The sequence below is a fragment of the Suncus etruscus genome, chromosome 19 (genome assembly GCF_024139225.1).
Source record: "Suncus etruscus isolate mSunEtr1 chromosome 19, mSunEtr1.pri.cur, whole genome shotgun sequence".
NCBI classification, from domain to species: Eukaryota; Metazoa; Chordata; class Mammalia; order Eulipotyphla; family Soricidae; genus Suncus; species Suncus etruscus.
Genome location: NC_064866.1, coordinates 20,231,069 through 20,303,157, shown reverse-complemented (window position 1 = coordinate 20,303,157; position 72,089 = coordinate 20,231,069). Strand labels below are relative to the sequence as shown.

The following is a 72,089-nucleotide window of genomic DNA, read 5'->3' as shown; positions in this document are numbered from 1 at the left end:
GAGCTGTTAAGTGGGAGACTTTTGGCTGGATTGTGATGTTCTTTGTAGGAAAGAGTTTACTAAGGCCTGATTTTTAATATTGGTTAAAAATAAAGAGAGAAATAGTTACAGCCACTATTTGAATTATGTCCAAACAATCCACGCAAAGGGTCAAGTGATTTTGACTGCTCTAAGTGGGCCTTTTTGGCAAATAATTCCTTTTTCAGGAGAACACTACACTTATTGGTGTGTGTCCTTCCTGAGTGAGATGTAGCATACCTTGTTCTCTTTCTTTGCATCTTTGTTTTCATAATTAAAAATTAAAAATAAGGGGCCGGGCGGTGGCGCTAGAGGTAAGGTGCCTGCCTTGCCTGCGCTAGCCTAGGACGGACCGCGGTTCGATCCCCCGGCGTCCCATATGGTCCCCCCAAGCCAGGAGCAACTTCTGAACGCATAGCCAGGAGTAACCCCTGAGCGTCACCGGGTGTGGCCCAAAAACCAAAAAAAAAAAAAAAGAAAAAAAAATTAAAAATTAGGGGCCGGGTGGTAGCGCTAAAGGTAAGGTGCCTGCCTTGCCTGCGCTAGCCTAGGACGAACCGCGGTTCGATCCCCCGGCGTCCCATATGGTCCCCCAAGCCAGGAGCAACTTCTGAGCGCATAGCCAGGAGTAACCCCTGAGCGTCACTGGGTGTGACCCAAAAACCAAAAAAAAAAAAAAAATTTAAAATTAAAAAAAAAAAAAGAATGAGGAGACTTATTGTTCCTACATGTGATTATTTCCCTAACTAAACTCGTCACTCTTTGTGGTGAGGTTCATGAGGTCAGCTGTAACGTCCAGTTCTCCTCTCTTTTGTCTCTGAAAATTGTTGAGGAATGTCTTTCATTTTTCTTTCTTTTTTTTTGTCTTTCATTTTTCTTAAAACCCATAGATAAGTGAGACCATTCTCCATCTTTCTCTTTCTCTGACTTATTTCACTCAGTATAATAGATTCCATGTACATCCATGTATAGGAAAATTTCATGACTTCACCTCTCCTGACGGCTGCATAATATTCCATTGTGTTTATGTACCACAGTTTCTTTAGCCATTCATCTGTTGAAGGGCATCTTGGTTGTTTCCAGAGTCTTGCTATGGTAAATAGTGCTGCAATAAATATAGGTGTAAGGAAGGGGTTTTTGTATTATATTTTTGTGTTCCTAGGGTATATTCCTAGGAGTGGTATAGCTGGATCATATGGGAGCTCAATTTCCAGTTTTTGGAGAAATCTCCATATCGCTCTCCAGAAAGGTTAAACTAGTCAGCATCCCCACCAACACTGCTTGTTCTCATTCTTTGTGATGTGTGCCAGTCCCTGTGGTGTGAAGTGGTACCTCATAGTTGTTTTGATTTGCATCTCCCTGATGATTATTGATGTGGAGCATTTTTTCATGTGCCTTTTGGCCATTTGTATTTCTTCTTTATTAAAGTGTCTGTCCAATTCTTCTTCATTTCTTCTGTCCATTTCTTCTAGATTGGGCACTTAAATTTAAACCTGTTATTTTATAAAAATGAGTGCATACCTTCATAATGCTAATTAATATTAATATTCATCTTAACAAATAATAGGCAAGAAGAAATTCAAACCCTCAGAAAATTTTAATTAAAAAATTAAATGCAAATCTATATAAATTAAGTAAAATATATCATCAATGAAAGGATTATATAGTGATACAATATAGAAATATTGATTACATATTAATATAAAATTTCACAGTTAAGGCCTATTTAATAAAATTTAATTTAATAAAATAACATTTAAATTTAAATATAAAACTAAATAAATTTAATAAAATAAAAAATGAAATTTTATAACAAATTCACTAATTAGGAAGTTAACTTCAGACCACTTAGTGGGAAAATCTCAAGATGAATTCAACATTTCTGAAAACAAGAAGTTCAGTGTGAACTGAGGAAGTAGAAAAATCCTTATATCCTTTTATTTGAAGGGCAAAGAGCCAAATAAAAAGTTCACGGAAGTTATATTGCATATCAGAACTCTCAGCAGAAAGCTACTTGTCTCTTCAAGCTGTTTTTCAGTTCTATTTAGCAATCCTATCTTGTACCTGAAAAGGCAAGTGGAACAGAATACTATATGGCAAAATAGAAACATTTGAAAGGTCTTTTATATTCTAATTTTTTACTCTGTTTCATTAAATTATAGTAATTATATATTGATATTCTATTAATTAGTAAGTTATTTACTCAACATGTAAAAAACCATGTCCAATATGATTACACAATCACATCATTTAAAAATCCTTACTGTAGGGCCCGGAGAGATAGCACAGTGGTGTTTGCCTTGCAAGCAGCCGATCCAGGACCAAAGGTGGTTGGTTCGAATCCCGGTGTCCCATATGGTCCCCCATGCCTGCCAGGAGCTATTTCTGAGCAGACAGCCAGGAGTAACCCCTGAGCACCGCCGGGTGTGGCCCAAAAACCAAAAAAAAAAAAAAAAAATCCTTACTGTAAGCTTATTCTAAGCCCTAGAGATAAAAGTAATGAAACAGACTTGCTACTGTTAATGTGCTCGTGTGGGAGGGCATAAGTAAATAATATATACATAATGCAATTTCAGGAAGCAGTAAGTGCTTTCTGAAAAAAAATCAGGCAGACAAAGGGTTAGAGGAAAATATATGGTTAAGATTGAGGGCCTCTCAGAAGAAATCCAATTTAAGTAGAATTCAGGTGTAAATAAGAAAACAAAACATTATACTAGTTTTAAAGAAAGATACTGGTTTTAAAGTGGAAATGCCAAGATTTAAGGTGGAAGCAATCTTGACACATTTTAAGGAAGGTAAGAAAGGCTGAGTAAAACGATCCAAGGCAGAATAGATGGGAAGGCAGTGAGGAGACAGATCATTTGGAAAGCTAAAAGTATCATTTAGATTTTATTCTAAATGCATTGAGAAACAATTAGAGGGCTTTAAGTGAAGGTGTAATATAATATGATTTACTCTGATTATAGTTGTTGAGAATAAATGAGATATTTGGGGGGTAGAATTCAATAAATTCCATAAATCAAATAACTTATTCCATTAAATAGATTGAAATAGAAGCACTATCTAAAAGTTATTATTTCAGTAACTCAGGTGTGGAATAACAGTGATTTATCTAAGAGTGATAGATATAGATTTGGTGATGATCAATCTTCATATGTTGAGTGGATCAATACTTGCCTTGCAAGTGGTTGATTGGGTTTGATCCTTGACACCCTATATGGTCCCCTGAGCCCTGAAGGAATGATCCCTGAGGGTAAAGTCAGCATCATTTGAGGTGTGGCCTCCTCTCAAATCTGGTTTATTTTATACTTTTCTCCTTGTGGGAAGTGAGTAGGGACCCTGCTTAGTAGAGGTAAGGTGCTTGCCTTCCAAGTGTCCAAGCTGGATTCAATTTATTGTTTCACATATGATCCCTTGGTCCTGCCAGGAATGATTCTAAAGCAGAGTCAGGAGGAAGCTCTGAGCATTGCAGGGTGTGACTTTCCAAAATAAATGAATTGACAAATAAACAAACAAATAAATGGAGTAACAATACCAAGTGCTGACAAGGATGTGAAGAACAAGGGGGAATACTCATAAATTGCTGGTGGCAGTATGAAATGACATCCTTTGGAAACTATTTCTTACAAAGTTAAATATGCACAAATCCAAGTATCTAGCAATTTTAACCTAGTTTTAAACCCAAGAAGAATAAAAATAGGCTTAGTAGAGTTGCTTATGAGCCTTTTAAGTGACATTTTCAGAAACAAACTTTCTTAAAGATTAAAGCATGTTGGCTATCTCCACTTCCTTCCCTTTCATTTAGTCCTCGAGTCACTGCTATTAAAAATCTTTTTTTTTTGACTTCCTGCAAATTTTTTTGGCACAACTCACCAATGGACCCTTCTTTTGCCCGCCCCCCCCCCCCCCCAGTTGCCAAATGCAACAACCTTCAGTACATTTCACTGCAGCACAGGACATTCTTCGACCTTCCCTTCCTTGAAATGTTCTTCCTGTGTATTGCTGATTGTTTTCTTATTTTCTGGTTTCCTGGCTACTACTGTCTTTTGTTCTTTGTTGGTGTCATTGATACTATGGTCTTTCCTCATTAACTGATAGTGTTCTTGTGCTTTTAGTTTTTCTTCTTACCTTTTATAAGTTATCTTGGTAATCTCATATCTTTATTTAACTTCAACCGCTATTTTTGTGTCAATGAATCCATTATACATCTATATCTATGGTTTAATTTTATATCTATCTATGTTTATCTATATATATATAGATATTTTTATAGAAACTGTCATTGAATTCTATATAATTCATATTTGACTGATTTTAACACTATATTTTTCTTTTTTTTCAAGGCATTCCTAGGGATTTTGGAACTTTCATTTATTTAAAAATTCCCCTTGTTTTCACATTGTCTTTATCACCAAATTTATAAAGTCTATTTTCTAAATATTCTTAGGTCTGTCCTTTTGTCAGAGCTACCATTGTTTGAGTTAAATAACTATTCAACTGGAATATGCTCTCAGTCATCTAACACTTATATAAAATTAAAAATTCTCTGAATGCTCTAAGTGGGGCATAGATAAACAAAAATTTCTGCTCACAATTCCCTCAGAGACCAAGTATTTTCCCACCATACTCATACAAAAAATGATATTTCTCATCTCTGTATTAGTATAAAGCATAAGAAGAGCTAATGAAGATTAATTTGATATTTTTCTTAGAAAAATATCAAAGTGAAGGGAAGAATGTTTTTCCTCTAATATCAGAGGGAAATAAGCCTCTGAACTCAGAGCTTCCATCAACCAAACATATCTTATAAAAGACTTGGTTGAATTAAGAATTTGACATCAAGAAAGAAGCAAAAGTGAAAGATGGAAAACAATAGGCCTGGCCTGAGGTTTCAAGAATCTGACCCTATTTGTCCCAAGGTTTAGTATGTAAAGAATTTCTCTTCTCAGCCTGTTGTTAATAGTTTCCTAATGACAATCTCATACCACAATCTTGTCGTTACTCAGCCATTTTTGTTTGTTTGTTTGTTTGTTTGTTTTTAGGCCACACCCGGCAGTGCTCAAGGGTTACTCCTGGCTGTCTGCTCAGAAATAGCTCCTGGCAGGCACGGGGGACCATATGGGACACCGGATTCGAACCAACCACCTTAGGTCCTGGATAGGCTGCTTGCAAGGCAAACACCGCTGTGCTATCTCTCCGGGCCCTACTCAGCCATTTTTTTAATCTGGAACTCCTATCTTCTGGGCTCTCCAAATTGCTTTAATTTAGAAAATACTTAGCAATCTCAAGATCCAATCAGGAGGCACCTTCTCTGGGACACAGTCTATCTCTCCTAGATTTTGACTTATTTAAGAAAGGGACTTTCTTAATGTATTAAAAAATTGTCTGTATTGGCATTATGTGTATTAGCATTGTGTGTATATATTGTGTGGATTAGCATCACACACAATCCAATGAATAAATTCTAAGAAGAATTAATAAATCAGTCTCTTGCCAACTTGTCACCTCTTTTTATGGTTAAGAATGGGCCGGAGCCTAGCAGTATGAGGTTCGGCAGGCCCCCGCCATGCCGGAGACTTTCTTAACCAGGCCTGGGGGGGGGGGGTGCAGGACTTGGGTAACCCCAGCACCCCTCTACCGCCTTGCTCCAGATCTCCAGGGCTTCCCTGGCCCACATGCCTGGGCAAGTCAGTAAGTTGGGCCCCTTGGTGGAGCTTGAAGGTACCCTAGGCTTTCCCCCATAATCCATTCAGCTCCTTAGGGAGGTTCTGGGTGGGGCTCTGAACTTCTGGCCTCCCAGCTTCTTGAAGTCACTGGTAATCTCTTTCCAGTCTATATTTTCAAAAGAAACATTAATAGTACTCACTATCATTGAATTATGTTTTTATGTATGCAGAATGTCCATTTTGTACTCTGACCTTTTGCATACCCCTTCGAAAGATCATATTTCCCTTTAACTTCCTTAACTCCTATCATCATTACTCCTCATTTACCCTTTCTAACTTAAGTACTGTAGAGTCCTAAATCACAGACCAAAGTGGTGCCCTGGAGTTAACACCCACCCAACTATTTTAAAAGGCATAAAAAGGACACATGTCTTTTCAACATTTTATGGGTGTTTTCTTTGACAGCTATAACTTTTGCTGAATATTTTCTTATACAGTGATGATTCCCCCCCCCCATTTTTTATCTTCTCTTTATGAACTGCTCAATATGGAATTTGGTGTGAAAGAATCCCTCAGTTTAATGCTTATGTTTGAACCAAGTCATGGGTATTGTTGGAAATGTTCTTATGCACCCATATACTCTGACAGCGCCACATGGCTTTATTTCTTGTTTGCTTAGGCACACTAAAACGGGAAAATACTACACATACCAATAAGTTCTTATCTAATAGAGATGAGAACACACAAATCTTGTAGTGCAATGGGACCTTACACCCTGAACATTGACATAAAGACCTGGCACAGGCCTCAGAAGAATGGGCATTCTCCATTCACCCCTGATCTAGAGAAGACATCTACAAAACATCCAAGGCTGTATATAACATCACCTGGAGGCATTCCTCTACCAGGGAAGACCCTACAGCTGCTCTGACATTGATTACTCAAAAGAGACTTCCCTTAACACTGAGAAGACTTAAGAACAATGACCTGCTTACTGGACAGGGCTTGCTGTATTGCCCCTTAATTGTGAGGTTTGTCTATATCATCACCTGGAAGCAATCCTCTACCACAGAAGACCCTACCACTGCTCAGACATCGACCTGCTCAAAAGAGACTTTCCTTAACACTGAGAAGACTTAACAACAACGACCTGCTTACAGGACAGGGCATCCTGCATTGCCCTTTCATGGTGAGGTGAAACGAGAAGACGCTCCACATTATGATTTCAATGTAGGATATGAAAATTCCAGGATCTTTAATACAGAAACATGATACCAACAACAGAGACTGTGTGAAAGTGTGTTGGCACTACGGACAATGTCTTGGATTGAACGATAACTTGCCTGGAGCCTAGAGTTGGTCTTATGCCAGGAAACTTCAGGGGTAGGATCTCTTTGTATTTAGGCCAAGGTTATTCCTTTCCATGCCTCTCATATTTTGGTGGGCCTATGCAAACAACATTTGCCACTGTAACACAGTTTTTACTGTGCTCCTTTGACTCTAATCCTTAAAAAAAAAACCACTTAAAATTTGAGGTTAACTTAAGCTAATATGCATGTACATGGAAATGTAAAAAATACTACGCCTCTAATATTTAAGAAGTTATGTAAGTTTTATGGCTTTAGATTGCCTTGTGTGCTGTTAAGAAATATAATGTGTTACAATCTGGGGACTTGAGGGACAAAGTAATTGTACATGGATTCTGTTTTATTTATCTTAATGTTCTTTGGCTGAAAGTTCAAAGTTAAGATATCAGCAAGGGGACTTCTTCTGAGAATTATGTTATGGGTGATTGTCCTTCCACTGTAACTTTACCTTGTCCTCTTTCTTTGCATCTTTGTTTCTCATAATTCAAAATAAAAAAATTAAAAAAAAAGAATGGGCCAGGATCTATATATATTTAGGAAGTGAAACTGAGTTCCAGTAAAGTGAGAAGCAAGACACCTCTCTCTCTCTCTCTCTCTCTCTCTCTCTCTCTCTCTCTCTCTCTCTCTCTCTCACACACACACACACACACACACACACACACCACACCACACCACACCACACCACACCACTCAAACATACACACACACTTTATCTTTCTCTATCTCTATCTTTCTCTATCTCAGTCTCCATGTTTCCAAAAGTGTAGCACTAAATTAATTTTGCCAGGATCTTACATGCCAGGATTGTCTGCTCCTGGAACTAGACCTGATTTAGTGCCACTCCAGATTTGTTCTTTTCAACAGATAGAATTTAGGAACCCCACCCTTATCCAGGACTCAGCTCTCAGAACTCTATCAAGGCGAGTGATTGTCTTTTGCCAGTAGGAAAGGTGATTCAGCTAGGCTTTCTCACCCCAATATGTGGGTAAATCCAAGTTGCCCCTCTGAAGTGACCACATTTCTCACGATTTCCCAGTCCTGACTCCTTGTCGCGTCCCCAGGAACCCCAAGAAGGGGCAGTATGTCTGTCTCTCTCATCATGTGCTTTCTCCAAACCTGGGTCTCCTAGCTGTGCCCAGAGCAGTTCCTGAAATGGGGTTCAGCAAGTCGCAGTGTGGCAGGGACACACAGGGTAGAATGGAAACTGAGTAAGTCCTGCAAGTGGTTGCTGGTGCTGGATATTGTTGAGAACAGCCCAAGAAGGAGGCTCCTGGGGTGTGCATGTGAGAGGCAGTCTGCAAACTGGGGAGGCCATGTGAGGTGGAGCAAGCATGCCTGGCCAAATAGGCAGCTAGGGTGGGCTTTAAGAATGATCTTCCTTAAAGATGCTGTTTTTAAGGAGGAAACAGCACTCTCCAAACAAGTGGAAGCAAAGATAAACAGATGGGAATATATTAAGCTGAGAAGTTTCTGCACCTCAAAGGAAACAGTGCCCAGGATACAAGAGCCACCCACTGAGTGGGAGAAACTATTCACCCAATACCCATCAGATAAGGGGCTAATCTCCAAAATATACAAGGCACTGACAGAACTTTACAAGAAAAAACCCATCTAATCCCATCAAAAAATGGGGAGAAGAAATGAACAGACAATTTGATAAAGAAGAAATCCAAATGGCCAAAAGGCAATGAAAAAATTCTCCACATCACTAATCATTAGGGAGATGCAAATCAAAACAACTATGAGGTACCATCTCACGCCACAGAGATTGGCACACATCACTAAGAATGAGAACAAGCAGTGTTGGTGGGGATGTGGAGAGAAAGGAATTCTTATTCACTGCTGGTGGGAATGCCTTCTAGTCCAACCTTTATGGAAAGCAATATGGAGATTCCTCAAAAACTTGGAAATTGAGCACCCATACGATCCAGCTATATCACTCCTAGGAATATTAAAAAAAATACAAAAATTCCTTCCTCACACTTATATTCATTGCAGCACTATTTATAATAGCCAGACTCTGGAAACAACCAAGATGTCTTTCAACAGATGAATAGCTAAAGAAACTGTGGTACATATACACAATGGAATATTATGCAGCTGTCAGGGGAGGTGAAGTCATAAAATTTTCCTATACATGGATGTACATGGAGTTCATTATGCTAGTGAAATAAGACAAAGGGAGAGAGAAAGACGCAGAATGGTCTCACTTATCTTAAAACTTAAAACCCATGGTTTTAAGAAAAATGTAAGATATTTTTGCAATAATTCTCACAGACAAAAGAGAGGAGAGCTGGAGGGTCCAGCTCACAACTTGAAGCTCACCACAAAGAGTGATGAGTCCTGTTAGAGAAATAACTATATTGAGAACTATCCTTACAATGTGAATGAATGAGGGAAATAGAAAGCCTGTCAAGAGTATAGGTGGAGGCGGGGTGGAGGAGGGAGATTGGGGACATTGGTGATGGGTTTGTTGCATTGGTTAAGGGGGGTGATCTGACATGACTGAAACCCAATTACAATCACATATGTAATCACGGTGTTTAAATAAAGATATTAATTTAAAAATATAGAATGATCTTTACCTAGAAAGAGAACCCAAAGGGACGTCTGAGCTGAAGAGTATGAGGGGAAGTGCTGAGATTTTGGAAAAACATCACAGCATACAAATGCTATGAAAACATGTGTGTGGGCAGTGGCTTAGGGCTACTGTCGCCTAAAATTCAATGCTAGTAGCCTCAGAGTCAGTAGCTGGAAGCTGATCAACAGGTGGCCGATGAGAAGTCTGCAAGGGAGGAGAGTGTGGTCTGCCAAGGGGTGATGTGAGAAGGTTCCCTTGAAAGTGGACATAGATCCATCCCTGTGTGTGCTCCAGTGCCCAGAGCATGCCTGTCTCCAGAGACAGATTAGCGTAGGAACAAACTTACTACTGCTGGTCTTTCTCCATCATTTTGCCTAGAGTGTTCTGTTTTGTCCTTAGTACCCAGGTTTCCCCTTCACAGATCCAACAGCGAGATCTGGTTTTTGTCAGTTGGCTGCAAGAGCTTCTGTGTGTGTATGTAGGGTTCTGGCTCGTTTCCCCAACAAGGCTGATGCAAGGGTGGGTAAGGGTCTCTTCCAACCCGTGGCCTCCAGGCTGGATTCGGGAAAGAGAGGGAAGACTGTGAGCCAAAGACCACTTTCAGGGAAGCACTGTCAGAGCAATGGACTTCGTTTATTGTAGGTAGGGATAAGGCTTTTAAGGATAAACTTTAAGTGGAAATAGAATGTGGGTAATACAGTTTAGACATTACAGCAACAAGGTGGTATGCAGAGACAACAGTCACAAGGTACATGTCATCATTGATTTGGATGGTATGCAAAGATAGCGGTTACAAGCCCATGGCATTAGTAAATCAGGAAGCATGTAAAGATAGTGGTTGTGATGCTTATGGCACTATTAGCCTAGATAGGTTATTTGACCTAGATGACTTTCTCCTGCACTCATAAAAGCAGGGACACAAATCTCTAAACAGAGGCTTTCTTTTATATTCAAGGTCAGCTTGCAGAAATCTCCTATTTCCCAGCCTCTCTCCCCACATGTGTACATTGTGTGGTGTGTGTGGTGTGGATAAGTGGGGTGGATGGGTGTAATCAGTGAGGACCATGCATCACGCTCCAATGTGGAAGAGTCCTGGGGCTGTTGGAGGTAGAGACAAGCTGGATGGTCAGATCAGGCAGCCATCTTCTTGGTACCTGAGCAACTCTGGACTTTGGGATGCAGTGGGAGGATGGTAGTCTATGAGAGGGTATTGATTCCCTTTCAAGTCCACTTTATGTAATGAGGTTTTCAGTCTGAGCCAGTTCTGCAGTCAGATGCTCTGCCACTGAGCTATACCCCCAGTCTGAGCCAGTTCTGATTGGTGGAAAGTTTTTTAAGTGTTGATTGTTTTTATCAGTTTTTTATATCTGTGACTGATGTTGTTGGGCATGTTTCATTATATAGACATATATGTAAACATATACATATATGTTTGGGCATATGTACGTATGGTCCCCTGATAGTGACTGTCTCCATCCTCAGCAGCCTCCGACTTTGTTTTGTCATTACCCAGATTCAGGGGGCTATTTTTTTTGGTTGTTTCAACATCATGTATCGGATTCTAAGTGGTATCTGTAAAACTTTTAGAGAGAAACAAGAATTTGAGTGTTGAGTTGCACAGTTATATTCATTGCTTGAGACTGACAATAGGGGCCCTGGGCTTTATTGGGTACCTATACTCCCCATTTATATACTCCTGGCTCTGCTCAAAAATCACTCCTGGCAGGCTTGGAGTACCAGATGGGATGCCGGGATTTGAACCACCGTCCTTCTGCATACAAGGCAAATGCACTACCTCCATGCTATCTCTCAGGCCCCTCATTTATCTTTCAATAAACATTACTTTAAAAGCTAGAAGACAAAAATAAAATAAAAAAATAAAATAAAATAAAACAACAACAAAAAAGCTAGAAGACACACTGAAATGATTAATATTATTCTATATAAATTATATATCAATAAAACATTTCAATTTGTAAAAATAGAGAATGTATCAGGGACTAATGCTGTATCCATTAAGCTAGTTATTACTCATTTGTAATTTTCAAGATATTTTCAAATTCCTTTTGTTTTTAATGTTACATATAAAGAAAAAGCTTGACAACATTTTCTTTCCTAAAAGTTGATTTTATAATGTTCTTTTAATATATTCAAATTTAATTCCCTCTGCTAAAATCTCAATAATGATTAGATTTATATTTACCCACCTGTGTTAAATGTTCACATTATTTCTAGTGATTTCAGTATTAATATAATTCTCTAGATCATATACATTGATTCTACATAGAGTCATTTTTCAGTCCTTACTTTTCTAGGTGTTGATAATCTAAACTAAATTATTATATATATATATTTAATTCCTCTTCCTTTAGCTTCTATGAGAACCTACTTCACTCTTTTTCTCTCTTATAGCTCTGGTGATACAGCTTATCAGTTCAGATTTAGGAAGAATTTTAAATGTAACATTTCTTTTGAATGCATTTGAATAAAAAAAGGCAACCATGAAAAGAACCAAAACCTGTGTTTGAAACTGCATAATTTATAGAGTTTTTCCTGGATCAGGTAGGTGAAGTAATGTTTAGAGGGTTTGATTAGTCTCAAGCTGTTTTTATCCTGTTTATATCCTGGAAAGATATAAATATCAAATGGTGTATCTTTATATTAACTGTGTGGACTCTGCAAAATCAGATCTGTGATTCAGTTAAGCATTGCCTTCTTAGATCACTACTGTATGATATTCCTTATCTCTTCCAGTTTCAACTAGGGACCACCTAGTTAAGAGCTATATTTATTTTTATTTTTGCAAGCTTTAACTGATTTTGCCTCTATCTCCTCACTAATAATACCCACCACTGACAATTCAGAGGGAATGGATTTCAGTTCAAATTACTAAGGGCAGTTTAGTTTTATTTGGATTCTTTTTTTACTAATAACATTAATTGCTTTGTTTGTTTGTTTTGTTTTTTGGCCACACCCAGTGATGCTCAGGGATTACTCCTGGTTATGTGCTCAGAAATTGCTCCTGGCTTGGGGGACCATATGGGACACTGGGGGATCAAACCGCAGTTCGTCTTATGCTAGGGCAGGCAAGGCAGATGCCTTACTGCTTGTGCCACTGCTCTGGCCCCACATTTATTGCTTTTAGAATGGCATTCAAGGCTCTACATGACCTGGACCTGATTTATTATGTTCTGGTCCTCTTAAGTGCTTTATTCTAATTCAGTTAATCAGGAAAAAGTCATAGACAATATCTCAAATTTGTTGAGTGTTTGCTGACCACAAATCACCTTTAACATAGTGGTCACAGATCTGACCTAAAACAATCCTTATCCTAAACTGACTCTTCCTTCATCCCAACCCAACCACCATTTTACTTCTCTTTTACTCCATGTCTCTGTGGTATCCTGATGTCTTGTTTCTCTTTTCTAGTAACTATATAATCATTGCTTAGGCAGCAAGGGGAAAGTTCTGTTTTATCATCATCATCATCATGATCATCATCATTTCAAGTGCCAGGCTTTCCTGTTTGTTAAGTAACCTCTTGCCTTGCCCTGAGGTTGCCCTCTACAAAATTACCATTACAGGAAACTGTACTGGCACAGGCCCCAGAAATCTAGGCTTCAATTTAATTTTTGACTTTGATACCAAAGGTGTTGGTTCTACTCATTGCATATCTAGCCCTCCTGATTTGATATAAAACAATACTTTATATTTCCTAGAGTCTCTCGATCCTAAAGTAAGTAACAGAACAATTCAATAATCAGAAGTTCTAATTTTTTCTATATATCAAATATTTGGTGACAAAATTTATAAGTTAAAGCATCTTTCTTTAATCCAAACATTCCAGTTCCTTTAGTTACTTTCTTCTGATTGATTTCCTCAAATTAACTTCATTTAATTACTGCTCCTTTTACATTGAATGGTAGATGGAATTTTAAAACAATGTCTTAATTATGCTGTGATCATTTTGGAGCATAACAGTATTATGTTATTTTATTGTTATTTTTACCTAGTTTTTTGATGCACACATTGAGATTTTTAAAAATAACTTGTGCTGAATAAAGCAGGAAGGAAATGTCTTTAATAAATGGTACTGATTAGCCACATGTAAAAGGTAAAAATTAAACTGCTATCTATGCCATATACAAAAGTTATTTGAAAATTGATTAAAATCTTAGATGTTAGACACGAGACCATAAAGTACATTAAATAAAATACAGGTAAAAATATTCCATACTTACTTTAATGGTAGTATATATAGTAATTCACCTCTACTGGCAAGTTATACAAAACCAAACAAACAAATGGTCTCATGTTAAACTAAAAACCTCTTGCATTGTAAATACTATCACTAAAACTAAAAGGACGGGCGGTGGCGCTGGAGGTAAGGTGCCTGCCTTGCCTGCGCTAGCCTAGGACGGACCGCGGTTCGATCCCCCGGCGTCCCATATGGTCCCCCAAGAAGCCAGGAGCAACTTCTGAGCGCATAGCCAGGAGTAACCCCTGAGCGTCACAGGGTGTGGCCCAAAAACCAAAAAAAAAAACAAAAAACAAAAAACTAAAAGACATCCTATTGGCCTAATGATTCAGCTTCTAGTCACATGCTTCATATGCAGATATTTGGATTCATCTCTGGGGCCACATGGTCCTCAGTGCAGCTAGGAGTGTCCTCCAATAAAAAGCCAGAAAGATTCCTACAGTACAACTGGTTTGTCCCCAAAGTAAAGTAATAAATGAATAAATAAATAAATAAAACAAAAAGACATCCTATTAAATGAGCAAAAGTATTTGTATACTGTATTTCTGACAAAAGGGTAATAACCAAGAAATATAAATCACTCACAAAACTCAGCAACAAAACAACCCATCAAAAAATGGAGGGAATATATATTTCTTCAACAAAGACATATGGACAGCCAATGCATGTGTAAAAAAGTGCTCATTATCATCAATTATCAAGAAATGCAAATAAAATATGACAATGTAATGTAGCCTCATTCCAGTGAGAATGTCTTGTACTTAAAATAAATAAGACCCCCACTATACAAATATCTTATAAATTAATAAGAAACAAGAAGCTAAAAAGAAAATGGGCAAATTATGTGAAAATTCCCCTGAAGAACAAATTCACAGATATAAAAGTAAAATCAAAAATTAAATACATAAAAATGTACAAATATAACTGTAAATATAATGCAAATCTATGATCATGAGCTACCATTTTAAATCTTATCACCAAAGAAATAAAACAGAACATATTTACTCCTTGAAGATGTATGAGAAAGTGGTTTTCCCCCCATGTAGTGGTGAAAAGTGTATTACAGCCATTGGGAAAAGATATCTAACAATATCTGTTATTTAAAATAAAAATAACTTTGTTTTATGTAACTCTACCATAACTTTTCTTTCTCTGGTATATACTTCTGTAACATAAAAATTAATACATGGAGTAATTTATTGTAGTAGTATTTATAACAGAACAGGTTGAAGAATAAATGTGTTTTACTCTGTTCAGAAATTACACCTTCACTGAACTACTCTTTCTGTTCCAGACAACATGGAGTTGAATCAAAGGCACCTACATTCAGGAAACTTTGGTTACAGTTCAGTTTCAGATAACACTGAACAGGTTTTTTGTTGTCATTTTGTTTGTTTGTTTGTCACCAAATCTCTGCCAACTCTGGTCATTTCTAGTCTTTTTGATATATCCCCTTATTCACTGCGATGACATGATAATACCTCAGTGTCATAATTTTCTTAATAAATAAGAGATGATGAAACTTTCCATATACTTATTGTTCTGTTGTATTTCTTATTTGTAGAAATGTTTGTCTCCTCCACCTTTTCTGAGGCAATTATTGTTTTACTTTATTATTGAACTTGGTGGGACCTTTCTATATCTATTATATTTGTCTTTTATATGACTTATAGTGATGTATCTATTCAGTTGCTTTGAAAAAAATTTTTTTTGTTTTTGTTTTTGGGCCACACCCGTTTGGCTCAGGGGTTACTCCTGGTTATGTGCTCAGAAATCTCCCCTGGCTTGGGGGGACCATATGGGACACCAGGGGATTGAACCACGGTCCATCCAATGCTAGCGCTTGCAAGGCAGACACCTTACCTTTAGTGGCACCTTCCCGGCCCCACTTTGAAAAAATGTTTAATGTTACAACTCATTAGAAATTTTGTGATATATTGTTTTAAGTTTGGCCATCTTTTGGCATATTTTTTGGACTACACTGATTGCTCCTGGCTTGGGGTACCATATGGAATGCCAGGGATTGAACCGAGGTCCATCGTGGGTTAGCCACTTGCAAGGCAAACACCCTACTTCTGCGCTACTGCTCCAGCCCATCTTTTATTATATTTTAAATTTGTTTTGCTCTTCTGTGAACTGCCTAGTTATATGCTTGTCTATATTTTCAAATTATTTTATCTTTTTTTAAAAAACAAGTCACCTGTAAGTATATTGCTACATTTTGTTTATATAAATGGCATGCTTTATTTTAGGTCTATATTTTGGTTTGGGAATACACCTGGCAGTAGTCAGGGATACTACTGGCTCTGTGCTCTAGAATCACTCCTGGAAGGCCTGGGATTCTGGGGGTCAAACCTGGGTCAGCTGCTTACCAGGCAAGCACACTGCTTGCTATACTATCTTTCTGACCCTGGCATAATTTGTTTTAGTCTTTATCAATTATTTATGGTTATTATTTATCTCACAGTGTGATTCTCTTTTATTTTTTTTCTTAATTTGGAATTCTATAGCATTTTACTTTCTCATTCTTTATTACATTTTCCTATAATTTACCCATTATCAGTAAAAAGTTAGCTATTATTTATTTACCTTTAAATTTTGTCTTTTTCTACCCAGATAATCTCTCTTTCTCACATTTTCTCTCTCATTATCTCTCTCTCATTCTCTCTCTTTCTCTCTTTTGGTTTTTGGGACATGCCCGGAAGCTCTCAGGGCTTACTCCTGGCTCTGCACTTAGAAGTCACTCCTGAAAGACTCAAAGGACCATATGGGATGATGGGAATTGAACCCAGGTCCGTCCTGGGTCGGCTGCATGCAAGGCAAAGGCCCTACTGCTATGCTATCTCTCTAGTCCTGGTAAGGGTACAGCTGTGTTATCTCTACAGCCCTGGTAAGGTTATTTCTATTCTCCTGCACTTATTTCTGACTTCAATAAGCTGTTGCAATGACTGGTGAAAAAACCTTCCAGGCAGAAGTGATAGTATGTAGCAAGATCTGAAGAGACTGTGCTGTTTTCTAGTGGAAGAAGATACCAGAAAATAGAGAGTACCTATGAATGGTGTGTAATAGGATGTCACTTAAAAAGTTGGAAGATTTTATTTATAACTAACATGAGTCCCACAAGATTTGGAGCAGGGGCATTTTAACCTTAATAACATTTTTATTAACCTGGCAGTGAGTACACATATATACATACTGCTGTTACCTGGAGATAAAGGAGGCAATTATGGAGAATAAACTATCTATATGCATTCAAGTGTGAAGTACAAGGGTCAGCCAGCATAATAGAAAGAAGAAACATTTCTTACAATGAACCCCACCACAGCACGCAGGAAAAACTACACTACAAGCATGACAATGGGGAAACCTCGCAGGCAAACACCATGCACAGAGAATGAATACAATAGCTCGAATGACCTAAAAAATTCCAACCATCTGATTAACCTCTTGGATAAGGAACTTAAAATAGCAATATGGAAGATGTTTGTAGAACTCAAAGAAAGCATAGATTGATCTGAACAGAACACAAAGACAGAAATCAGAAAACTCCAAACTGAAATAACAGATCTGAAAAACATGCTAGCTCAACTGAAAACCTCAATGGAAGGTCTCGCCAGCAGGGAAACAGCAGCTCAGTAGAGAATCGGAGTACTGGAAGATGAGATGCAGAAAAACTCAACACAGCAAAAGAACTTGGAAAAGAACCTTAAGACAAAAGAACAGGCAATGTAAAAAGGACTCAAGGAATGCAAACAGATGAAATAGAAGTCTTTGATAAACTCAACAGAAACAACGTAAGAATCACTGGAGTCCCAGAGACCCAGGTAGGAGATCTCCAGGAAGAATCAACTGTCAAAGACATCATCAAAGAGATACTCCCAGAGTTAAAGAATACATAAAATCAAATCCTGCTTGTCCGAAGAGTACCAGCTAAAAGAGACCCAAAGAAAAACACCCCAAGACACATCCTCATTACAATGGCAAATCCCACAGATAGAGTTAGAATACTGAAGGCAGCAAGATCAAAAAAGGAAATTGCATTCAAAGGAACATTCCTAGAGAATTACAGCAGACATGTCACAAGAAACTCTCAAGGCCATAAGACAGTGGTGGGATATTGTGACAAGACTGAAATGAATGCCTCACTGAGAATACTGCACCCAACTTGATTCAAGTTCAGATTTGAAGGAATAATACATAGCTTAATGAATAAATAACAGCTCAGAAATTTCACAGATGAAAAACCAGCCTTAAAGGAAAAATTGACAGGTCTACTTTAAGACAAGAGAGACCAACAAACACAGCAAACTTATCTACAAAGATGGCATGAAATCCTATGACAATCATCTCCCTCAATGTCAATGGACTAAATTCACCAATTAAAAGACACAAAGTGGCAAAATGGGTCAAAAAGATGAATCCAACCTTCTGCTGCCTACAAGAAACACATCTGAATAGTCAGAACAAACATAGACTCAAAATCAAAGGCTGGAGGAAAATCATCCAAGCAAACAACACCCTCAAAAAAGCTGGGGTGGCCATATTAATATCTGATGACACCAACTTTATACTCAGAAAAGTGATAAGGGACAAAGATAGACACTATCTGCAACAGGAAGAAATCAGACTATTAAACATATTAAACATATATGCACCCAATGAGAGAACAGCAAATTATCTAATACAGTTACTGACAAATCTGAAAGAAGAAATCAATAATAAAACAATAATTGTGGGAGACCTCAACACGGCCTTGTCAACACTTGATAGAACAACCAAACTGAAATCTGACAAAAACATACTAGCCCTGAAAAGAGTAATGGAAAGAAAGAGGACTTATATAGGACACTCCATCCCAAGAAAGCTGGATACGCATTCTTCTCCAATGTACATGGGTCATTCTCCAGGATAGACTACATGCTGACACATAAAATATACCTTCATAAAATCAAGAGGATAGAAATCTTGCAGGCTAGCTTTGCTGACCACAAGGCTCTGAAATTAGACGTGAACTACAAAGGCACACAGAAGAAAAACTTTAACAATTGGAAATTAAACATCCTGCTACTGAACAACCAGTGGGTCCGAGAAGGAATCAAAACTTTCCTGGAAACAAATGATAATGAAGACACAGAATCTAGGGGACACAGCAAAAGCGGTCCTGAGAGAAGAATTTATAGCTCTACAAGCACACATCAGAAAGGAAGAAGGGGCATACCTGAATAACTTAATGTCACAGCTCATAAAATTATTAAATAATGAATAACTTAATGTCACAGCTCATAAAATTAGAAAATGACCAACAAAAGGAACCAAAACTAGGGAGACAGAAGGAAATAACAAAGCTGAAAATAGAAATCAATGAAGTGGAAAGCCAAAAAACAATCTGAAAGATCAACGAAAGCAGAAGTTGGTTCTTTGAAAAAATAAACAAGATTGATAGACCATTGGCAAAACTCACAAAGAAAGAGAGAAAGAGATATCTGATAACCCGTATTAGAAATGAAAAGGGGGAGATCATGACAGATATTGCAGAGATCCAAAGGGTAATCAGAGACTAATTTGAGAAACTCTATGCTACTAAACATGAGAACCTAGAAGAAATGGAAAAATTCTTGGAGTCAACTTGATCAAAGACGTGAAGGACCTATACAAAGAGAACTATAAAGCCCTGCTCCAAAAAATAAGAGAGGACACATGGAAATGGAAACACATACCCTGCTCATGGATTGGCAGGATTAACAACATTAAAATGGCAATACTCCCCAAAGCATTATACAGATTTAATGTGATCCCCTTAAAAATACTCATGACGTTCTTCAAAGTAGTGGATCAAACACTTATGAAGTTCATCGGGAACAATAAACACCCTCGAATAGCTAAAACACTCCTAGGGAAAAGTAAAATGGGAGACATTACTTTCCCCAACTTTAAACTGTACTACAAAGTAATAGTTATCAAAACAGCATGGTATTGGCATAAAGACAGACCCTCAGATTAGTGGAATAGGCTTGAAGTTCTCAGACAATGTTCTCCAGACATACAATCACCTAATTTTTGACAAAGGAGCAAGGTATCCTAAGTGGAGCAGGGAAAACCTCCTCAACAAGTGGTGCTGGCAGAAATGGTTAGCCACTTGCAAAAAAGCGAACATATACCCCCAGTTAACATCATGTACGAAGGTAAAATCCAAATGGATTAAAGACCTAAATATCAGACCTGATACCATAAGGTATATAGAACAACACGTCGTTAAAACACTCCATGACATTGAGACTAAAGGCATCTTCAGGGAGGAAACTGCAATTTCCAAACAAGTGGAAGCAGAGATCAACAAATGGGAAAAATTAAGCTGAGAAGCTTCTGCACTTCAAAAGAAATAGTGCCCAGGATACAAGAGCCATGCACCGAGTGGGAGAAACTATTCACCCAACACCCATTAGATAAGGGGCTAGTATCCAAAATATACAGGGCACTGACAGAACTTTACGAGAAAAAAAAAACATCTAATCCCATCAAAAAATGTGGAGAAGAAATGAACAGACACTTTGATAAAAAAGAAATACAAATGACCAAAAGGCACATGAAAAAATGCTCCTAGTCACTAATCATCAGGGAGATGCAAATCAAAACAACGATGAGATACCATCTCACACCACAGAGATTGGCGTACATCACAAAGAATGAGAACAACCAGTGCTGGCAGGGATGTGGAGAGAAAGGAATTCTTATCCACTGCTGGTGGGAATGCCGTGTAGTCCAACCTCTATGGAAAGTGATATGGAGATTCCTCCAAAATCTGGAAATTGAGCTTTCATTTGACCCAGCTATTCCACTCTTAGGGACATATCCTAAGAACACAAGAATACAATACAAAAACCCCTTCCTCACACCTACATTTATTGCAGCACTATTCACAATAGCTAGGTTCTGGAAACAACCAAGATGCCCTTCAACAGACGAATGGCTAAAGAAACTGTGGAGCATATACACAATGGAATATTATGCAGCTGTCAGGAGAGATGAAGTCATAAAATTTTCCTATACATGGATGTACATGGAGTCTATTATGCTGAGTGAAATAAGTCAGAGTGAGAGAGAGAGACTCAGAATAGTCTCACTCATCTATGGATTTTAAGAAAAATAAAAGTCATTTTTGCAACAATCCTCAGAGACAATGAGAGGAGGTCTGAAACCTCCAGCTCAATTCATGAAGCTCACCACCAAGAGTGGTGAGTGCAGTTGTAGAAATAACTACACAGAGAACTATCATAATCATGTGAATGAATGTGGAAACTGGAAAGCCTGTCTGGAGTACAGGTGTGGGTGGGGTGGGATGAAAGAAGATTTGGGACATTGGTGGTGGGAATGTTGCACTGGTGAAGGGGGTGTTCTTTACATCACTGAAACCTAATCACAATCATATGTGTAGTCAAGATGTTTAAATAAAGCAAAAAAAGCATTGAGGAAGTACAGAAGAGTAGTTGGATTTTGTTGGTAGATGAGATATTAGAGGTGAGAGATAAGATGACTGCATGATTTTTTCCATTGTGAATCTTCAATAATCTGTAATATTTTTAGTTTGGTTTTGTTACTATATGCAATTATTATAAATTGCATGTCTTGAAGCAACACAAATTAATTTTCTTACAGGTCTGGAAGTAAGAAGTAAAAATTATTTTTACTGGATTATAATAATTGTCTACAGGGCTTCCCTGATTCTGCAGACTTTCTAATTTAAAGATATTTCTAACTTATAGAGATTCCTGCATTTTTGTTCTTATTTTTGTTTTTTTTTTACTAATATTAGGACTTTATCTCTGTTCAAGGTGCTATACTCCAACCTTTCCTTCTTAATCACCTCATCTTTCTTGACTGTCCCACTCCTTTCACTCTTTCTCTTCCTCCCTCCTTCCCTATCTCTCTGCCTCTATGTGTGTATCTCTCTCCCATCTCCATCCACCCACACAGGCAAGATATATACTGTGCCACTGAGAAACATCCCTGACCCACTATTTTTTCTGTCTTACTCTCAGTAGTATAGAACACCTTGAAATTTGTCTTTTACAAAGATTCATTTTTAATTTGTTCAAAGTTTCCCAGTCCAAAAAAATACAAATATGCATAAAGATCAAACTTGGGCAGTATATTAGGTCCAAAATCATTTCCTTAAAAATGTGCTCATCATGGCAGATGGGTGTTTAAACATAGTAACCCATACGTTTCTCTCAAATTCAACTGAAGGATGATAAGGTTCCAGTTCTAAATATCGGGGATATTTAGACAAATATTCTGGGTCCTTGCACTCTTCAGACTAATGCACAGCAAAATCTTATCTTAGCAATAATATCAGCACTTATTCCTTCCCAAAACACTCTTAACATGTAAAATAAATGCACTTTTAAAGATTACTTGCCTTCTGTTCTTTAAAGATGTCTAGGTCTGTGGAAGTCTATTTTATGTACACAAATTAAAACCTAAACTTCACAACAGTGAATATTCTGGAATCAAACAAACTGTGATTAAATAGTAGCCTCAATCTACCAAAGACACTGGGAAATTCACCTAAGTAATTCTAGTCGTGTTTTACTATCAGTCATATAATGATATTTAGCTAGATTGTATAAGTATTAAATAAAATGATTCATGCAAAGCACTTTATCCTGGAAAGGGAGAATGTAAATTTTTAATCAAGTCCCATATAAAAAAAAGTGCTAGATACAAATTTCTTTTCTTTACCTTAGGTTGGCCTGAAAAAAAAAAATAACCGGCCAGAGACAGACACCCTGAAAAATTAACAAAAGAAACTATTAACTAAACTATTAACAAAAGAAACTATTAACTAAACTATTAACAAAAGAAACTTTTCCAAACTTATCTGTTTCTCTTTCTTCTTGCCTTCATCATTATTTATTGATTAGAAAAGAATGGACTGGGGCCAAAGCCATAGTATAGCATGTAGGCTGTTTGCCTTGCATGCAATTGACCTAGGTTTAAACCTTATCACCTTAGATGGTCCCAAGTCTGCCAGGAATGATTCTTGAGTTCAGAGCTAGGAGTAACTCCTGAGCACAGCTGGATGTGGCCCCAAACCAAACAAAATAAATGCACTGTTGATGCTTTCATTATTTGAAGGGTCCAGTAAGTCTAAAAAAATATTTTTTTAAATATGGAATGCTTCAAGAATTTGCATGTCATCCTTGCACAGGGGCCATGCTAATCTTTGTATCTATCCTTGACTAGAAAGATATTGAGTTAGGTTCTTGCTTTGCATGTACCTACCTGGGTTCAATACCTGGCACTATATATGTAGGTCACTGAGCATCACCAAGAATGATCTCTGAGGACCATGGTGTGCCCCTAAACAAACAAATACTTAATCATGGCACAGCACTGGAGTGGTCCTGGAAGGTGCTGGTCTGACAGTTTGGGGCTCCGCAGGCCATACATGGGGATGTGAATTAAGAATGAGGCTTATATTCTACTACTTATGCTATCCTGCCAGCCAAAGATTTCCTTTTGAAAGAGTCTTAGATTTCTTTAATTTTTTTAAAAGTGTTAAAAATTTTAAAATTTGCGGCTCCCTGTGTGTGACACCAGGCGGGGAAAATCCGCGAAAGTACACCGGCCCAGTGGGGCTCAACTGTGAAAGACTGTGAGTGTGACCTGTCTATGTCTGTCTACTGTCCTCTTGCGTGAAACTCTTGCGAGTGGGGCAAGGAGAGGCTCCAGAAACCTCGCTCGCCCAGACGCCATTTTCAGGGAGGGACTTCAGAGCATAAAAACCGGCTAAGCTTTGCAAAAGCCGGCTCCCTGTGTGTGACACCAGGCGGGGAATATCTGCGAAAGTACACCGGCCCAGTGGGGCTCAACTGTGAAAGACTGTGAGTGTGACCTGTCTATGTCTGTCTACTGTCCTCTTGCGTGAAACTCTTGCGAGTGGGGCAAGGAGAGGCTCCAGAAACCTCGCTCGCCCAGACGCCATTTTCAGGGAGGGACTTCAGAGCATAAAAACCGGCTAAGCTTTGCAAAAGCCGGCTCCCTGTGTGTGACACCAGGCGGGGAAAATCCGCGAAAGTACACCGGCCCAGTGGGGCTCAACTGTGAAAGACTGTGAGTGTGACCTGTCTATGTCTGTCTACTGTCCTCTTGCGTGAAACTCTTGCGAGTGGGGCAAGGAGAGGCTCCAGAAACCTCGCTCGCCCAGACGCCATTTTCAGGGAGGGACTTCAGAGCATAAAAACCGGCTAAGCTTTGCAAAAGCCGGCTCCCTGTGTGTGACACCAGGCGGGGAATATCCGCAAAAGTACACCGGCCCAGTGGGGCTCAACTGTGAAAGACTGTGAGTGTGACCTGTCTATGTCTGTCTACTGTCCTCTTGCGTGAAACTCTTGCGAGTGGGGCAAGAGAGGCTCCAGAAACCTCGCTCGCCCAGGCGCCATTTTCAGGGAGGGACTTCAGAGCATAAAAACCGGCTAAGCTTTGCAAAAGCCGGCTCCCTGTGTGTGACACCAGGCGGGGAATATCCGCGAAAGTACACTGGCCCAGTGGGGCTCAACTGTGAAAGACTGTGAGTGTGACCTGTCTATGTCTGTCTACTGTCCTCTTGCGTGAAACTCTTGCGAGTGGGGCAAGAGAGGCTCCAGAAACCTCGCTCGCCCAGGCGCCATTTTCAGGGAGGGACTTCAGAGCATAAAAACCGGCTAAGCTTTGCAAAAGCCGGCTCCCTGTGTGTGACACCAGGCGGGGAAAATCCGCGAAAGTACACCAGCCCAGTGGGGCTCAACTGTGAAAGACAGTGAGTGTGACCTGTCTATGTCTGTCTACTGTCCTCTTGCGTGAAACTCTTGTGAGTGGGGCAAAAAGAGGCTGCAGAGGAGCACGGCCGCTCCGCTTTGCTACGCGGCCATGCACTCTTTCTAAGGAAAGAACTCCATTGCAACAAGAAGGAAAAATAACATTAAGAACGGCGCTATATCACAGAAGCAAACATTTCTCTCTGGACTGTCTTCTCTGTTGCATGCTCGGGCCTAAGATTTGACCCAGTGTGAGGCTTCATCCACGGAGGACTCCCCTCCCTTAGAGGCAAGTCAGCCCATCCAGAAAGGGAGGAGCCAGAGGAGTGTGCTGCCTACATCATATAGACAATGAATACCACCACAACACGTAGAAAAACCCACAATACAAGTGTGACAATGGGGAAACAACACAGGCCAACATCAGACATAGAGAATGAAGATGACAATTCTGAGGACCAGATAATGACTGACCAACTAATCAACCTCTCAGATAAGGACTTTAGACTAGCAATATGGAAGATGCTCAACAGACTCCAAGAAACCATGGATCGAGTTGAACAGAACACTAATAAGAACCAAGAAAATATGAAGGCAGAAATGACAAAACTCCAAACTGAAATAACATGTCAACTAACAGGACTGAAAAAGTCAGTAAACGAAGTGAATGACAAAATGGATAAGCTCTGGGACAGGGTATCAGAAGCTGAGAATAGACTTGGTACTGTGGAAGATGAGATACATAACAATTCCATACAGCAGGAGAGATTGGACAAAAAACTTAAAGCAAATGAGCAGACAATGGAAAAATTAGTCAAAGAATGGGAACAGAAGAAAATAGAAGTTTATGATAAGATCAACAGAAACAACTTAAGAATCATTGGAGTCCCAGAGACCCAGGAAGAAAATTTCCAGGAAGAATCAATGGTCAAGAACATCATTAAAGAGAAACTTCCAGAGCTAAAGAATATATGTGATCAAATCCTGCATGCCCGAAGAGTACCAACCAAAAGAGACCCCAGAAAAACCACCCCAAGACACATCATAGTCACAATGACAAATCCCACAGATAGAGACAGAATTCTGAAAACATCAAGATCAAAAGGGGAAATCACGTTCAAGCAAGCTTCCCTGAGATTTACAGCAGACCTGTCACCAGAAACACTCAATGCCAGAAAGCAGTGGTGGGATATTGTGACAAGACTGAATGAAATGAATGCTTCACCCAGAATACTATACCCAGCAAAACTCACTTTCCGGTTTGATGGAAGAATACATGGTTTCACAGACAAAAAACAGCTCAGAAACTTCACAGACACAAAACCAGTCTTAAGAGAAAAACTGAAAGACCTAATCTAAGACAAGACTACCCAAAAGACACACCAAATTTTGAAATAAAGATGGCGTTAAATCCCAGGACAATTCTTTCTCTCAACGTCAATGGACTAAATGCACCAGTTAAGAGACACAGAGTGGCTAAATGGATATAAAACTCAATCCAACCTTCTGCTGCCTACAAGAAACGCACCTGAATAGTCAGAACAAACATAGACTCAAAATAAAAGGCTGGAGAAAAATTATCCAAGCAAACAACACCCATAAAAAAGCTGGAGTGGCCATACTAATATCAGATAATGCAAACTTTATACTCAGGAAGGTTGTAAGGGACAAAGACGGACATTTTATATTAATCAAGGGGTACGTAGAGCAGGAAGAATTCACTCTCCTAAACATATATGCACCAAATGAGGGGCCAGCAAAATATTTAATACAACTGTTGACAAATCTGAAAAATAATATCAACAACAACACAATAATTGTGGGGGACCTTAACACGGCTTTGTCAACACTGGATAGGTCAACCAGACTGAAACCCAACAAGAATATACTAGACCTGAGGAGAGAAATGGAAGAAAGAGGACTAGTGGATATATATAGGACACTCCATCCCCAGAAACCTGGATACACATTCTTCTCCAATGTACATGGGACATTCTCCAGGATAGACTACATGCTGGCACATAAAACATACCTCCATAAGATCAAGAGGATAGAAATTTTGCAGACTACCTTCGCTGACCACAAGGCTCTGAAATTATTTGTGAACTCCAAAGGGACTCAGAAGAAACACTTTAACACCTGGAAGTTAAACAGCCTCATGCTCAATAACCAATGGGTCCGAGATGAAATCAAGGAGGAAATCAAAAGGTTCCTGGAAACAAATGACAATAAAGACACAAACTATCAGAACTTATGGGACACAGCAAAAGCAGTACTGAGAGGAAAATTTATAGCTTTGCAAGCACACATCAGGAAGGAAGAAGGAGCTTACCTGTGTAGCTTAATGACACAGCTAATAGAACTAGAAAATGCTCAACAAAAGGACCCAAGAATAGGAAGACAGAAGGAAATAACAAAGCTGAGAGCAGAAATCAACGAAGTGGAAACTCAAAAAACAATCCGAAAGATCAACGAAAGCAGAAGTTGGTTCTTTGAAAAAATAAACAAGATTGATAGACCACTGGCAAACCTAACAAAGAAAGAGAGAGAGAGAAACTTGATAACTCGTATCAGGAATGAAAAAGGAGAGATCACTACTGATATGACAGAGATTCAAAGGGTAATCAGAAACTACTTTGAAAAACTCTACGCCACTAAAAATGAGAACCTGGAAGAAATGGATAAATTCTTGGACTCTTATAATCTTCCACGGTTGAAGGAAGAGGATGTAGCATATCTAAACACCCCCATCACCATTGATGAAATTAAAACAGTAATCAAATGTGTGCCCAAAAACAAAAGCCCAGGTCCAGATGGATTCACTAATGAATTCTATCAAACTTTCCAAGAGGAACTACTGCCAATCTTGGCAAGACTCTTTCATGAAATTGAACAAACAGAAACACTTCCAAATAGCTTTTATGAAGCCAACATCACCTTGATACCTAAACCAGACAGAGATGCTACCAAAAAAGAAAATTACAGACCAATATCACTGATGAATGCAGATGCAAAGATCCTCAACAAAATCCTGGCAAATAGGATTCAATGCCTCGTTAAGAAGATCATCCACTACGATCAAGTAGGTTTCATCCCAGGAATGCAAGGCTGGTTTAACATCCGTAAATCTATCAACATAATACACAACATCAATAACAAGAAAAATAAAAACCACATGATCATATCAATAGATGCAGAGAAAGCATTTGATAAGTTCCAACACCCATTCTTGATCAAAACTCTCAGCAAGATGGGAATGGAGGGAACCTTTCTCAATATAGTGAAGGCCATCTACCACAAGCCAGTGGCAAGTATTATCCTCAATGGAGAAAAACTGAAAGCCTTCCCTCTAAATTCTGGCACAAGACAAGGCTGTCCTCTCTCACCACTCCTATTCAACATAGCACTGGAAGTACTTGCTATAGCGATTAGGCAAGAAAAGGATATCAAGGGAATCCAGATAGGAAAGGAAGAAGTCAAGCTCTCACTGTTTGCAGATGACATGATACTCTACTTAGAAAACCCTAAAGACTCTATCAAAAAGCTTCTAGAAACAATAGACTCATATAGCAAGGTGGCAGGCTACAAAATGAACACACAAAAATCAATGGCCTTTCTATATACCAATAGTACTAAGGATGAAATGGACATTAAGAAAACAACCCCACTCACAATAGTGCCACACAAACTCAAGTATCTTGGAATCAACTTGACTAAATATGTGAAGGACCTATACAAAGAAAACTATAAAACTCTGCTCCAAGAAATAAGAGAGGACACACGGAAATGGAAACGCATGCCCTGCTCATGGATTGGCAGGATTAACATCATCAAAATGTCAATACTCCCCAAGGCATTATACAGATTTAATGCCATCCCTCTAAAGATACCCATGACATTCTTCAAAGAAGTGGATCAGACACTTTTGAAATTCATTTGGAACAATAAACACCCTCGAATAGCTAAAGCAATCATTGGGAAAAAGAATATGGGAGGAATTACTTTCCCCAACTTTAAACTGTACTACAAAGCAACAGTTATCAAAACAGCATGGTATTGGAATAAGGATAGGTCCTCAGATCAGTGGAATAGGCTTGAATACTCAGAAAATGTTCCCCAGAAATACAACCACCTAATTTTTGATAAAGGAGCAGGAAATCCTAAATGGAGCAGGGAAAGCCTCTTCAACAAGTGGTGTTGGCACAATTGGATAGCCACATGCAAAAAATTAAACTTAGACCCCCAGCTAACATCATGTACAAAGGTAAAATCCAAATGGATTAAAGACCTCGATATCAGCCCCAAAACCATAAGATATATAGAACAGCACATAGGCAAAACACTCCAGGACATTACAGGCATCTTCAAGGAGGAAACTGCACTCTCCAAGCAAGTGAAAGCAGAGATTAACAGATGGGAATATATTAAGCTGAGAAGCTTCTGCACCTCAAAGGAAATAGTGCCCAGGATACAAGAGCCACCCACTGAGTGGGAGAAACTATTCACCCAATACCCATCAGATAAGGGGCTAATCTCCAAAATATACAAGGCACTGACAGAACTTTACAAGAAAAAAACATCTAACCCCATCAAAAAATGGGGAGAAGAAATGAACAGACACTTTGACAAAGAAGAAATACACATGGCCAAAAGACACATGAAAAAATGTTCCACATCACTAATCATCAGGGAGATGCAAATCAAAACAATGATGAGATACCACCTCACACCCCAGAGAATGGCACACATCACAAAGAATGAGAATAAACAGTGTTGGCGGGGATGTGGAGAGAAAGGAACTCTTATCCACTGCTGGTGGGAATGCTGTCTAGTTCAACCTTTATGGAAAGCGATATGGAGATTCCTCCAAAAACTGGAAATCGAGCTCCCATACGATCCAGCTATACCACTCCTAGGAATATACCCTAGGAACACAAAAATACAATACAAAAACCCCTTCCTTACACCTATATTCATTGCAGCTCTATTTACCATAGCAAGACTCTGGAAACAACCAAGATGCCCTTCAACAGACGAATGGCTAAAGAAACTGTGGTACATATACACAATGGAATATTATGCAGCTGTCAGGAGAGATGAAGTCATGAAATTTTCCTATACATGGATGTACATGGAATCTATTATGCTGAGTGAAATAAGTCAGAGAGAGAGAGAAAAACGCAGAATGGTCTCACTCATCTATGGGTTTTAAGAAAAATGAAAGACACCCTTGTAATAATAATTTTCAGACACAAAAGAGAAAAGAGGTGGAAGTTCCAGCTCACCTCAGGAAGCTCACCACAAAGAGTGATGAGTTTAGTTAGGGAAATAACTACATTTTGAACTGTCCTAATAATGAGAATGTATGAGGAAAATGGAGAGCCTGTCTAGAGTACAGGCGGGGGTCGGGTGGGGCGAAGGGAGACTTGGGACATTGGTGATGGGAATGTTGCACTGGTGATGGGTGGTGTTCTTTACATGACTGAAACCCAAACACAATCATGTATGTAATTAAGGCGTTTAAATAAATTAAAAAAAAAAAGAAATCCAAAAAAAAATTTTTAAATTTTAAAAATTTATAGTTAAAAATTATAGACATTCAGAAAAGTTATAGAGAAGGCTTTGGTCCCTTGGCATGGCAGGAAAAACAAACCAGGAATCTGACTTGGGAGAACAGGAATAAGAACATGAAAGAGACACAGTCAAATAAGTTTGTCAAAAACAGACAAAATCCCAGAGCCACTTAGCCAAATAATTTTTTTTTCTTTTTAAATTAGCTTTCTTTGGGGCTAGTATTTGTTTGCGGGGCACCCACCTAGTGGTGGTCAAGGGTTACTCCTGACTCTGCACTCAGAAATTACTTCTGAAGGTATTGGGGATAGGAGAGGATGAAAGAGGGAGACCAAATGGGAAGCGAGGGATTGAACTCCTGATGACTGCATGCAAAAGCAAATGCCCTACTGCTATGCTATCTCTCTGGGTCCAGCTAAACATTTCTGAACAAATTAACTGAACAAATGATTACATCTACTCAAACACTGGATTTAAAATAATAATATGTCAAATTTTTTTCTTCCTCAGGATTTCTTTAAGTCCCTCTTGATATGCTTAAATCTAATCAGATTCCACAATAATAAAATGTACAATCCTGGAGAGGAGTAAACAAATGATTGTTGAGGCATAAAGTTAAAAATTGCATAAAACAGAACATGGGACTGGGTATTTGGTTATGAAAGGACAGTCCTCAAGGCTTTGAGTTCAGTTTTTCCCTTCAGTATAGTATTTTTACCAGGCAAGGGGGTTGGATACTTTCCCTCGTTACACCTCAGGAGAAAGTGTAGAGTGATAGAGTGCAGGTGCCTTATGTCATCTTCTTTCCCTCCAAAGCCTTATTTAGGAATTCCAGAAGCATCTTAGTGATTGATGAAAGGTTGCTCTAGTGCTTGCCTTTTTGTTCTCATAGGAAAAAAAAAAGCATTCAAATACTCAAAGAGCCAAAGTAGCTGCTTAACACCCTGCCTGGATCTCAGGGCCTGGCATATTTATAGGACTTGGAGAATTCCAAGTCTCAAGGTCGAGTTGTACACTATTTTTAGTTGGCTTCTGTTTAAAGTCTTATTACCATGGTTAACACACGAGAAAATGACTTCCAATTACTACTCTAATGATACTTTTGGAAACGAAGAATGGTAAAACTAAGAAAATTAAAATGCACATAAATGAACATTTTTTCTCTTTAAATTCATGCAGCATTCAGAATTGTATGATGCTTCCAAATTTTATGAGCAAAATTTATTCTGTTTTTTATTAATCCATTACATCATTATGTGAGCATGGACATTTCTTCAGGAAAAAAAAAAGTTTTTTAATGTCAATTTGCTGCTGAATAGTATTTTCAATGTTATTTTTATGAGCTAAAGGATGTCCTATTGTATCTTTGTATAGGAGAAGAGAAGTTGTTTTCCTATTTACCTCTCTCAAGGCAGTCCAAGGAACCGGAAGAAATTTTTCATCAAAAGGCAACAATCTGCAGAGTGTCTAGGAATAGTCAGGGGGAAATCGTGCAGAAAGAAAATATCAGACAAACATGAGGTGTCAACCTCCTTATATACTTCTCTGATCTTTTTAGTTCCCTCCAATTACTTTGACTTTTCAAAAAGAAGTCCAGACACCCCCACTGGCATTCAAAGACTTCCACAATTTGTTCTGACTCACTTTTTAAACTTTAGTTTTTACTGCACGTTTACACTTTTCCTTGTAGCTACCAAATAGACCAAATTGCTCTTTTCTACATAGAAGTGTAAAATTTTGCTCTTTACAAACCTAGGCTTATACTTTTCCTGTGTATGTAAATTGTCTACCCATCCTCATAGAAATTTTCCAGTCTTATTTATGACAACAACTCAAATATACCATCTTTGTGGAACTAGGTTTTGAATCCTTTCTACAATTTTCTTCCTGTCCAGTTGTTTATTTTTCCTTTTAGTTTTCACTTATATAAATGCATTAGTTTTCACTTGAGTTATGACCTATTTGACAAAAATATTCTTCTTATACATATTATCATGAATATATATATTGGGTTTGGGCCACACCCAGCAGTGCTCAGGGGTTACTTCTGGATATCTGGCTATCTACTCAGAAATAGCTCCTGGCAGGCACAGGGGACCATATGGGATGCCGGGATTTGAACCAACCACCTTAGGTCCTGGGTCGACTGCTTGCAAGGCAATTGCAGCTGTGCTATCTCTCCGGCCCCATGAAATATTCTTAGATGACTTTTACTGGAAAATTCTAAAGAATTACTAGCATCCACAGTTATGAATACTCATGAGTCCTCTTAATTTTTTGGTTATTTTGTGCGAGGCACACACTCGGCAGTGCTCAGGGATTACTCCTGGCTCTGTGCTCAAAAATCTCTCCTGGCAGGCTTGGGGGACCATATGAGATGCCTGCAATTGAACCCAGATAAAACTCATGCAAAGCAAACTCTGAACCAGCTGCACTTTAGCTCCAGCCCCACTCTTGACATTTTGCATCCTTGTGTGAATAAAATTCCCTTGTCTCATCTGATTCATATTCATCAGAGAAAAAATTTTGTGATGGGTGAGCTTTAGAAATTGTTCCATATAATTATTATGCATTCTGCAAATATGCTCCTACATGCAGCAAGATGTGAAGTTAACTGCCATTCTTAGTACTTGGAATCTGGACTGGTTTGTGAACAAGTTTTTTTGTTTTTTGTTTTTTTTGTTTGTTTGTTTATTTGTTTTTGGGCCACACCCGGTGGTGCTCAGGGGTTACTCCTGGCTGTCTGCTCAGAAATAGCTCCTGGCAGGCACGAGGGACCATATGGGACACCGGGATTCGAACCAACCACCTTAGGTCCTGGATTGGCTGCTTGCAAGGCAAACACCGCTGTGCTATCTCTCCAGGCCCATGAACAAGTTTTTAAGATTTTAATGCAGTGTAAATATAATCAGGTACTTTCAAGATTAGTCAACATTATGAGAAACTTACACTAAACAGTAAAGAATCAAGGCTCAGAACTTTATTGTTACTGCTGAGTTTCCAGTTGACAGGTAACTCTAAGTACCAGAAGTCAGTCATCTTGAATATTCCACCTTAGTCAGTCCTTTGAAGACTGCCTCTCCAGTATTGGGGCTCACGGGAGAACCACCCAGAAACTTGCAGTGATCCTAGAATCAGAAGTTATAAAATCATGGCTGCTTAAAGTCACAAAATATCGGGACTGGTTTGTGTTACATGACAGGTAAACAAATGAACAGGTAAAATATGTGAATTGTAGATAATGGACAGTTTTAAATAAATGGTGAACTCATATAATTTAACCATACATAGAGATAATTTGAAAATATTTAATTCCTGTTAGTTCTTATTCTAGGTTGTAAGCTTCTTATATATATATTATTTAAACACCTTGATTACATACATGATTGTGTTTGGGTTTCAGTCATGTAAAGAACACCACCCATCACCAGTGCAACGTTCCCATCACCAATGTCCCAAATCTTCCTCCTCCCCACCCGACCCCCGCCTGTACTCTAGACAGGCTTTCCATTTCCCTCATAGATTCTCATTATTAGGACAGTTCAAAATGTAGTTATTTCTCTAACTAAACTCATCACTCTTTGTGGTGAGCTTCCTGAGGTGAGCTGTAACTTCCAGCTCTTTTCTCTTTTGTGTCTGAAAATTATTATTGCAAGAATGTTTTCATTTTTCTTAAAACTCATAGAGGAGTGAGACCATTCTGTGTTATTCTCTCTCTCTCTCTGACTTATTTCACTCAACATAATAGATTCCATGTACATCCATGCTATGGTAAATAGTGCTGCAATGAATATAGGTGTAAGGAAGGGTTTTTTGTATTGTATTTTTGTGTTCCTAGGGTATATTCCTAGGAGTGGTATAGCTGGATCGAATGGGAGCTCGATTTCCAGTTTTTGGAGGAATCTCCATATCGCTTTCCAATAAGGTTGAACTCGTCGGCATTCCCACCAGCAGTGGATAAGAGTTCCTTTCTCTCCACATTCCCGCCAACACTGTTTATTCTCATTCTTTGTGATGTGTGCCATTCTCTGGGGTGTGAGGTGGTATCTCATCGTTGTTTTGATTTGCATCTTCCTGATGATTAGTGATGTGGAGCATTTTTTCATGTGTTTTTTGGCCATTTGTATTTCATCTTTGTCAAAGTGTCTATTCATTTCTTCTCCCCATTTTTTGATGGGATTAGATGTTTTTTCTTCTAAATTTCTGTCAGTGCCTTGTATATTTTTGGGTGAATACTTTCTACCACTCAGTGGGTGGCTCTTGTATCCTGGGCACTATTTCCTTTGAGGTGCAGAAGCTTCTCAGTTTAATATATTCCCATCTGTTAATCTCTGCTTTCAGTTGCTTGGAGAGTGCAGTTTCCTCCTTAAATATGTCTGTAGTCTCAATGCCCTGGAGTGTTTTGCCTACGTGTTGTTCTATATATCTTATGGTTTTGGGTCTGATATAAAGGTCTTTAATCCATTTGAATTTACCTTCATACATGATGTTAGCTGGGGTTCTAAGTTCAATTTTTTGCAAGTGGCTATCCAGTTGTGCCAACACCACTTGTTGAAGAGGCTTTCCCTGCTCCATTTAGGATTTCCTGCTCCTTTATCAAAAATTAGATGGTTGTATCTCTGGGGAACATTTTCTGAGTATTCAAGCCTATTCCACTGATCTGAGGGCCTGTCCTTATTCCAATACCATGCTGTTTTGATAACTATTGCTTTGTAGTAAAGTTTAAAGTTGGGGAAAGTAATTCCTCCCATATTCTTTTTCCCAATGATTGCTTTAGCTATTCTAGGGTGTTTATTGTTCCAAACAAATTTCAAAAGTGCCTGATCCACTTCTTTGAAGAATGTCATGGGTATCTTTAGAAGGATCACATTAAATCTGTATAATGCCTTGGGGAATATTGCCATTTTGATGATGTTAATTCTGCCAATCCATGAGCAGGGTATGTGTTTTCATTTCCGCGTGTCCTCTCTTATTTCTTGGAGCAGAGTTTTATAGTTTTCTTTGTATAGGTCCTTCACATTTTTACTCAAGTTGATTCCAAGATATTTGAGTTTGTGTGGCACTATTGTGAATGGAGTTGTTTTCTTAATGTCCATTTCTTCCTTATTAGTATTGGTGTATAGAAAGGCCATTGATTTTTGTGTGTTCATTTTGTAGCCTGCCACCTTGCTATATGAGTCTATTGTTTCTAGAAGCTTTTTGGTAGAGTCTTTAGGGTTTTCTAAGTAGAGTATCATGTCACCTGCAAACAGCGAGAGCTTGACTTCTTCCTTTCCTATCTGGATTCCCTTGATATCTTTTTCTTGCCTAATCGCTATAGCAAGTACTTCCTTTGCTATGTTGAATAGGAGTGGTGAGAGAGGACAGCCTTGTCTTGTGCCAGAATTTAGAGGGTAGGCTTTTAGTTTTTCTCCATTGAGAATAATATTTGCCTCTGGCTTGTGGTAGATGGCCTTAACTATATTGAGAAAGGTTCCTTCCATTCCCATCTTGCTGAGAGTTTTGATCAAGAATGGGTGTTGGACCTTATCAAATGTTTTCTCTGCATCTATTGATATGATCATGTGGTTTTTATTTTTCTTGTTGTTGATGTTGTGTATTATGTTGATAGATTTACGGATATTAAACTATCCTTGCATTCCTGGGATGAAACCTACTTGATCGTAGTGGATGACCTTTTTTTTTTTTTTTTTTTGGTTTTTGGGCCACACCCGGCGGTGCTCAGGGGTTACTCCTGGCTGTCTGCTCAGAAATAGCTCCTGGCAGGCACGAGCGACCATATGGGACACCAGGATTCAAACCAACCACCTTTGGTCCTGAATCGGCTGCTTGCAAGGCAAATGCTGCTGTGCTATCTCTCCAGGCCTGGATGATCTTCTTAATGAGGCATTGAATCCTATTTGCCAGGATTTCCTTGAGGATCTTTGCATCTGTATTCATCAGCAATATTGGTCTGTAATTTTCTTTTTTTCGTAGCATCTCTGTCTGGTTTAGATATCAAGGTGATGTTGGTTTCATAAAAGCTATTTGGAACTGTTTCCGTTTGTTCAATTTCATGAGAGTCTTGCCGGATTGGTAGTAGTTCCTCTTGGAAAGTTTAAAATAATTCATTAGTGAATCCATCTGGGCCTGGGCTTTTGTTTTTGGACAGACATTTGATTACCGTTTTAATTTCACCAATGGTGATGGGGCTGTTTAGATATGCTACATCCTCTTCCTTCAACCGTGGAAGATTATAAGAGTCCAAGAATTTATCCATTTCTTCCAGGTTCTCATTTTTGGTGGCGTAGAGTTTCTCAAAGTAGTTTCTGATTACCCTTTGAATCTCTATCATATCAGTAGTGATCTCTCCTTTTTCATTTCTAATACGAGTTATCAAGTTTCTCTCTCTCTCTTTCCTTGTTAGTTTTGCCAGTGGTCTATCAATCTTGTTCATTTTTTTCCAAAGAACCAGCTTCTGCTTTTGTTGATCTTTTGCATTGTTTTTTTGGGTTTTCACTTCATTGATTTCTGCTCTCAGCTTTGTTATTTCCTTCTGTCTCCCTATTTTTGGGTCCTTTTGTTGAGTACTTTCTAGTTCTATTAGCTGTGTCATTAAGCTACTCAGGTAAGCTCCTTCTTCCTTCCTAATGTGTGCTTGCAAAGCTATAAATTTTCCTCTCAGTACTGCTTTTGCTGTGTCCCATAAGTTCTAATAGTTTGTGTCTTTATTGTCATTTGTTTCCAGGAACCTTTTGAGTTTCTCCTTGATTTCATCTTGGACCCACTGGTTATTCAGTATGAGGCTGTTTAACTTCCAGGTGTTAAAGTTTTTCTTCTGAGTCCCTTTGAAATTCACAAATAATTTCAGTGCCTTGTGGTCAGCAAAGGTAGTCTGCAAAATTTCTATCTGCTTAATATTATGGAAATATGTTTTATGTGCCAGCATGTTGTCTGTCCTGGAGAATGTCCCATGTACACTGGAGAAGAATGTGTATCCAGGTTTCTGGGGATGGAGTATCCTATATATATCCACTAGGCCTCTTTCTTACATTTCTCTTTTCAGGTCAAGTATATTCTTGTTGGGTTTCAGTCTGGTTGACCTATCCAGTATTAACAAAGCCATGTTGAGGTCCCCCACAATTATTGTGTTGTTATTGATATTATTTTTCAGATTTGTCAACAGTTGTATTAAATATTTTGCTGGACCCTCATTTGGTGCATATATGTTTAGGAGAGTTATTTCTTCCTGCTCTACATACCCCTTGATTAATATAAAATGTCCATCTTTGTCCCTTACAACCTTCCTGATTATAAATTTTGCATTATCTGATATTAGTATGGCCCCTCCAGCTTTTTTATGGGTGTTATTTGCTTGGATAATTTTTCTCCAGCCTTTTATTTTGAGTCTATGTTTGTTCTGACTATTCAGGTGTATTTCTTGTAGGCAGCAGAAGGTTGGATTGAGTTTTTTCATCCATTCAGTCACTCTGTGTCTCTTAGCTGGTGCAGTTAGTCCATTGATGTTGAGAGAAATAATTGTCCTGGGATTTAATGCCGTCTTTATATCGAAATTTGTGTGTCTTTTGGTTAGTCTTGTCTTAAATTAGGTCTTTCAGTTTTTCTCTTAAGACTGGTTTTGAGTCTGTAAAGTCTCTGAGCTGTTTGTTGTCTGTGAAACCATGTATTCTTCCATCAAACTGGAAAGTGAGTTTTGCTGGGTACAGTATTCTAGGTGAAGCATTCATTTCATTCAGTCTTGTCACAATATCCCACCACTGCTTTCTGGCATTGAGTGTTTCTGGTGACAGGTCTGCTGTAAATCTCAAGGATGCTCGCTTGAATGTAATTTCCCCTTTTGATCTTGCTGTTTTCAGAATTCTGTCTCTATCTGTGGTATTCATCATTGTGACTAGGATGTGTCTTGGGGTAGTTTTTCTGGGGTCTCTTTTGGTTGGTACTCATCGAGCATGCAGGATTTGATCACATATATTCTTTAGCCTTAGAAGTTTCTCTTTAATGATGTTCTTGACCATTGATTCTTCCTGGAGATTTTCTTCCTGGGTCTCTGGTACTCCAATGATTCGTACGTTCTTTCTGTTGAGCTTATCATAGACTTCTATTTTTTCTGTTCCCATTCTTTGACTAATTTTTTTATTGTCTGTTCATTTGCTTTAAGTTTTTATCCAATCTCTCCTGCTGTATGGAATTGTTATGTATCTCATCTTCCACAGCACCAAGTCTATTCTCAGCTTCTGATACCCTGTCCCAGAGCTTATCCATTTTGTCATTCACTTCGTTTACTGAGTTTTTCAGGCCAGTTAGTTGACATGTTATTTAAGTTTGGAGTTTTGTGATTTCTGTCTTCATATTTTATGGTCCTTATTAGTGTTCTGTTCAACTCAATCCATGGTTTCTTTGAGTTCGTTGAGTATCTTCCATATTGCTAGTCTAAAGTTCTTTTCTGAGAGTTTGATTAGTTGGTTGGTCATTATCTGGTCATCAGAATTGTCATCTTCTTTCTCTATGTCTGATGTTGGCCTGCGCTATTTCCCCATTGTCATACTTGTATTGTGGCTAAATGATGCAGGCAACACACTCCTCTGGCTCCACCTTTTCTGGATGGGTTGACTTGCCTCCAAGGGAGGGGAGTCCTCCGTGGATGAAGCCTCACACAGGATCAAATCTTAGGCCTGAGAAGACAGTCCGGAGAGAAATGCTGGGCTTCAGTGATCCAGCACAGTTCTTAGTGTGATTTTTTTCTTCTTGTTGCAATGGTGTTCTTTTCTTAGAAAGAGTGCATGGCCTTGTAGTGAAGCGGAGCCAAAGTGCTCTTCTGGAGCCTCTTTTTGGCCCACTCCCAAGAGGTTCACACAAGAGGACAGTAGACAGACACACACAGGCAGCACTCACAAGTTTTCAAGTCGGGCCCCACTGGGCAGGTGTAGTTTTTTGGATTTTCCCAGCCTGACATCACAAACAGGGGACGTGGCTTCTGAAAAGTATAGCCAGTTTTCACATTATGGAGCAGTTCCTTAGCTTTCCCACCCTAGAATTGGCCTCTGGGAGAGCGAGTTTTCTGGAGCCTCTTTTCGGCCCACTCCCAAGAGGTTCACGCAACAGGATATTAGACAGACACACACAGGCAGCACTCACAATTTTTCAGTCGGGCCCCACTGGGCAGTCGTAGTTTCCAACAGTTTTTTTTTTTTATTTCATTAAATTCATTATACTTTCTCAGGAAAGCCTTATTGAATAGTCCTTTTTTAGAGGAACCATGTTCTTCAGTAGCAAGAATCATTTTACTTAAAATTATGCATACATTTTTTGAGAAGTGAAAATTTCACTATCATTATGGTTAAAATAAAAGGCTTTTCAAAATAAATTACAAATGTACCTTTCCTGTTTGCAAGGAAAAAGATTAATTATAAAAATCCTTGCAAAACTGCTTTTTAAGTTAAGATTAATTTAAATGTTCAATTCTTTTTTGCAAATTATGCTCAAGTTGACTGTGAAAAGGATTAAAAGAGTATCTTTGGATCTTTGGATAAACTCAAGACAGATATTGCCTAAAATATCTCTTTTTTTAGATATTTTAAAATACCTAAATTTTAAATTTATAGTTAAATTTAAAGACTGTATAAGACAAATATATAAATTTTCATTGTGTTTGAGGATTAGAAGGAATTGTAAAATTTACTAGTGAAAACTCTTCATTTACATACTAGAAAACTAAAGTCCTTTAATGATTAAGGTGACCCCAATGATTACTTTCACCAGAAATTTTAATGGTCACTCCAGTAGGATTTGGCATTTTCCCCTAATTTGCAATTAACAGAAAAAAAGACATTTAAAATGTAAACCAAAGGGATAAAGAGAAACAACTTTTTGTGTTAGAACATTAGCTACCTCTGCATTTCATGAAGTGTTTGTGGACCAATGCAACTTGCCTTTACTTGTAAATAATTTTGAGTTTTAATTTTTCTTTATCATTACAGAGATCAGAAAAAGGGATGGAAATGATTAAAAAAATGTCATGATTTTTTCAACTTGTTAATTATCATGGTTTGATTACTATTTTATGAAAATCAGAGAAGAAAAGTTCAGTAACAGAATACCAATACTACTGATGTGAGTCCATTTTTAAAAAAATAAAAATATAGATGCAGCTATGAAGGAAATAAAACCTTACCCAATACCTCAAATGCCTTGCTATGCCTTCTCAAAAAGCCATTTACTTCCTTCCCACCAAAATATGCAAGTAAATAAGTTTTGTGTTCGGATTTATTGTCATTATGCAGGATATATACTTGGGAGGGAAATCCCAGGCAGATGTTTCTTAGGCTTCATTATAAAATCAGTCAGCTAGGAAAAAAATTTTAAACATTATCTAAGACAAACAGATCACAACCACTTGAAAGACCAGTCAAATCAGGTCACGTATATTCTTTTCAAAACTCTGGCAACTACTATTGAGGCAGAAGATGGTATGTGTCTTACTAAAATTCAATGTAATACATTGAATCTATAAATTGCTTCAGGTAAAATGGCTATTCTGACCATATTTGTTCTTGCAATCCATGAATGAAACATGTCTTTCAATTTCTTTGTGTTTTCTATTTTCTTTCTTATTGATTTCAATGTGTAGTTTTATTTTTTTTATTTATTAAATTTAATCCCAGCTATCTTGACTTTTTTTGGAAGCAATTGTAAGTGATATGTTTTTCATTCTTCCCCTTCTTCAGCTCATTATTTGTAAATAGAAAATATTTTTATCTGTTACCACAAAAGTAGATTTATTCCTGAGTGTGTGTATTCTTGAGAACTGCATAAAAGATTTGCATACAAAGTTCAGATTTTTTGGAGGTAGAAGTTTATTGTAAAATTCAAGTACCTGGCTCCAGGTTCCTCCCAAATGTCCTTTTACTAGTGTCTGATACACTTGTCCTGTATTCTGCTTCCAGGCATAGATAATGACATCTTATCTGTCTCTAACCTGTTTGCTGGCCTCCAGTGCATGATGTATCATTTTCTGTCCATTCTCTGTCCACTGAAAACATTCCTGGGCTGAAATCTGCAGCTGGAACCCTGGAGCCTGATTCCTTGCAGGAATCAGCTGTATTGTAACCTGTCCCTGGACCTCGCAGGGGTCCTCAAACTTTTTATACAGGGGGCCAGTTCACTGTCCCTCAGACCATTGGAGAGTCTGACTATAGTTAAAACAAAACTTATGAACGAATTCTTATGCACACTGCATGTATCTTATTTTGCAATGAAGAAACAAAACAGACACAAATACAATATGTGGCCTGTGGGCCATAGTTTGAGGACCACTGCAGCATATGTTTTTTATATTAATTTCTCAAGCGGTGTGATTAGGATATGTAATGGGACCTTTATTTTTAATTTTTTTTTCTTTTGGGCCAGACCCGGTGACGCTCAGGGATTACTCCTGGCTATGTGCACAGAAATCGCTTCTGGCTTGGGGAACCATATGAGACACCAGGGATTGAACCCAAGACCATCCTGGGTCAGCTGCATACAAGGCAAACGCCCTACTGCTGTGCTATTGCTCTGGCCCCTTAATGGAACCTTTTTGTACTTTCTTGTCTGAGATTGTTTTGCTGTCTGTGTCATCCTTAATACTACTTTTGAGAATAAAACTAATTTCAGCCACTTCAGAAATTAGTTTGGTTTTATCTCTTAACCTCAGCACGTACAATTCCCATGAATAAGCAATTATATTGTCATGTGTAGACTCTAGAAAAATGGTCACACTCTTAGCTGATTCTTTTGAGGTGGCAGGAAGTTTGAGTTATGCCAAGTAGCATTTGGGAATTACTATCTGCTCTGTGTTGAGAGTCACTCATGCAGTGGGGTGGGGACCACAAGGTGCTGAGAATAAAATTGTGGTTGGCTGCATTAAGGCATAGATAGACCTTCTTCCCTATAAACTCCCTCTATTTCTATCTCTTTCACTCACAGCCAGCTAAGGTGATTTTAACATTTACTAGCCAAGAACATAATCTTTATTCATAATATATTAAAAACTGGAAATAGCCCATTGATATTTATCAAAAGTATTAAATCGTTGATAAATTATGACAAAAATTTATAAAAAAATTTAGAAGAATAAAAATTCATGATGTATGGCTACATGCAATATTGCGTGAGTTATGTAAAATAGTTTTGAGTAAGGGAAATAAGTCATTAATCAGCTATACCATTTGATTATATTAGTATAAAGCAAAAAAACTGGCACAATTAAGTAATGTTCTAATTAGGGCTATTTATATGGACATATATCTCTAAAGAACTAAGGAAATGGTTGATAGATAATTTAAGATATTGGTAACTTTTGTGGGAAAATTTTGGTGAGTGAGTGACATCTAAGCACTGAAGAAGAAAATAATACATTATCTTCTTTTTATGTTTATTATTTTTTTATTTAAACAAATTTATTACATACATGATTGTGTTTGGGTTTTAGTCATGTAAAGAACACCACCCATCACCAGTGCAACATTCCCATCATCAATGTCCCAACTCTCCCTCCTCCCCACCCAACCCCCGCCTGTACTCTAGACAGGCTATTTTCCTCCTACATTCTCATTATTAGGATAGTTCAAAATGTAGTTATTTCTCTAGCTAAACTCATCCCTGTTTGTGGTGAGCTTCATGAGGTGAGCTGTTACTTCCAGCTCTTTTCCTTTCGTGTCTGAAAGTTGTTATTGCAAGAATGTCTTTCATTTTTCTTAAAACCCATAGATGAGTGAGACCATTCTGCGTCTTTCTCTCTCTCTCTCTCTCTCTCTCTCTCTCTCTCTCTCTCTCTCTCTCTCTCTCTCTCTCTCTCTCTCTCTCTCTCTCTGACTTATTTCACTCAGCATAATAGATTCCATGTACATCCATGTATAGGAAATTTTTATGACTTCATCTCTCCTGACAATTGCATAATATTCCATTGTGTATATGTACCACAGTTTCTTTAGCCATTCATCTGTTGAAGGGTACCTTGGCTGTTTCCAGAGTCTTGCTATGGTAAGTAGTGCTGCAATGAATATAGGTGTCAGGAAGGGGTTTTTGTATTGTATTTTTGTGTTCCTAGGGTATATTCCTAGGAGTGGTATAGCTGGGTAATACATTATCTCTTGTTCTTAGAATAGACATGGGTATTTGTTTCTTCCCCTTAATATGTTTATGCTCCTTTATTCACTCTTTTTATGTATAATACATTAAAATTTCTTTTAAATAACAGAATCAAAGAACACAGAGCAAATGACTCCATATGATGGTTTATAATAATACTGAGAAATCTGAATTATTTTGTTTTCATTTTGTTCCATTTCATCAGTGCTCAGAGTTTACTCCTAGCTCTGTGTTTAAGGATCACTCCTGGCAGTGCTTGGTAGACCACATGTGGTGCTAGGGATTGAATGAAAATCATCCATGCAGCAGACTTTATAACCTTCTAGCCCTGAAAATATGAATTTTTATCTAGTTCCCATAGTGATTTTGATAGAATAATCTGAAAACCACACCTTGGATAGCTGCTTATTATTACTATTGGTTTGAAATCTTCTGGGAACTTTGCATTTCACAATAAGCTAAAAACATATTTAAAGAAGGAATTATAATAAATAAGCACACAATGTTCTCAATTCCAGAAATTATCATTTTACTATTTAATAAAAACTAAACATTTGCAAAAGAAGATTCAAAGAAGCTGCATTTTAAAACCACATTCAGAAATTTACCCGAGTCTGATAAACAAACATCATAAAACATCTCTGTACCATGTCAGTACCATTTGGGGAAATCCAGTCAACCATTTTACCATAGCTTGAAGTGTTTCGTACCTAAAAGTCAACCCAGTGCTCTCTTGGTTTACAATTTGCCTATAAAAAATATCAACCATGACAGTTTTAGAAACCAAAAATTAACAAATTTGTTAAGCAAAATATTAAAATGATGATATAGATCAGCTACCAGTCAATATTAATTTTAAATTTTCCTACTATTCATTAAGTTACAACAAGCAACGATATTTATTTTAAATGCCTGACTATAGACTGCTGTTCTTCAAAATAATCCTGCTATAACATAATTTTATTTTACATATATACAATAGTATGATTGTATGTACATATGAAGAAACTACTCCAGTCATCATAACCCAATGGTAGTCCCTGATTTTTAGGTAGAGGGTTTACATTTGACTTCTTATTTACTGCAAGGAGTGTAAGGAGCTATTTCTTCTCAACTGTTCTTGATATTCTGGCATCAGGACTCTCATATCGCCGTCCTTATGGAATGATGAGTGATGTTAAGTATTTTGACTGATAAGTGGTGTCTTCAATTGAAATTTTCAATTATGAACTATACCTTGGATTTCTGTGCTTCTACAAGACTATAGGACCCTTTCATGTTAGCCTTTCTTGCAAAGTAAATGATCATTCCAATGGCAGGTATTATTAATGAGGATGCACAGTAGAGTACAAGAAGTTCAGGAGAAAAGTAGTCCTTGTTTCCTTTTCCTGGGAAAATAGCAAAATGAATGCAATTAATGTCTAGTACAAAAAGAAATAGTCTAACAAGAGTCAAATTTTTTATTGTTAAAGAGAAACTTGTTCTCTAAATAACAAGTAAATCAAGTAGTGACAAGAACTAATAGGTTCCTAAATCTGTATTTCTGATTATCCAGAAAGTAAGTTGGTAGTTGTTATGGTCATGTTACATCTAAAAATATAGCTGTTGGCTTAGATTCAAACTTAGATTTAAATAAATTCAGGTAGACTGGAAGGGGGAAATCTTTAATGTGTAAATGAAAGAGATGTTAGATATTTGAAGGATATAGTATGAAAGGCTGAGGGGATTTGCTTAAGTGAGAGAAATTATAGAGGTGTGTTTGCTTTGGGAAATATAAATAAATGTATACTAAAGAAAAGAACTCTAATCAACATGAATTGAAATAACTGATCAGTTGTCCAAGAAAATTCTTGAAACATCTAGTAGTTATGATTATAGTCCAATGCCATATAAAATATAATAAATAAAATAATTATTTCAATAGTTTTTCAGAAATACACAGCAAATTTTAAATTTTGTATCACTGAAGTAGGGTATCTATGTTATTTCTTTTCAGAATTTTATCATCACTTGATAAATTTGAATAGTATTATGTCTTATCTTAAATGTTATCTAAGAGGATGTTATTCTCTGGTTGAAATTTCCATCAACCTAAATTAAGAATTCTAATTTAACTTTTATATCCTCTGAAAATTCTCCTCATGATCCTTAACATAAGTTGTAATTAAACATTTGCTTATATGATTATATACTAAATTTCTCCAGATTATTAATTATATAAAGACATATCTACTTCCTTTTGTTTCTTTTAAGACATATCTACTTTCTATTTGGTTCATCAAGAGCCAAAAACTACTTTCTATTTGGTTCACTGAGAACCTAGTACCTGGTTCACTCTTTGAAATAGAAAACTCAGGGGCCCGAAGAGATAGCACAGTGGCGTTTGCCTTGCAAGCAGCCGATCCAGGACCAAAGGTGATTGGTTCGAATCCTGGTGTCCCATATGGTCCCCCATGCCTGCCAGGAGCTATTTCTGAGCAGACAGCCAGGAGTAACCCCTGAGCTCTGCCAGGTGTGGCCCAAAAAACAAAACAAAAAAAAACTCAGAAAGATTAATGTTCAATATTTGAAATTCTTTGAATCATTTTTAATTGTCACTTTATTAGCTAGATCAATTCTTTTCAGGATAATCACTGCAGGTATATTACTGAAAGTTTTGTATCATCAATTTTTCCCCTTATTAACATTTCTGGATAGATTAATTACTATTATTGTGTTTTGATAAAATAATATAGCAAATATAAAAATATATAATATAATATAGCAAGTATAAGATAATATAGCAAATATAAAAACATAGAAAATTTATAATCTTTAGAAATTTAACCAAAATTATCACTGGCTTTCTGATCTGTTTTATTTTTCTATAAAATTTCTATTAGTTTCTTTCTCTTTTTAAAAAATATTTTAGACACTGGTTTATAATACTGTTAATGATCAGGTTTCATGCATAACACAATCCATCACCTCTACCAAAGTGTTTACTTCCTTTCACCACTATTCTACTGTCCCTTCCCAATCTTCATCCTAAACTCCCACCCCTGCCCTAAATCATCTCTCTGTGGTAAACTTCCTACTAAAGACCAGTTCTTTGTTTCTGTTGGCTGGTGGGTATTTATTATACCTCTACTATATATCTTTATATTCCACACATAAAGGGGTCATTCTGTGTCTGTTCTTCCCTTCTGTCTAACTTCACTCAGTATGATACTTTCCAGATACACCTAACAACAAATTGCAGGATTTTATCTTCTCTTTTAACTGAGTAGTATTACACCGTGTTTCTGTACTATAGAATGTCAGAGGCTATTAAGAGTTCTCGTTAATTTATAGTTTACTATTAGTTAATTCCAAGTACACTTTGAATACACAATGAAAGCTTATTATCATGCAAAGAGTGGAAAACTAATAAAGGCTGGCATATTTCTCATTCCAATACAATCAACAAATCCAATTATCCATACAGAAAAGGAATTAGGAGATAAAGACTTGGAACTTTCTTTGCTAAATCCATTGCCCCTGCCTCTCTTCATAAGATTATGGTTTGATATACAAAGGGCTTGGATTTTTAAGTATAAGTGGACTAGACATTCTTTTCTATATCATTTAACATCAAGATTGTCATTCTAGATTATTGTCTTAAAAAAAAGTCAACCTAGAAGTTTAGAGCAGTTATCAGTTGGTAGGAAGAAATTGACATTCTATTTATTTATTTATTTATTTATTTATTTATGTATGTATGTATGTATTTATTTTGGTTTTGGGGCCACACCCGGCGGTGCTCAGGCATTACTCCTGGCTATCTGCTCAGAAATAGCTCCTGGCAGGCACGGGGACCATATGGGACACCGGGATTCGAACCAACCACCTTTGGTCCTGGATCGGCTGCTTGCAAGGCAAGTGCCGCTGTGCTATCTCTCCGGGCCCAAGAAATTGTCATTCTAGATTATTGTCTGAAAAAAAAAGTCAACCTAGAAGTTTAGAGCAGTTATCTTATTATTTTAATTTTTTATAATCCCTAAAGAAAAATTTAAAAATCAAGTTTAAAAAATTAGAAAATGCAGGACCACTGAAACCCATAATGAACGATCAAACTTGAAAATGCAAAGGGAAACTCTATACTCACAAAGATTATTGTCAATTCTCTTACATAGATAGAGCAGCTGTCTATGACTATTTTAGGAAATATTAAGAAATAACCATAATAACATAGAATTCATTTTCATTTTGTCAACTCTTTCATCTAACCCTAGGAATTTTTTTTACAGTCTACCAAACGATTGGCTTATATTAAAAGATTGCAAAAAACAAGTTACCTTTAACATCAAGTGTTAGACTTCTTAGTTGCAAGCCAACCTCATTTTTAGATTCACATTCATATACTCCTGCATCCCTTAACTGGGCCTTGTGGATGGTATATGCACCATCTGTAGACTTTAGCACTGTATCTCCTGTATCAGCTTTTTTCTTCAGAATTATCCAAGTTTTGGGAATATTTTCACATGTACAAGATATAATTACTGTGTCTCCTTCCTTGACTGTCTCAGAAGGGAAAGCTGTCAGTTGTATGTCCTTTGGAGGAACTGTAAAGACAATTTAAAAGGGAATTCTGACTCCATATAAATTTAATGCCAATAATAACAATGTCTGTCCGAGTCATTTGTGTTTTATGTTTGTATTAAATTTTTGGAGGAAATAACTCAGACAATGCTATAACCACTGCTTTATATGTGTAATATGGCATAGTTCCTGAAGGTAATATCCCAACTTGAAATTAAGAGAATTTCAGTTGGAATGACTCATAAGAAAGTCAGTTCCATCATCTTTAGAATACCACCATGAACAATTTAAAGTCAGTATGTATTTCAGTAACAATTTTGTAATTCCAATCAGAATCAGTAACACAACCAAAATTATAATAGCAGTAATAACTCATTAATCACAGTCAGCTCACCTTGGACAACTAATTCTACTTCTTTTCTGCTTATTCCAGCTGGGTTAAACCCTTCACACACATAAATGCCAGAATCTTCCTTTCTTGTAGAAGTCAAGGTGACAGTTGTATTCTCTGAAAGAGGCTGTAGATTTCCATTGTTTAGCTGCTTGCTCCATAGGACTTTTGGAGCTGGAAATCCATCACTTGAGCATGTCAGATTCACAGAACTACCTTCCTCCAAGATGGAGGAAGGACTCACCAAGATGGTCATCTCCTTGGGGGGAACTGAAAATAAACAGGGACAGTTATTATCATGATCTCTAATACTCTGAGTTCCACAAAGTTTTATTAATATTGTAAAACTGGGCTGTCGATTCAGTGATTCTAACAGCTTACACATTTAGATAAGAAAGGTTTACATCTCTATTTACTTTAACAGATGCAAATGAAAATAGAATATCAACACATCATTAATGCTTTTTAAAGAAACTAAGTTCTGCCAGAATGCTCTTACTACCAAAGAATCGATGACAAAAATATAAGTTTGCCTTGGCATTTATAGTACAATTAAACATGACCACAGATTAATTTGCTCTCCTAATAAAAGGTGGAGTCTATTTTTCCACTCCTTGTAGCTAATCATCTAACTCATCTAGATCAATGCAACATGGAAGTAAGAGGGTGAATATCTGAGACATGAGTCTGCTTCATTATTAATTTTCTTTAAAATTGTGCTTTAGGGGCCGAAGGGATAGCACTGCAGTAGGGCATTTGTCTTGCATGTGGCTGACCCAGGATGGACCTAGGTTCGATCCCTGTCATCCCATATGGTCCCTCTTGCCAGGAGTGATTTCTGAGCACATAACCAGGAGTAACCCCTAAATGTCACCAGTTGTGCCCACCCCCCCAAAATTGTGATTTAGTAATTAAATCTAGGCCATGTTCCATGTGATGAGCCACTATATGAAAAATGGATGGTTTGGAAATCCCAAAGAAGGTCCTGAGCAGAAAGGCAACAGGGATCTTTCAGCCCTTGTTGATCAGCCAGACTACTGAAAGTTCCCTAGTGAGCTCATTTGAAACAATATTTAAATAAATGAACTGTCTATCTGGCCCCTTCCCAACTTGTGGAATTATAATAAAATAAATTCTCATTAATTATTGATGATAATTTGATAATAAATCATTTTATATTTATTATTTTAATATTTTATTGATGGTTTAATATTTATATTATATTTAATAAAACAAAATTTATATTACATTAATTATATAATCATATTTAATGCATGATATTTAACATAATATTATATTGGTAAATTAATATTGCATTTAATATTAATATTTATTAGAATTAATAATTATTTTGATATTTAAGTTTTTCCAAAAATGTTTAACTATTAAACTATGATAGCTATTATCTCTCATTATGATATAGAAATTTATATTAAATTGTGAATCCATCAGAGATATACCTACCATTAACAGAAAGTGTTTTTATACTCTGCCTTTGTTTGGGTTCAAATTCCATTTCATCAATATGTAACTTAGCCAGACAAACAAGAATTTTTCCAGTATCTTCTATGGAAGGAATGAAGCTCATATCCAAACTCTGAGTCTCTAAGGATTTCTTATCCTCATCCTCTAAGAAGTTCTTATTTTTCATAATTCTCTGCCCCTTCAGGAGTTGAAGCTCTAGCCGATCCAAAGGATATACATTCTGAACCTTGCAGCTGACAGTGACTGGATGACCAGTCACTAGTGGATCATTCAGTTCAATTTCTGGATCTCTAGGGAATGCTGCAAATAAGCAAAAATGATGTTTGTGTGTAATATTTGACTATAGATGTAACTAGTAGTAACTAGATGTTAGTAGTCAATAAGAATTAATCTCTTATATGTAAATTCTTCAAAATTATATTTTAGTTTATCTGGGTTAGAATGATTTGAAAATACAAGAAATAACACTAAGTGTAAGTATTTATTATCTTAAATGTAGTAACACTTAAAATGAAAAATACTCAACATATCAAGACACCACACAATAAATTCATTTCTTTTATTATCTTCATATTGGTGCAATCTTGCTAACCGTCATGCCCTCATCTTTTAGAGGAGACATCAACCCCACCATCTTTTTTAATAGCTATATGCTTAAAATGTTTTAAATATTTGCCACAATATATTATAGATTTGCTGCATGTTTTTTCCCTTAATAGACATTATCTTAATCTTCAACACAGCCTGGTTAAGTGGATACTACTTAAGATATGTCCAGCTAGAAAATCTTGCAGAGAATATATTTTACAGCTAATAAAACTTAAAAACTTACAAGGACTGAAAAATTTCATTAGTCAAATATTATAAGATGAGCTGAGATCTGAACTCCTATTTCTCTGAACTCAGAGTCCTCCAATGGCTTTACATAATCTTTTGATATAAAATAAGATACAATAAGTAGTTCTCAATATACCATATATACTAGAGTATAAGCCAAGTTTTTTTTTGTTTGTTTTTTTGTTTTTTTGGTTTTTTTTTGGTTTTTGGGCCACACCCGTTTGATGCTCAGGGGTTACTCCTGGCTATGCGCTCAGAAGTCGCTCCTGGCTTGGGGGGACCATATGGGACGCCGGGGGATCGAACCGCTGTCCGTCCTATGCTAGCGCTTGCAAGGCAGACACCTTACCTTTAGCGCCACCTTCCCGGCCCCATAAGCCAAGTTTTTCTGGCACAAACTTTGTGCCCAAAAACCCGAACTTGTCTTATACTTGGGTCATACAGGTTATTTGATTTGGTGCACGTAGTCTCCAGTCATCTTTTGCTGTCTGCTGGAGGAGGCGGTGTTTCAGCTCAGTTCACAAGTCATAGCTGAACTGAACTGGATGCCACTGAACTATTTAACCCACAATATTCAATGGCACATTTAATTAAGTAAAAACCCATTTAAGGCAGTAAAGTCATGTAAATAAATGTTTATAAATCCTGAATCCTTATAATCAGGAGTTTTGTAGTATAAGGATTCAGAATTTTTAACCATTTATTTACAATGCTTTACTGTCTTAAATGGTTTATTCACTTTATTAAAGTTGCCATTGAATATTATGGGTTAATGTGGTATGTTAATGGTATATACAGTATATCAAATAATCATGTATTGTAAATGCCATCATGAATTTATTTATTTACTGATTCTTAAATATTGTAATTGTTTGGGGTATACATTTTCATTTTTAAAATTTACCAGTGGCTGCTGCATTTTCCACCTCTGCTTATACCTGAGTCGCTAAGTTTTCCCAGTTTTTAGGGTAAAATTAGGGGGGTCAGCATATACTCGAATCGGCTTAGACTCAAGTATATAGGTAATATTTTAACTTTTAATAGCCAACTTGAGGCAGAAACTTTTAAGTATTTCTCATATAATAAGTGTAGATAAGAGAAACAACCACAAGAGATTTAGATTCTAAATATATAAATCTGGTACAAATATAATCTTGTACAAATAATAGTATACAAATCAATAAAAATGAACCTAAAATAGTTCTCAGAGTCATCCATAGTAATTTGTTTTCATGAACTAATATGTTGTTGAAGTTATATATTCTTTGACATTTCCATATTGTAATAATATTTTACTGCTAGTTCTCATTTCTGTTGATAATGTGTCTACATCAGCAGATCCTAGTGACTCTGAATAATATGATAGTACAATAAAATTTACCCTTGTTTTGAAAGCCATTAAGTTTCTTTATGGATATACTCTAACTCATTTTGAACTCCTGAGGGATAAAACAAGTTTGGGCAAGTTTCTGGTGAAAATTCTCCACAATTGTTCATCTCAGTAAAATAAATTTGGGAAAACTTCTTAAAAATAAGTTGGTGATGGGAATGTTGCATTAATGACTAAAACCCAACTACAAACATGCTTGTAATCCTGGTGCTTAAATAAAGATTAAAAAAATAAAATTAAATAAAAAAACCCTTGTTGTTTATGTAGTATATTTTGTTCTTTATATGTTACAAAAAATGTTAAAGAATGAGAGTAGAATGCCTGTCATGAATACAGGCAGGGGTGGGGGAGGAGGAGGCCATTGGTGGTGAGAATATTGCACTGGTGATGGGGTGGTGTTCTGTTTATAACTGAAATCCAACTACAAAGATGCTTGTAATCATGGTGCTTAAATAAAGATTTATAAAAGAAATTGAAAGTTTGGCAATGTTGAATCCATGGATTTCAGGTTTTTAAGGAATTTTATTAAGTTGAAAAGAGCAGCAGAAAAAAGTATAATGTGTGTATGTAGTGTAAATTAGTATTAAGATAGCCTGGTTTTGATTTTTACCTAAGCTCCAGTCTTGGAATATTCCTTATATCCAATCTAAGCTCTTATTCTCCTTGATCCTTCATCCTTCTGCTCTCCCTTGTTCCATTTTTCTCTACCTCACTATATTATTCTTATCAATTTTCAAAAAAAATAAACAAACAAAACAGTGGCTGGAATGGTGGCACAAGCAGTAGGGTGCTTGCCTTGCACGTGCTGACCTAGGACAGACTGTGGTTCGATCCCCTGGCATCCCATATGGTCCCCCAAGCCATGAGCGATTTCTGAGCACATAGCCAGGAGTAACCCCTGAGTGTCACTGGGTGTGGCCTCCCAAAAAACAAAAGCAAAAACAAAACAAAACAAAACAAAACAAAAAATAATAGGTTCAATTCTCACCTTCTACCCAAATAGTTGAATTCTATCTCCAACCATATATCTGCATGGGTCTTGACCCTCTTTCTTACTAATCACCTTTGGGCACTCTATGTACACACAAACCAGATGAAAACCAACTAGCATGTAATGTATGGCAAATGTATGATGAGAGGACTTATGAAATGCATGCTTTGGGGAATAAATGCATAAAATACATAACATTAGGAATGCCATATATACCTATAGTATATAGAAAATACTAGATTAGAGGTTAAGGAACTTTTCCACAATGTTAAATCTCCTTTCTAAATACAAAGGATCTCATTGTACATCACCAACATCTTTTTCCCCAAACCAATGGAATTAGGGTTGACAGTTCTGAAAAGCACTTACAGTAGAGGTTCACCTGGATTCCTTTTTCCATTTTCTTACGTCCACATGTCACGGTGCACAGGTAAGAATGCTCATGCTCAAAACTCACAGGGTTCAGAGTCAATGTGGACTTGGTCTTTTCACTCTTTACTGACCCGACCAGTGGACTGTCCATTTGAGTCCTCCAAGAAAAGGATGGGGACACACAACCCATGGATTCACATGTCAGCGTCACCGAGTCTCCAATCTGAGCAGCAATTTGAGGACCAGGGGAGATCTCAACGCTAAATGGCTTCTCTAAGGGGAAAAAAAAGGAATAAGAAAAAAAAAAAAGAAGATAAGATTCTTTTCTTTCATGACGTTGTAATATATGGTCCTTCTGTTTTTCCCTCACCTCCTTCCATCTAATTTTTGTGCTAGAAAGAAATGAACTCCTTTTTAGCTTGAGACAATACGAATGGAAGTACGTCTTTTAAAAAGAACGCAGTTTCCAGATCGTACAGTGGATAAGGTGTTTACCTTGTACATGGCTAACTAAGGTTCAATCCTCAATACCCTAGAGTACCCCAAGCTTGTCAGGAGTGATCTCTGAGTGCAGAGCCAATACTGAGCCCTGCAGATGTGGGTGTGGCCCACTGAGGGTGTGGCCAAAATAGAAAAATAAAATAAAAAACTCAAAATAAGCCATTTATTCATTCATCAACAGAATTAATATAGATAAAAATGTATCAAGACAGAGTTAGGTGGAAATGGAGCAATAGTAAAGCATGAAAAGCACTTGCCTTGCATGCAACCAACCTACGTTCAAGGCTTGGCATCAAAAGATGGCCCCAGAGTCTGAGTGCAAAGCCAGAAGTTATACCTGAGCAGAGCTAGGAGTTGTTTAAAAAGGAAGACAGAAGTTGGCATCTTTTTTTAAAAAAATAATCGATTCTGGCCCGGAGAGAAGCACAGCGGCGTTTGCCTTGCAAGCAGCCGATCCAGGACCAAAAGGTGGTTGGTTCGAATCCCGGTGTCCCATATGGTCCCCCGTGCCTGCCAGGAGCTATTTCTGAGCAGACAGCCAGGAGTAACCCCTGAGCACCGCCGGGTGTGACCCAAAAAAACAAAAAAAAAAAAATCGAGTCTTTAATATGGCATAGTCAAATTCTTGTAATAATTGACATCATCTTGAGTAATTAAATATTAAATATTAAGAATTAACTATTTCATTTAATCCTCACAACAGCATAGTACTAAACTGGTACTATGAACTCTCCATTTTATAATTAGCTTATGACCTCATTAATTATCTGTCACTTAATTTTTCTCTCTCCCCCCTTCTTCTCTATTCTATCTTCTTTTTCTTTAGTTTTTCCTTGAGGAAAAGTAGGCTCAGAAATATCAGATAACTTCATTATACTCTTAAGTGGGAAAATTAGGCCTGAAGTCAGGTAGGGACATCAGGTTCATGTGTCCAGATACTTAACAACCTCATCTGGAGATAAAATCTAAGAGAGATTCTAAAAATGTCGCAAAATAAATTCTAATTGGACACAGTATCTATAATGTACCAGTGTTTAGGACTTCAGTGCCAACAAAATAGTTAAGTCATTGAAAATCATGCAAAATCACATAGTCAAATAGTTATTTTCTGTGATAAAATACAAGTCACCTCTAAAATGTATTGATGCAATATAAAAATATTTTCCAATGTAAAAGCATAAGTAATACAGAGATGCAAAAAGATATGTGGACAAGTTCCGAGTTTCAAACAATCAGGAGAGTTCTTTGTTGCCAGTGCTATCCCTTCTGGACTGGCTGTTGTGGAGGGAGAAAATTAATTCAAAACTGAGCTCTGTTCTCTGAAAATGGGAATGATTGGGCATTTCTGGAAATGATATGTGACTCCATACAAAAAAAAAACATTAAAATACTTCCTACAAAAAGCAAGCTAGAGATGGAAGAAAAAAATCTTAACACATCAACAATCAAAAAATATTTTTCAGGGTTTTCTCTTCTCTCATCTGTGCTAGAACTTATTTTGTCTATTTAATTCGTCTAAATTGTGATTTTGTGGTATCTTCTCTTGAATGTTTTGTCAAGTTACCCCCAATAAACTTCTATGCTGTTAAACTTGGAAAGAAGATAATTTAGAACCACAGTGTTCAAATTACTTATGTAACAGTGTGGGAATAGGGAACTTTAAAAGAGGACCACTTCCTGCCTGTGAACAGTTTGAGAATCATTCTTGACATAGCTGCTGATCTTTTTGTGGGAACTTGTAGTTCCTCTGGGAGCCATTCTGAGGTATCTGAAAAGTACTTTCTAAGTTGAATTAATTCTTCCGGACTTAAGGTGGTTAGCATTCTCTGATGCAAAATGCAAAACACCCTTCCAGACCTCAGAACACATTTCTTTTTCACAGTGGTCTGAGCAACAGCTGATTATGGACTGAAGTTATTCTAGAATGGATGATTAGTTTTATATGCTCTCATTAGTGTAATATTGTTCTTGGTGTCTTGATAATGCTAATCCAACATCCAACTGAGTTAATCAACTAGAATGTGTTTGATTTTATTTTTCTATGCATTCAAGTTTAAACTCCATGTTTTCCTATTTAAAAAATTAGTGTTTCCCATGCTTACATTTAGCATTTTGATAGCTTTTTCAGTTAACATTACTGAGTTCTCGTTGTGTGGTAGGCACTCTTATGTTAGACAGGCATCTGGCTGCCTAATACAAAACACATGAGCATCTCGTCTGACTTTTAGAAGATTATAGTTAAGTCGAAAGGCATGTTTAAATTGAGGCAATATTTTATCTCTCCTGAAATAATATTTAAATGCACTATTTAATATCTTTTTTTTCTCTAGATTGTAATCTCTTTCAGGGAAATAGCTGTAACTTTTTTCCTAATTTGCACCTCCATGGTACTTTGGGACAATTCCTGATTTAGTGCTTAAATGATCCTTGCATGGGGGACCATATGTTGTCAGTCCAAACCAGGGCCAGCTTTATTACAAGAGAACTGTCTTACTTCCTATACTATCTTATTCCCTGTGCCATAACTTTTACGTGTCTGTAGCCCCAGCATCAAGCACAATTCTAGACTTATTAGAGGTTCTTAAACAATATGCATGGATCTGAACAGAAATGTTAAGTACACACCAAGTTTTGCTTAACACAATCTGGAACTGGGAAGTTGACATGAGTTTAGTCTTGAAAGATGGCTGACTTTGCTAGTCAAAAGAAAGGAAAGACAGGGCATTCCAAGCAGAACAAATAGCTTGAGTAGAGACACTGTAATAAAGGTGCAAAATAGTTCTGAATAGATTTTAAGTATGTGTGTTAAGAACTGTAAGTTTGAGGCCTAGAAGGTACCTCAATAGGAAAATATTGTTCACTTGCATGTGATTGTTGAGACTCTATCCGTGGTCCCACACAATAAATAAATAAATGCATAAAATGTATTTAAAGAAATGTGAATTTTAATTTACCTGATGTTAGGGTTGGTTTTAAGTTCTATAAAACATGTACCTTTTATGATTAAGGCAGATGACTCTGGCAACTGTGTACAGAATTATCTTGGGGACAGAATGTTAACAAAGTGGTGAATTAAAACATATAAGTGACTATAATTGAAAAGTCATGCAGCTAGATTAAAAGAGGTACAACTTTGTTAATAGTAGAGTAAGTATTAGTAATTAACTATAAGCAAAGTTTTAACTATGCTCAGTCTGAGTTTGTAAAGTTATGGCAAAGACTAATGAGATGATGTATATATTAACTGGAAAATAGAATACCTGCGATGTATTAGGTGTACAATCAAAAAGTACTGTGCAATATCATGATCTATTCTGCAAAATGTATATGAAATAACTACTCTATTTTTGAAAATGATGATTAACAAATAAAGACATCTGTCACAGTTAAAATGTAGTGAATGCTTTGCTTAAGAATATCTTGCGGGGCCGGAGAGATGGCATGGAGGTAAGGCGGTTACCTTTCATGCAGAAGGTCATCGGTTCAAATCCCGGCGTCCCATATGGTCCCCCGTGCCTGCCAGGAGCAGTTTCTGAGCACAGAGCCAGGAAAAACCCCCGAGCACTGCCGGGTGTGACCCAAAAACCACAAAAAAAAAAAAAAAAAGAATATCTTGCAAGAGTCTCTGCAGAAAGATGTTAGTTAAACTTATGAAGTGGTAGGAGAAAACTAATATGATAAGGTCAAATATATGAGATAGAACTCATATATTTGGTGATATGGAATGGAACATCAGTCTTAGAGTTAGCTGTCTATTATAGTTCACATCTTGAGATTTTGTTTTATTTTATTTGGGCTTTAGAGGACACACTGGTAATTCTTAGGGCTTACTCCTGTATCTGTGCCCAAAGATCACTTCTGGACCCCTTAGAGCAGACTATATGTGGTTCTGGGAATCATACCTTACCACCTCTCCAACCCTCCATCTTGGAAATCAAAAGGAAGAAGAAAAGGAGACTAGGGTGGCCAATTTTAATATTCAAGGGGAATATTAAATTCCTGAAGAATGAGGCAGTGAAAAAGGTGAGAATAAAAGGAATGATGAAAAAAAAAATAACCAACCAAAAGAGCAAAGACCTAGAATCCCATAGAGGAAATATTTCCATAACTATTTATAAGATGTGAGAACTAAATGAGTTATGTTATGAATGAAAGAAATATAAAGCAGCAATTTTGTCACTGAAGCTGCTTCACAATTGCTCAAATCCCAATGACATCTTCACCATTTATTTTATTTTCGCATCCTGCTTACCTTGCACAATTAATTCCACCTCTTCTCTGTGTTTTCCATGTGAATCAATTCCTTCACAAATATAAGTTCCAGAATCTTCTACCCTCATAGCAATTAAAGTGAGACTTGCATTTGCAGAAAGAACCTGTACATCACCGTTATCTAATTTCTTGCTCCAAATAATTTGGGGAGCTGGTAGATGTTCGCTGACACATGTCATTGTCACTGAGTCACCTTCTTGAAGCTTTCCGGAGGGTTTCACAATTCTAATTGTATTCTTGGGTGAGGCTGAAAAAGAAGAGCACAAGTAATTACTTAGCATCATCTTGATGCAACAGCTGTAACTATTTCCCTTATAAGTGTCATTTTATGAATTTAGCAAACTCATTAGGCCAAACTAGGATAAAGAATTACCAAATCATAAAATAAATCAATCTAATGTATAATTTAATAAGCCTTTTTTGCAGGGGTTTGGGGGCCACAGCTGTCTGTACTCAGGGATCACTCCTGGTGCTACTTTGTGGGCCAATGGGTGCCCAAATTGAATCTGGATCAACAGTATGCAAGATAAGCACTTTACCCACTATACTGTCTTTTCTACTCCTAAACATTTTTAAGTATTCATGTTTAATTATTCATTTTTAAATTATTCATGCCCACAGATATTCAGAAATTAAGAGGAACGGTTCAATCTTCTTGTCTCCCTGTCTCCCATTGTAGTATCTTCATGTTCTTTTATGTTATCTTCAAGAGTTATGGCTGGAGGCAAAGTCACTGCTTTTCACTATTCATTTAATATTCAGACATTAGTACAATGCATTGTATTATTTGTACTATTAATTGTTGAGCTGACATGTTCCTATTTGTTACGGATTTTTACACATTGGCATGATTTTGTCTTCAATTCAAATATGATAAATCAAATTTTTCTTCCATAGTACTGTCTTTCAAATAATCATAGCTCTCTACTAGTTTTTCACTCTCAGGAAAGATTATCCCTATCTTGACTGCTCTTCTCATAATAAATATAAGATACTTTCATTTCACTCTCTTTCAACTAAGTATGCAACTAGAAACGCTTCTTTTAAATATTATTTTCTAGAAGATAACACAGCATATTAGTCTCAAATGAAACACAAATGAGTCAAAACCTACATAATACCTATAAGACTGCTTCATATCTCTGGCCATCTTAGGGTGCATGCCAGTAAGCTTCAACTCTTCTTTCCCATCCATTATACACAGATATGTAAACAAATACTCATTAATTAAATCTCAATGTGCCTTGATACTTGAAGGAAGATTATGAAAAATATGCATATACTTGAAACATTTTGTCATCGAATCTATTTTTTACTGTTTTTTACTACTCAGTATCAAGTGAAATTATTCTCTTCTGATAAATTAATAAAGAAGTTAAGTGACCCAAGTTCACACAGTTAATGGAACTAGAACAAGTTCAAGTCTTAAATTCATTCAGTACTTTGTTCAGTAGATTAGGCTGTTGATAATAAATATTACATTTTCACTAAACAAATTTGGGGTAAAATGAAATTCAGTTTCTTCTTGAATTTAGCTGCTGAAATTAATTGCTTTGTACAACAACCAAGACTAAATTCCCATAAAGACTAGAGCATATTACACAATCTCTTACCATATAGTTGCAACTTTTTTCTAGTCTCCCTTTCTCTGAGCTCTGTACCAATTCCATCAATGTGTAATTTAGCATGGCAAACAAGATTTTTTCCAATATCCTCTTTTCTAGGGGTAAAGGTTACTTCCAAGCTTTTGGTTTCCACAATCTTTGACTCCATTTCTTCCAGAAATTCCCGATTCTTCATGAGTTGGTTGCCCTTCAGTAGAGTCATCTCCAGTCTGTCAAATGGGTAAACATCAGCAACTGAACAGGTGACAGTGACTGGCTGTCCAACCTCCAGTGGGCCACTCAAAGAGATCTCTGGTTCCTTAGGGAAAGCTGCAAAGGTCAAATAAATACACATGAGTGGACTTTTTGTTTATGCTTTATAAAGTCCCCTACTGGCTTGTTTACTTAGTTTTTATTTGTTTTTCTTGGGAGGCCATATTTGTCTGTACTCATTTCTTATTCTTGCTTCTATTCTTATTCCAGGGACCATTTCTAGTAGGTATAGAGGGTGTCAGGGACCAAATTCAAGCAGGGTGTGTGCAAAGCCACTGCCCACTGTACTATTGCTCCAAACTCAAACCTTTAGATTTAAAACAGTGTAAACTTACTATCTCAAAACTAAGTATTAAAAAAAATCCTATGTAATTCTGTATGGGTCCAAGAATTGGAATAACATTTTAGAGAGTTTTTTAGTTTTACACATATATGTGTACTACATATATTAAGAGTTGTGAAGAAAAATAAGATAGAACAATTAATGTTTATTGAATATTTGTATATAAAGTCAGTTTATTGCTCATGTGTCATACATTTCAATAGGTAATAATAATTAATAATGATGATAAATGATTTAACTTCTTCACAATAACCCTAAGAAACAGAAGCTACATTTCATAGTTAGGAAAGCATGGACAGCACATTTGCATAGCATTTAAGAATTCACCCAACTAGTAATTGTTAAGACTGAGATTTAATTGCTGAGTGAAGTAAGTCAGAGGGAGAGAGAAAGATGCAGAATGGTCTCACTCATCTATGGGCTTTAAGAAAAATGAAAGACATTTTTAACAGTATCTCAGAGACAAGAGAGATGAGGGCTGGTAGGTGCAGCTCATGACATGAAGCTCATCACACAGAGTGATGAGTGCAGTTGGAGAGATGACTACACTGAAAGCTATCATAACAATGTGAATGAATGAGGGAAGTAGAAAGTCTGTCTCGAGTACAGGTGTGGGGGGGGGGTGGAGGGAGATCTGGGAAATTGGTGGTGGGAATGTTGCACTGGTGAAGGGGGGTGTTCTTTACATGACTGTAATCATACAACTATAATCATATTTGTAATCACGGTGTTAAATAAAGATAATTATAAAAAAAGATTGAGATTTAAATTCAGGATTTCTATTCTTTATTTCATTTGCAGATTTTACTGTTATGTAGTGGGTTTTTTTTTAATCCAGACAGATAAATAATTTCTACTTTACACATTAAAAATCCAAACTTGAAATGTCATTGTAAAAAAAAGAATAATTGTTGGAGGTAATGCTAAGAAATGAAGATTATTTAAATAATTGGGCACTGAATATTATGTCTAATAAAAATTTATCTATGGAAATATATATGCAATATTTAAAAATTTAAATATTGATTTGCTTACCGAAATGCCCAGCCCAATGTCTTAAAAGTTACTCTGCCTAAACTCTTTAGAGTCAGAGACACACACTATTTGTCAGCCATTGATTCTTTTTTCAGGGTTATCTTTTCATTACAAGCCATCAAGATGGTTTGAATTCAATATTGGTTGAATTCAAGAGTTTTAGAAAAAAAAAATACAAAAATCTCACTCTAAAGAATGTTGCATCAAAGTGGAAAAGAAAAGGGAGACAGTCGTGTGAATAGACATTCTTGAAGAATAAACTCAAAATAATTAAAGCCAGAAGAGATTTTATTTATCTTCTTAAATTTTTCCACTGTTTGGTGCATGTGAACAAAGTTAATAAAACTGGAAATGTTTTTCTATGTGAAAAAACAACAGTATTTTTTTTATTTCACAAGTAATTTGTCTCTAATATTTTGTTACAAGTGTGCCTATTTTGCACTGTTCTCTAAAAAAAAATTGGAAGAACTTTTATTTGTATACACAGGGACCTTTTTATGAGTTCTAGAGTTTCACAGGCATAAACTATAAACATACAGCCAGTATAATTAAATGCAGCCTGCCAGGCACCTTCTTGGGAAGCATTAGCAACACATGGGAATTGTTGTAAAATCACCTGAGATTATGAAGTAAAATTGAGTTCCACTACAGTACCAGGGAATACATATAAGATAGTTAAACGAGCTCCGCATGAAAAAATAATCAGAAAGCATTCCTTTGTTTTAGAGGAGAGTCTTGAGGTAGGGTTAGGACCTCACACATTTTTGTTCTGGGTTCTCTCCTAACAGGGCTTGGGAGGCCATATGTAGTACTGTGGATTTAACTTGAATTAGCCATATGTAATCAATGTCTTATCCTATTCTATCTTTCCAGCCCCAAGGAATCCAGTTCTGTATTTGTTGTTTTGGGTTTTTTTTTTTTTTTTGGCTTTCACTTGTTATATTGTATTGTTTTTTGTTTGTTTGTATGTTTTGCTTTGTTTAAAAAGCAGTCATCAGTAACTAGGTAAGTACTGGTTAGTTTTTCAATTCTTTTTGCTAATTTTGCTGGATTGTATTTCATGGAAAACAAATAAAAAGAATCATACAAACAACCTAAAGATGGAGTGACTGAGTGTTAACCCTTAGTTACAAACAAACAAACAAAATCCCTAACTTTATTGATACCAAAGCCAAGTAAGTAAGTTTTTTTAGCTATTTCCTATATCTAGTGCATACTTTTATACAGAAGCCCATTACTAATTCATACAAACTTCTACATTTTTTTATTTTGGTTTTTGGGCCTCACCCGGTGGCGCTCAAGGTTTACTTCTGGCTCTGTAATCAGAAATCACTCCTGCCAGGCTCAGGGGACTACATGGGATGCCAGGGATTGAACCCGGGTTCATCTAGGTCAGCCGTGTACAAGGCAAACGCCCTATTGCTGTACTATCACTCCAGCCTCACTTTTTAAAGTAATTTTAAGCACCAAACAAAAATAAAATAAGAATAAACAGAAAACTCCTTAAGGATGGAATTCATCAATGATTTAGAAGCACCACCAAATAAATATTCAAAGTAAATTATAAAATTAACACTTTAGTATAAAAAGAGCTCTATAAATATTCATTTCTATGGCTAAGAAAACTTCAATCAAAAGAGACATACTCTTAGCAATGCTCACAATATTTGGGACAGAGTAGGAACAAAAATATCAAAATTTGAGTTCCTAATCTAGTGCCAAACTCAGCTATCTTTAGTTTTTGTTCCCTTTTTATTTTGCTGCAGTATGTCCAAAAAATTTAAACATAAATATTCTTTATCAAATGTTTTGTTCAAAAATAACCTTTAACCAAAGAACTGTGGTGAAGGTCCCCTGGAAATCTGGAGTGGTGCAGCTACATTGCAAACATGAAACAAAAATGTTAAAGCTATTGCAAACTATAATAACTCAAAGCACTTTTAAATGATGGTAAAAATACGAGGGCCCTCCTTATAAAAACTTATTCCCAACTACAAACTACAAAATCATGGTACTTCAATAAAGATATTATTCATTAAACAAAGAAAGAAAGAAAAATGGGAGGGGGGAATCAAAGCAAAGTTTAAATAAAATAAAAAAAATTTTCTTAAATTACTCACAGTAAATCTCCACCTGAATTTCTTTCTCCAGTTTTCTGGACTCACACGTTGCCGTACACAGGTAGGAGTGCTCATTCCCAAAGCTGACAGGATCCATGGTAAGTATGGACTTAGTCCCTTCATTCTTCACTTTTCCGTTCAGTGGACTGTCCATCTGGGTTCTCCAAGAGAAAGATGGAGACTCGCAGCCAGTTGTGCTGCAAGTCAGTGAAACTGAGTCCCCAATCTGAGCAATAATTTTGTCTTCAGGGAAAATCTCAATTTTAAAAGCTTGAGCTGCAAAAGCACAATGGGAAGACAAATGGATGATGTTTTGATTAGCATTCTACATCCACTACTTCTGCTAGTCTAACATCCAAAATTCCATCTGCCAGATCTCTTTCCTAAACTGCTTTGAATTAACTGCAAACTCTAGACTCGCTACCAAAGATGCTGGAAGAATCCTTACTTAGAAGAACTTGCTTTTCTGTTCTTGATGTCCATTTATGAGAGCTGTTTTGTTTCTTGATAAGTTTAATTTCATTATCAAGTGCAAGAAACAAAAGAAACAGACCTTACAAGAGACCAAGTTCATTTGCCATTTGCCATTGTTTTTGGTTTGTTTTTTTTTTTTTTATAGAAAAAAAGGTATCAAAGCCATCAGTTTGCCTATTGTTACAACTACTTTAATGGCACAAAACAATTCTCAGCATATTAAACATAAAGTTAAATAGTTTTTCCACTGACTGAAAAATTGTACTACTTTTTTTTCAGTCCCCTAGCAAAACTGAAGCCAGAATCAGAACTGAAATGGAATGCAAGCATTTGGAACAGATCAAGTAAGACTTACAGGCTGCAAACACCATCCAAAATATATTTGAGGCTCCAAAAATCCCGGCCATTTTCCTAGGCATGTTAAGTTGCTGCTGTGATGAGAAAAATATTACTTCCAAAACTTCTTTCTGTCCCAACTGGAAGGGCTTGAGAGGAGCTCCTAAAGTTAGGGTAACTCAGTGAAGAGTGAAGTAGAAAGTTTGCCCTTTATAAAGGACCTTGTTGCCGTGAAGCAGAGGAGGAGGGAAATCCCTTCAAGGGGAAACCCAGCTCAGAGCCAGAAAAAAAAAAAGTTTAACTGACATCCAGCCAAGTCTGGGATTAACCCCTTCAGTTGCTCTCTGTGCTGAAACTACTGTTCTAGGGCTCAGTGCTGAAATTAGTGCCCAGGGAAAGAAAATACTTCCCAGATCATCAAACTAAGTTTTGATTGTTCACTCCATGAGGATAACAACTTTGAAAGAAAGACAAAATGCTTTACACAGAATAAGACTTTTTGAATCCAATGGTGGGAGAGAGAGAAGAAAGAAAATTGTTTTCTATTTTTTTAAAGTGAATAACCACTAAATAACCACTATGTCATCTGAGTTCATTTTTTTTCTCCATTAGAAATTATAGTTTCTCCTACAGAAAAAAGAAAAGTAATTTTGCCTTTGGATAAATTTTTTTATAAGGGAAAAGTTATCATTTTTCCTTTGGAACTTCCTCTGTAGCATACCAGCCTAGCAACACAGTACTGCAATAGCCAGCTGATGCTGGGAATAATGATGGACCCCCAATATATTCTGCAGGGCTGTGAGAGGACTGCAGATTTTGGGAATAGAATAAGGGGCCTTGTGCATGCAAAGCACATGTACTTCACTCCTTTGAGCTATTTCCCTGATCCCAAACTTTTTGGTTTTAGAACTTTTCATTCATAAAAATAGTTTCTTTGGCAATCGACGTTAGCATTACAAAATTATTTTCTTGAGTGGAAACTAACAAAAGTATTTTACCAAAATTAAGCAATTTTCTCTTGTATAGACCCTTGAGTTCAGTTTTCTAGACTCACAGATAACTAAACTCTAGATAAATTCTAAACTCTAGATAATTAGAAGGTTTTGCAGACTTAGAGATGTGTACTATATATCTGCAATAGAAATGTCTTGGACTGTGATTCTTAATCACAAACATGTGGAGGCATGACACGAGAAAGAAATAATATTATTTGGTGTCTGCAAAATGATAATCAGTGATTTTATAGTCTTTCTACTTCCAGCGAACTTACTTTTTAAGAGCTGTTAATAAATTAATTAACTAATTAATTTATGTTTGGATCCATACCTGGTAGAACTCAGGGCTTACTTTTGGTCCTGTGCTCAGGCATGATCAGGGAACCATATGTGTTGTGGATATTAAACCCATGTCAGCCATGTGCAAAATAATCAATTGTTCCCCCTCTGTCCTATCACTCTTTTTTTTTCCATTTTCTTTTTCTTTTCTTTTTTTTTTGTTTTTTGTTTTTGTTTTTGTTTTTGTTTTTTGGGCAACACCCGGCGGTGCTCAGGGGTTACTCCTGGCTGTCTGTTCAGAAATAGCTCCTGGTAGGCATGGGGGACCATATGGGACACTGGGATTCAAACCAACCACCTTAGGTCCTGGATCAGCTGCTTGCAAGGCAAACACCGCTGTGCTATCTCTCCGGGCCCTGTCCTATCACTCTTAATGACACTTAAATGACTATTTTACCTTTCACACACAAGTCTCACACAAAATGCTTCCCCATCAAAAAGAAACCGGAATAACTACTTCGTATATTATATACATGCCCATCTATCTCCCACACTGGATCATCAGTTCCTCTGTGGTTGAAACCAGTTTCTTGTTTATCATTGCATCTATATCTGTCTTCCTAGTTCATGTACCTAGTGCATAATTTTGCACTTGAGATATCAATAATACAATGAAAAATTTTGTAAATGAAAATTATGACAAACCTTTCAAATTCTAGGAAAAGTTCATAAATATTGTGTGATGGAAATTTTGAACCCTACAAAAATACTCCAAGTTTTACAGAACATGAGAATGTATATAATATACAGTGCTAATATTGAAAACTTTAATATTGAAAACTTTCTTTATGATTGGAAAGGCTTCTGGACCTCCTTTTAAAAATTTATTAGGATGCCAAGGGTCAAGGAGAAAACTCAAGTAGGAGAAACTATTAAAAGGTGTGAAGATAAGTAAATGTGTTTTTGCCTACCAAATATTTAAGGATCAGAAAAGTAGCTTCAGATAAAATTAGCTGGTAGATAATCTTTATAGTGAATAGTCCTTTATAGTGTTGATTTCACAAACAGATTATCAGAAGTACTAATACCCTCTCGTTAACTTCAAAAAGGAATTATGGACTGGTTTTGTTTGTGGTGCCAGAGAATAAAACTAAATCTCATGCTTGCAAGTATGTGCTATACCATTGAACTAGTAGTTTGAATTTTGTCATTTTAATGAATTTCTCGGAGGTACAAAGACAAGAGACCAATTATGATCCAAACTGTGATCACTGAGCTGGAGGTAGTTTAGAAAGTAAAGGGCTTACCCTATATGCTGGTTCGAATCCTTCATACCACTTTTTGTCTCCAAACCTGCCAGTAGTCACTACTGAACACATAACTATGAATAACCCCAGATAACTATGAATACCACCAGATATGACTCAAATTCACCTCCACAGAATTTTTAAGTCAATAAATAAAGCCAGAATGGGATCACTGAGATAAAATAATGACCAATTCAGTCCTGAGTCAGAATAGAATCACAAACTTAGAACAATGGAGAAATAGCAACCATAATAAGTTAGTTCATAATGACTTTAGACTTTAAAATAAAAAATATTTTATTATATCTTGAATTGGATGCTATCTGCTCTTCACAAGTTGAATTGATTACCTTCTCTTCTGTGATCTCGCTACTGCAGAGTAGACCTACAGTGAAACATTATGCTGCTGCATTTACTATTAGAATACAAAATTTTTTCTGACTTGAAAATTCAGATGATTATTTTTTTCCATAATAGTATCTACCCCACTCACTAAAAATTGTGAAACAAAAGGCTGGAATGATAGCACAGCGGTAGGGCATTAGCCTTGCACATGGACGAACTGGGACAGTCCTGGGTTTGATCCCTGACATCCCATATGGTCCCCTGAGCATGCCAGGAGCGACTTCTGAGTGTAGAGCCAGGAGTAACCCCTGAGCACTGCTGGGTGTGTCCCAAAAAAAATTTAAAAAAAAAAAGGAAAGAAATAGTGAAATAAGTGAGCATGTGTTTCTTGGGCCTATACATATTTTGCCCACATCACCCCTTTTTGAGATATAAACTGTCCTGCTTTCATGCTGGGTTGTGTACAGGTACTCTTTCCATCTTTGGAGAAAACTGTTCTCTTTGTCTCTCTTTCTTATCCTTTCACTCCCCTTCCTCAGAATTTCCAAATAAAATTTATTTTTACTTCAAAAATAATGTGAAACAAATGAGCAAGTAGAATTTTAAATATAAGACAATGAATGGGACTAACCAGTCTGAATAATAATAATATGATATTGATGCCACTGTGAAAAGCAACTTTGCAAATTTTCACTCTTCAACAGTGAAGTAAGTGGTCTTGTGAAATCACCAACTTCTAGTCGCTGACTGTGTTGTTAAGCACAGTTGGTTGACATCTTCAAAAAATACACTAAAAGCCAAATGCCAAAGTTTTGCCCTATGAATGGTTATTAAGATGACCCCCAATTAGAAGAGTTTATTATTGTAGCTACTCTATCCAGACTTTCTAGTTTAATGCCGCCAATCCCCTCACTGTTTCTATCAAATTCTAAAAAGGAGAGATGACTCAAGAATAACCCCCCTTTTGATTCAGGCTGTTTGTAGGGCCTGTTTAATTACTACAGTGTGTAGCGATTCCAATTCTTTGGGTCTCTAGAGAGCAGAAGATTCTAATTCTCTTATGTTTTTCCTCAGTGTAGTTATTTCTCTAATTGCACTTACACTTTTTGTGGCGAGCTTCACGTCATGAGCTGGACCCTCCAGCCCTCCTCTCTTTGTCTCTGAGGAATTCTGCAAAAATGTCTTCCATTTTTCTCAAAACCCATAGATGAGTGAGACTATTCTGTGCCCATCTCTCTCCCTCTGACTCACTTCACCCAGCATAATAGACTCCATGTACATCCATGTATAAGAAAATTTCATGACCTCATCTCTCCTGAAGGCTGCATAATATTCCAATGTGTATATGTACCACAGTTTCCCTAGCCATTCATCTGTTGAAGGGTATCTTGGTTGTTTCCAGAGTCTGGCCATTGTAAATAGCGTGGCAATGAATATAGATGTGAGGAAGGGATTTTTGTGTTGTATTTTTGCTTTCCTAGGGCATATCCCTAGGAGTGGTATAGCAGGATCATATGGGAGCTCAATTTCCAGGTTTTGGAGGAATCTCCATATCACTTTCCATATAGGTTGGACTAAACGGCATTCCCACCAGCAGTGAATATGAGTTTCTTTCTCTCCACATCCCCACCAGCATTGTTTGTTCTCATTCTTTGTGATTTGCGCCAGTCTCTGTGGCGTGAGATCGTTGTTTTGATTTGCATCTCCCTGATGATTAGTGATGTGGAGCATTTCTTCACGTGCCCTTTGGTCATTTGTATTTCTTCTTTATCAAAGTGTCTGTTCATTTCTTCTCCCCATTTTTTGATGGGGTTAGATGTTTTTTTCTTATAAAGTTCTGTCAGTACCTTGTATTTTGAATATTAGCCCCTTATCTGATGAGTATTGGGTGAATAGTTTCTTCCACTCAGTGGGTGGCTCTTGTATCCTGGGCACTGTTTCCTTTGAGGTGCAGAAGCTTCTCAGCTTAATATATTCCCACCTATTAATCTCTGCTTCCACAGAAGTTTCTAATCCTCCCTTGAGTGACTCAGCTCATGAGAAAGTAGTAACATGCCCAATAGTTAACAATAATTTTTATTCAAGTGAGAGGAGGAACAATCTCTCTCTGTTGAAGGAGAAAGTATCCAATTATTTTAACAATTCTTTTTTTTAACAATTCTAAATCACTTATATTCCAAAAAATTTTTATTTCATTGGGTTTTACATAAGAAAAATATTTTATAGTGACTTAAGTCAAAGTTCAGGGTTCAGGGGTTGAGGTTTGGGGGAATACAAGTCACAGCTAAAACATGAGACAAACATTGAAGACCAAGATTGATTTTATGCTCTAATTTTGCCATCCATAACATAGAGGCTCTCCTTAAAATGACTGTTCTATCCCCAAACCATATATCTATTTCAGGTAGGAAAACAATAAAATTGGAGCTTCCTGCACCCCCCTTTTTTAGGGTCTGTACAACTTCTTTTATAATTCTTTTTTTCTAATAATTTTTATTGTGACCAATGTGAATTATATGTCTTTCACAGTTATATTTAAGGTCCATAGGGACAGTGAAATAGGCCCATTCCCACCACCAGTGTTGTCCTCCCTCCATCCCTGTTCTCAGCATGCATCACATACCACCCTCCTTACCCCCGGGACTATTTTTTCAAGGTTTTGGAAATAGAGGAGACATTAAAATCTCTCACCTTGTATGTGTTCAACCTGATTTGATCTACAGCACCAAAAGCACCACCAGGCATAATCCCTGAACAGAGGATCAGAAGTAAGCCTTAACCACTACTGGAATGATGCAAACCCTCCCCCTTGAAAAAATTTTTTTTTTCTCAAGAAGTCCTATTGGTGTAACATCTTTTACTTCACTGAAAAACATAGACAGCTGAATAATTTAACTGCGTCTGTTTTCCAGTTATTCAGAATTCTGTTCATGAGAACAGGGGAAGACTAGAAGATGAATAGCCAATTAGTAGTGCCTATTGGTTTTCTAATTCAGTTCAATTGTTAAATAGGTTGTTGAGAATTTAACTACTATTAAGACACTAAGCTAGCCCTTTGAATACATAAATGAACCCGTTCTTATGAAAAAGATAAAACTCTGTCAAAAATTCTCATTCAGTTGTGGCTTGCCAACCATTTTAAAATAAATGTATTTTGATTTAAGTTGATATGTTTGGAATTTTCTGAAAAGTAGACTATATGTAGGAGCATTGGGTAAAAGGTAATTTCACTATGATTGTTTGTGATTTCCTGCTAGAATTTTGAGAAAACTGTTACTAAGATATATAGAATTTAATAAAAGCACATGCTTGATGCAAGTGACTTACTAAATTTGAAATCTGGTACTAAATTCTTACATAAAACGTGTAAGAAGATAACCGCTAGTAAAAATGGGTTTTCTTTTTCTTTGCTTAATTTATTTAACATAATTTAGAATCATTTGTGCTTTCACTACCCCATAGTTAAAATTCAGCATTTCCTAAAGGACAAAGGTGCCTTTGTATAGTCCAGATCTGTTTGGAAAGGCCGTTTGTCCCCTATTTCTCTGCTAATCCCCAGCTCCCACCTTCTTAAAAACATTACTTGCTATTTCCAGCACGTACCTTACTTTACAAACAAATTTAACTCTTTAGGTATAGAAACATTGCCTATTTTTAACATATCATCTGTCCGATTATCTGTCTCCTCTAAGTGCCTATGTGGTGATACAAAATAAATATAAGAGCTTACTTCTGAGGTAGTGAGTGCAAGCCATCAAAAGAAAATTACTCAGGATATATGTCAGGTTAATTCAGTTGTTAATAACATTTCATATGTGTGTAACGTTATTAGTTTAAGAGTTTTATCTTTTCTTTTCCTTTTTCTTTCTTTCTTTTTTTTTTTTTTTGTTTGGTTGGTTTGGGGTCATTGATGCTTAGATTTTACTACTGACTTTTGGGCATTTGATACACTCTTTTACTTTGGGGCATTTGATACACCTTTTCAATGTTTCTTCATATCTCACATATGAAAGAGATCATTCAGATTCCATTCCTCTGCCTCAGACTGATTTCACTCAACTTGATATACTTCAGATCCAAACATGTAGTAACAAATTGCATGACTTCATCTTTTCTGATGACTAAGTAGTATTCCATAGTGTGTGTGTGTGTATATATATATAGTTTTTTTAATAGTTATCTGTTCTTAAACATTTGGGCTATTTTCAGGTTTTGAGCATTGTGAATAGTGCTGCAATGAAAATAAGAGGGCAGATTTCTTTTCTGTATTGTGCTTGTTCAGGGCCATTTGTTTAAATACCTAGAAAATTTATTCTGAACATAAAAATGACTGCAGGTCTTTAAGAAAAAAAATAAATAACAAATATGTAAATACCTTTGTTCACCTTTACTATCATTTACATATTATATTATATTGGTTTCAGGAGTACAAAATATTAATGATTTAGGATTTGTATTTATTGTAAAATGATCAGTGCAGTAAATCTAATTACTGCTTCCATGCATTTTTTTTCTTGTAATGAGAACTTTTGGGGTGGGAGCACACCATCAAGGCTCAGGGTTTACTCCTGGCTTTGAACTCAGGATTATTCAGTATGCTCAGGGGACCATGCGGGATACTGATAGATAGAAATCTGTCCTTGCACATGCAAGGAAAATGCCCTATCCATTGTAATATCTAGTCAACTCCTGTAATGAAGACTTTTAAGATTTGCTCTTTAAGTAGATGTCAAGTATATAAAATATTTATTTTTTAACTATAGTCATTATTTTATGCATTATACCCCATGACTT

The 72,089-nt window shown here is 36.9% G+C and overlaps 1 protein-coding gene and 1 pseudogene across 1 annotated transcript; both read right to left on the bottom strand.

Annotated features, from left to right (window-relative positions):
* Window positions 1–23,053: 23,053 nt before the first annotated feature.
* LOC125997741 (uncharacterized) lies at window positions 23,054–23,154 on the bottom strand (annotated as a pseudogene).
* A 21,275-nt stretch (window positions 23,155–44,429) lies between these two features.
* Window positions 44,430–64,547, bottom strand: VCAM1 (vascular cell adhesion molecule 1). Its single transcript, XM_049765692.1, has 9 exons — window positions 64,389–64,547; window positions 63,560–63,835; window positions 59,798–60,118; window positions 58,165–58,431; window positions 53,409–53,684; window positions 49,801–50,121; window positions 48,340–48,606; window positions 47,702–47,968; window positions 44,430–44,773 (listed from the first exon to the last, which is right to left on the bottom strand). The coding sequence occupies exons 1-9, from the start codon at window positions 64,450–64,452 to the stop codon at window positions 44,616–44,618; spliced, it is 2,217 nt and encodes a 738-aa protein (XP_049621649.1). The 5' UTR covers window positions 64,453–64,547; the 3' UTR covers window positions 44,430–44,615.
* Window positions 64,548–72,089: the final 7,542 nt, after the last annotated feature.

Coding starts and splice junctions, on each gene's coding strand:
- VCAM1 (XM_049765692.1), bottom strand. CDS start 64,452: ATGCCTAGGAAAATGGCCGGGATTTTTGGAGCCTCAAATATATTTTGG. Junction 58,432..59,797: donor AAAAAAGTTGCAACTATATG/GTAAGAGATTGT, acceptor CTTCTTTTTCAG/CCTCACCCAAGAATACAATT. Junction 53,685..58,164: donor GGTGGAATTAATTGTGCAAG/GTAAGCAGGATG, acceptor TTTTCCCCTTAG/AGAAGCCATTTAGCGTTGAG.